This window comes from Phycodurus eques, chromosome 11 (genome assembly GCF_024500275.1).
Source record: "Phycodurus eques isolate BA_2022a chromosome 11, UOR_Pequ_1.1, whole genome shotgun sequence".
Lineage (NCBI taxonomy): Eukaryota > Metazoa > Chordata > Actinopteri > Syngnathiformes > Syngnathidae > Phycodurus > Phycodurus eques.
Genome location: NC_084535.1, coordinates 7519941 through 7571865, shown reverse-complemented (window position 1 = coordinate 7571865; position 51925 = coordinate 7519941). Strand labels below are relative to the sequence as shown.

At 40.8% G+C, this 51925-nt stretch overlaps 2 protein-coding genes across 6 annotated transcripts; one reads left to right on the top strand and one right to left on the bottom strand.

Moving 5' to 3' along the window:
• Window positions 1-14696: 14696 nt before the first annotated feature.
• Window positions 14697-19765, top strand: LOC133409929 (G-protein coupled receptor 26-like). The gene is made up of 3 exons (XM_061690531.1): window positions 14697-15388; window positions 16843-16956; window positions 19474-19765. Exons 1-3 carry the CDS (start codon window positions 14697-14699, stop codon window positions 19763-19765), a joined length of 1098 nt encoding a protein of 365 aa, XP_061546515.1.
• Window positions 19766-28832: 9067 nt separating this feature from the next.
• LOC133409679 (carbohydrate sulfotransferase 15-like) lies at window positions 28833-46079 on the bottom strand. 5 transcript variants are annotated; one of them, XM_061690031.1, is made up of 10 exons: window positions 45848-46079; window positions 37159-37250; window positions 36987-37077; window positions 35526-36044; window positions 34059-34401; window positions 32424-32570; window positions 31184-31340; window positions 30946-31102; window positions 29987-30134; window positions 28833-29746 (listed from the first exon to the last, which is right to left on the bottom strand). In XM_061690031.1, the coding sequence occupies exons 4-10, from the start codon at window positions 35982-35984 to the stop codon at window positions 29556-29558; spliced, it is 1602 nt and encodes a 533-aa protein (XP_061546015.1). In that variant the 5' UTR covers window positions 35985-36044; window positions 36987-37077; window positions 37159-37250; window positions 45848-46079; the 3' UTR covers window positions 28833-29555. The 5 variants fall into 5 exon arrangements, with proteins under 5 accessions (XP_061546015.1, XP_061546016.1, XP_061546014.1 ...); XM_061690032.1 differs by lacking the exon at window positions 37159-37250; XM_061690030.1 differs by lacking the exons at window positions 36987-37077; window positions 37159-37250.
• Between the last annotated feature and the right edge of the window lie 5846 nt (window positions 46080-51925).

Below are 51925 nucleotides of genomic sequence, written 5' to 3'. Positions count from 1 at the left end.
AAGGACACAAAACCCACAAGAGATGGGATGAGAGAGGTTGGAGGGATGGGAAGGTGGTGGGCAGCAGTGGGGGGAGGCGGAATGTAACTTTGCGCCCATGTGCACCTGTGCTGCCCACTCGCTTACACAGCAGCAGTCGGTGCGGGATCTCCGGGAGAACGAGTGGAGCGGAAAACAAAAAGTCATTGTCATCTGACACATGATGCAGGCCGAACTTACAAGTTATTGGTATTCGGCTCCATTGAAAACTCATTGCCGTTCTATCGAAACAGAGGACTTGAAATACACACGTTTATTTCATTGCATGACTAAGTTTTTAATATCAACTCAATGATCCCCACTGAAATAAATTGAAATTTCATTCATCAGTTTCTGCATTCCAAAAAAACACAAAAAAAAAATTGTTACGTTAAAGATGGCACTGTATTGTATGAAAACTTAATTGATTTTCTAAAGTGTAATTAGCACTAGAGGGATTTTCATTTGATTGAGTATTTATGGCCTAGAAATCTTTTTTCAGACAAATATTGATGACTTTACTACCATGTTAGCTTAGTGATAAGACTACGCATTCCAAATTGCGTTAAAATTTGGGTTACGTTGTCAAAATCGTAACGGAAGTCCGTCATAAATGGAGAACCCCTCGTATTTGTAGTCGTGTCATCAGTCAGGGATTCAGTCAGAGCTCAGTTTGAAAGCGGTCAAGCGGAGATGCACAATAGTCTGAACATGTCTCGACCTCCGCAAAGTCCAGGGTAGGGGGTCAAGTACAAGAGTCAAAGGTTATGTCTGGCCCACAGGGATGGATTCCAGGTAAAGAGGAAGCACCCCCACCCCCACCTCCCCACTCCCAAAAAGATTGTGTATCAACGGGAAGTGACCCTTCGAGTAAACGCAAAAAACATTCACCCCAGTTATTTGCTTTCCTTTCATGTTCAACCACATCACATTAGTGATAATATCAGGTGGCGGGATGGCAAGGGATTCTATTGTTTGTGACACTTTAAAAAGAGAAACCGTACGGGTGTCTCTACGCGACTAAAGGTAAAAATTCGGTAATCCACATCTTAATCTTGTGCCGTGCTCGGTGCGGCTTAAAGAAAGCGATACTCCTGTGACTACTTTAGGCAGATGATTGTGTTACCTTTACAATTCGGCTTCTCCTCCTTCCTGTTTTGTACTCGTGGAATGCCTGATAAAAGTATCCCCACAGCGGCCTTCCACCTGCTGAGGCGAGGACAGGGCCGCGGTCCCCGGGTCAGAAGGGAAATGCAGTCCACTGGGAATCGGAATTAAAAGGTAACTTGTAAGTGTAAAGAAAAATACAAATTACAATGTTCAAGTACTAGCCGTAAATGACTTCAATGCAAACCCTGTAACATCGAGTTGTACGCTGTTATGTACAGGACATGTTTCACGCTAGCTTCAAACAATAGTCTGCATTCATTTGCAAAGGCTTGAGCTGTGTATGTCAGCGCACTGCTACATATTTCTTTTCTACCTTTAAATTGTGTTTCGGTCTGTCCAGGAGGGGAGGCAATTTATCTGTCATGGCCTCCAAAAGAGGCACCCCCCCTGCCTTTTAGAGTATTATACTGACAGCAGCGTTATTAGCCACAAGGGAAAGCAGCCGCCGCATGAATTTGGCCACTGTTCACCTCCGAGGCTTAGCCAAACCTCTTTTTACAATAGCGCCGATGGTCCTGAGATTTTCCTTTCAGTTATTAATTTGATAAATATATTAATTATGACCCAGGGATGACAGTCCAATCAGATTGTCAGGCGCCATGTCACGGGGCCTCCAACCCCCACTTTGGTGATAAGTTCTCAAGTTTCCAGAGCTGTCATCCACAGGGCTTTGACTTTCTTATCAACGCTGGGCCCAGTCCCAGGATAATTTCCTGTGTGTCATAATTAAATGGTGGCTCTCTGATCGTGAGTGTCTCCCAGTTAAAATCTGGAATCTCTTGACATCTGTCTTTGTGGAGATACGTTAGGCTAGGGCTCTTTTAATGACTGTTTTAAATGAGAAGGTTATGATTGCGTTATTGGTCTCTGGATGTGTGCATATATTTTCGTCAATTCATTATATATATATTTTTTTTTACTGCTTATCCTTTTCAGGGTCACGGATGAATTGGAGTCATCCCAGCTGTCTTTGAACTGGTCGACAGTCAGTCGCAAGTTTGCTTATTTGAGAAAAATTAATGGAACCAATATGTTGGGTCATAGTTCGTATTTTTAGCTACTCTTATACAGCAAGCACCCCATTTTAAAACTATAAATCAAACATACATATTCCCATACTCCAGATACTTGACTTATCTAAGAACAAACTTGTTTTCTTTAAAATTCTAAATTTCAAATAGTATTGCCACAAATGACTGATTATCGAGAATGTTTTCAAATGATGATGCTATTCAACAGGCATCTTAATGCAATAAAGTAGTTGTAATAAATTGAATCACGTGAGTGAGGATTTTGAAAATGCTCCACTGGCCTGTACCAAGACAGACAGATTTACAATCAATTTTGTGTATTAGATATGGCGGAAAACCTTTCACAGGACTAAAGGCAAAAAAATACATGAATAAATCACTTTTCCAGGGACTCAATTTTCTGCATTTTCGACAGGTCCGCGGCTATTGCAAATTCTTTAAGTTTAAAAAAAAAAAAGTTAATACACATTTGGGTCTTCGTGTGCCAGAATTATTTTTTTCCCCAGACACACCAGGGGACCCCACCCAGACCCAGAAACAATACAAAGTTGCATTTCTCCTGGGGAGAGCCCAAATATTCATTACAAATGTTTGTTGTCCTTATTTGTTCTATGTTGAAATGTGTTATGTTATTAAAAAAAAGACATTGGGGCTAATGTGAAAGGGCTACTATTTAACTCTGCCAGCCAATTAAATCAGTCGCGCCCTACTGGCTGGAATCACAAATATTATTTTTTTTTTTTTTAAAAAGGCCACTTTTTGCCATTTCTGAGTCCAGCTGTATTTAAAACAGAAGTGATAACTTTCTACTCATGTCAACAGTAGCGGAAAGCCTGGGAAAAGACTGTAGACCCATTGTGTCTCTGTCATATCATTCTCCGTTTTCTGGCCTCAAGAATGAAATATATTCAAGTGTCTTTGATATGCCAGATCTTGTTGAAGGTCTTGGACTAATTCAATATATTTCTGGTTTATTGGACATTCACAGTCAACCTGAGAAATGGTCGTTTTTGTTTGTACGGTATATGCTGCATGGTCAGGGTGCTGGCAAACAACTGCAGCACGACCAAACCCAAGAATTTTGCTGAGCTGGATGGAGAGCGTTGACAGCAGCTTCTATCTGCCAATCTCCCTATGGATATTGTTGCGGTACTGGTGAACAGACAGCCAGGGTTTGTGCGCTGACAGACTTAGTCTGTCAGCAGCTTATCATTTCCAATTAAACCCTTTCATCTAAACGTACAGTCAAATCCTTGGCAAGCCCCCCCAAAAAATGACCTGAACAACCTGTTATTAGTCGTTTTCAACAGGTCCCCATCTTTTCAACCTCTGCCCTGTAACAGGAGGGTGCGGACAATCGTTTCAGGTCTTAAGGTTCTTCAACTATCAGTCGTCGACGGTGGTCACGTTGTGTTTAGAGATAAACTTTAAAAATTGCTTGGCTGTCCACTAAAACACATGTTCCTGCACAAGGGCCTTTCTGTCCACGCTGTGTTCTGGCCGGGCATGTGCTGAATGGTGCTGCTCCTATGCGCTCATTGATGCCCTCTACGCATGAGACACGAAGGAATGCGTTCAGACCAGAGCGGCCTCACGTCGTCTCATTTCCTCTAATAAGGTGGCCCCTGAGGCATCCGGATGGACCAACAGATTAACCTCAGCATCATCGAGTCAACGCTGTGGACTGATGTGTGCAAGAGCGAGCATACCTACATTTTGACCATGCAGCACTAGCAAATGACTGATAGGTTGTGTAATTTACTTACATACGATGCAATATTTTTCCCCAAAACAGACATAACAAAGCGGATCTTTGAATAAGTATGAGGTGTGCCAGAAAGGTTCCAGGACTGGTATCACCCTGAAGCCACAAGTTGTTCTGCCACAACTCTCGCCTGTTCTGCAGACATACTGTCTGATCATCTGGACTACATTGAAGGGGGAAACTCCTAGTTTGGGTTTGAAATAGGGCTATGGGGGAAAAAATAAAAATAATCAACTAAGTTGACCACAAAAATTGGTTGACGCAAAACTGTTTGCCTCCAGGCAATAAAAATAATAAAAGCATATTTGTGCCACCCAGAATCAATTTGCATCATTTTACCACTGTCCAGGTTGCAGATGGACGCACTGCAGGGCCCATGAAAAATATTGCCAAAAACGACAGAAGCGTCTATAAGTGATTTTTAGGACATGTTTCAATGTGCAATTTACATACAACATGATATATGAGTGAGCTGAATAGTCGTTAGCAGTTTTTCTTACCTACAATGGTAATCGCTACCACCATACAGTCAGTGCCAACATAATCAGTTTAAGGATAGAAGTCCACCCCTCATAAATGAGAATAAAATAAATAGGATAATTGATTCTAAAAATAGTTTTAAATCTACTGCATCTATTGTGACTCCATTTGTGGAATTTTCTCTGACACACCTTGTATATGCAAAGAGAAAATAAATCTTACGTAGGTATTCGCGTCTTGGTAGATTGCAATCAAGTGGATTTGACCCCAACAACACAGTTTACAGTTGTTGGAAAACAGTTACAAGCATTGTGGCGCCCTCTTCAGGTGAAAGCGTGGGCTACACGCACACCTGCAGATGGTATTCCACTGTTTTGGCCTTGCCACAGTCTTCATCTAGCTTTACAAAGGTTTTAATTGCAATTCAATTCACAATTTCCGCCTTTAGATCTACGGAAATGTAGCCACTCTAAACTTCCTACTCAAAGACACCAAAACCCATTTTCAGATTGACTGCCTTTCCATCGGTTTAATCTGATTTTAATCGGGACATAATACATTATTCTGGGCGGTGGGAGTGCAGCGGACCGTTTTTATAAGATAGCGAGCTTGCACTTTGAAAATGAACAGTGTTACTGGACCACCTGTATGAGCGGTAAAGGAACACCTTTAGAAACACGAGGATAATCCTGTGGGTTTGAATGGTTGTGAAACGCTATGACAGATTAGGTGAAGAGCGCATTTGATTAACGGGAAAAAGAAGTCAATTGGCCATGGAGCGTGAAGTGGCACACAAGGCTTCTTTTATATCACTGAGCTGCTCGCTCAGTCTGGGAGAACTCAGCAAGTATTTCGTGGCCATACACACGTGAAAGATTTGAAAAACAGATGTTCTAACAGAGCAAGTAGTACAAGATTTCATGCTTTTACTTAAATGCGTCACTTAGCCCAACCTCTGAAAATGTTGAAACCTTTCTCGCCACATCCCTCTTTGTTGCACGTCTGCAGGTAAAGGTCATCTCGGCCAGGTGCTTGCCCTCCACTTGACTCCCATCCAACACACAGCGGCTAAAGCAGATTTTGCGTTGACCCGGTGTCGTCGATGCGTGAACAAATCCCCCAAAACAGCTTAAAGGCGGCAAAACAAAAGATGGGCACTATTAAACACTCATGTAGACTTTGAGGTATCCTTGTTTATCAACGACTCTTTAGATTAAACCAAGCCAAGGTTTGGGTTTGATCAAGTGCTTTACCAGACTTCTGACTAAAAGGAACATTTCGAAATTACTTGATTCTTATTTTTGGAAAATAATATATATTTTTCCAATTCATTTTAGATGGCACAGAACAGTAGCCAGACTTCCCAAAGCAAATTAATAGAGGACCACTTTATTTGTGGCGGAGAAGATTGACGGATGGATAGAAGCTTCTAGACGCAGGTAAATCCACACGATCGCCATAATTCTGAATTTTAAAAAATCATTCATTTGTCCTTATGCCCGCCATTAATACAGAAGGCAACTTTACTCATGCTGAAGAGCACACAATTATCAAAACATTCCAACGTCAAAATGTTCAGCTCATTCCGCAAATTTCCCACAAGAGAAAAACAAATAAAATAACTTTCAAATGAATGCAGGAATTGAAACAAATTAAGCATTTATCAACTGATTCAAATCAGTCTCACTTCGAAATGTTCATTACAATTCCCCCCCCCCCCCCCCCAAAGAAAATTTACAAATGAAGAGACATTTTACAACTTTACTTCAACCCAATAATTCAGCTCTTATTCTTTTATAAAAGGTTTCACCTTCTACATTTCCTATTTATCCTACAACATTTCCGTTCACTCCACAATAGTTCTACTTCATGTTGCTATTGCAACTATTTTAACAGCTTTTCCATTTCTACATCAAAGGTTGCCTTGCCAATTTCGGAAGGTACTTAGGGAGTAAGAAGATTAACTGCTGAACAAACTAAACACTGACTTTTGTTTGTTTGTTTGGGACTCTTGACCTCGACCCTCTGGACTGAAATATGTTAACCATGCGGAGATCATAGCTGCATTAACCACTTTTTGACCTTGACAACTTCACTTCTCATGCAATCACATGCACTTGATTACTGCTTAGCTCAATATTAAACAAAATAAGAGTTGTGCCGAGGTTTGGAAGGAAGGTACAGTATATTGATACACCTTTTATGTATTTTAATGACTCAAGATAGCAGAGAATCCACAATGGCCGCTAATCCCCAGTGCATAGCCAGAGGCCGCACAAAGCAGCATAAGCTCCCCTGACGTTCCTGCTATCACCTGCCTATTTTATGCCATGCCGTCCCTTTGGCGCGTTCTTTCCATCCGCTAATCCTCTTTAAGGCCATTACCTGCTAATATGTCCATTCAGGAGGCTATCTTTTGCCTGCCATCGGCAGTACGCTAAACATCCCATTAAAAGGAGGAAGACAAATGGGGTCGGTATTGTGGTTTTGACCCCAAATACCATGCAGATGAAGGGCCGAGTGAGCGGTGGAGGCCTTTGGAGCTCATAGATGGTTGGCCTTGAATTAAATCATAAACCTCAAGGTTCATGTCATCTATGAGAGCAGAAAGTAAATAAAGTTTAAATTAAAAAAAAAAAAAAAAAAAACTTTTTTTAAATTTTAAAAAAGAAAAAAACATTTAAAAATTCAATATTGGGTCAGAAAGAGTATTACTGGAGTATTAGGGGGGGGGAAGAAATAAAAGTGCACTTAGGAAAATAAAAGTGGAAACTATAATAAAGTTGTGATACTAACAAAATAAAGTCATAATATTACAAGAAAAATATTTTCCAAGAATAAAACCTGGGAAAAGAAAATGTAATATTACAAGGAAAACATTTCTAAATTTGAAAAGAAAGACTAAATTACAAGAATACAGTCAAGGAATTATTTATATATATATTTTTTACAAGATTCATAATTTGAATTAAAACAAATAATAAATTAAAACAAACAAAACAAATATTAAAACAAATAATTTGAATTGAAACAAATAAACAAAAAAAGAATCTGAATATTGCATTTGCTCATACAGTTATATGTTATAATTGTACTAGAATAAAGGCATATGACTAAAGGTCATTTTAGGAAAAAGTGAAAATATTGCAAGGTCGAAATATTACAAGAAAAAGTCCCGATTTTATAAAAATAAAGTCAAGATTATTACAGGGAGGCTTAATTTTATGAGAATAAAGTTGTAAAATTACAAGGAAAAAAAAGTCTTGATTTTAAAGGAAAAAGACATTCATAGTTTTGCGTAGAAAAAGGTCAAAATAGTCATGATATGGAAAAACAAGTAATTTCTGACAGAACAGTCTGACTATTGTGGAATTTTATCAGTCATGATTCATAAGAACAAAGTAATAAAATTACAAGAATCTTTTTACATCATATTACACCAAAAAAGTACACAAATTTTAAAAGAACAAAGTTGAATTACGAGAGACGATTTCTCGAGGCAATTACGCGTATTACAAACTTGATGTGGGCTGTGCAAAGTAGAACTAGCAAAATGACTCACAACCTTCACGAATATGGTATAGAAAATAATTTGAAATAAATCTAAGGTGAAGGGGTTGCCCCCTGATCAACAAAGTTGACTTGTTGTGTGACCTGGAGGCAGAGCAGTTGCTCATTTCACTGCTCATGGCTGACCCTGACATCACTTGAATGTGTGCTGAAAGCTTCCACAGCACAACACCAGTGACTGCTTTCGGACCAAAAGAAGAGAGAGCGACCTCTTTCTTGTCTTGTGGTTCAAATACCAAAGCCTTACTGTACTGGTTCTTTCAATCCTGTCCACTAGAGGGCGTCACCGGATCAAAAGTATTCAGCTGCTGACTTGAAGCATCATCTCCATTTCTGTTATTTCTGTGGAAATTGGGGCAAGTTAATGCTGGGGGGTGAAACGTCGTTTTAAACAATGTCATTGGCTTTAAGCAAAAGGGACAAAATGGATTACAATCGAAAATGACGAGTGAATTATGTACATTTCAAAATATCCCCCCCCCCAAAAATTTTAAAGTGCAAGTTCAACATCCTGACATTTGGACACGAGTGTTTATATCCGCTTCATTTAGTTTCACAGTTAAAACTAGGGATGCACCAAAATGAAAATTCTTAGCTGAAACTGAAAACAGAAAATGTGGAAACCAAAGCAGAAAACCAAAGAAATTACATCAATTATTGGTACAATTGCGTTTATGGCTATGAGTGCAGAGCTGCCAACCTACAGAAATTCACTAGCAGAACAATTTGTCTGAATTTCCATATTCTTAAAATTATGTCAAGAACATTACCGTGGGAGAGTTGTTGCAGTATATTATGTAAAGGATAAAAATAATTCTGCATGTTTCAATTCTGCAACATAATCGTGACTCTATAATCGTAATCAATTATGGCTTCAATATTTCTTATTTTAATGTACTTACTGGATCAATTTTGCTGCAGAAGCAGTTTCAGCATAAATCAAAGTACATGAGATTTCAATGTGCCATCGTCAAAAATATTTAAATCTATGGGTTAAATGGCCTTTTAGCGATTCTGTTTTCAACTGTAGCAAAGAAAGAAAGTCTATTAAATCAGGTTAATCAGCTCTCAAAAGTCCAAATCTGCATTATATTTTGCAAACAAACATAACATTGCTGATCAACTGGATTGGATAGGTTATGCACGGACATTTGTTTAGGTTTCCATTTTTGGGCAATACTTGGAAGAAAATGTCTTCGCTTGCATGCCACTTCCTGTATGATCCACTATTGCTGTTGAAACGATGCAAATTTCCCCATTGTGGAACTGATCAAGGTTATCTTACATTAATAATCAGTATTATACACGTAACATTATAGGCCCCTGTTCTCAGGTGACGTACGCGGTGATTAGGGACTTGTGCTGCTTTGACACCGGACGGGGAACGAACCTGTGCCTGCGCGGTTCCGCATCGTGTTTAGCTAGCTAGCTGTATCTCATAGGTAGCTGGGGCGGGGCAAACTAGCGTGCGCCTAGCATTGCCATGATAGCACCAGTTTGTTTGTTTGTCTACATTATAGTGTACACAACTGCACTAGCCACAGTTTTTGCTCGAGTCATCACAACATTCTGTTTTGGCCGAGTTGCTTCAGTGAGTATTTCGCTCGAAAAACGAGAATGCACTTTTGAGTCATTTCAGGCCCCAATTTTTCTGTGTAGTAGGCATAATATATAAAAGATATAGTTTTCCAAATGTTTTGCTTCCACGACTTTTGGGGTGTTTGACATTGGAGATTCTACTGTAATACGAGCAAACAAGACCTGCCATTACATTTTCTTATTCCTTACCAAAAACAAATGTAATTGAGTGACATAAATGCACTTTGGACTGGCGTTGGACCTTCACTGGCTGCGCATTTACAACATCCCCTCCAGAAAATAATATGCAGAAACACGCTGGCATGTTTACAAGCGTAGTTGTGCATGTCACTATGCCGGCCAACATTTGAACTTATGAATCACGACATGGACAAGCACACGGACTGCGTACGTATGCATGTATATACGCGCACGTAAAGTTCAGCCCACAGACGTGAGAAAGCCGCACAAGCAATCACTAAGGCACAAATAATAATAAGAGACGACAGCCAGTTGGGTCTGCAACCAGGCATGTTTTCATTGAGCCACGGGCGTGAGTCATCCATGGCCGCTCGCTCTCTGCTAATGCGTTTGTTTTGGTCCAACACACAAGGACATGTCGCTGACTAACTTGTTCCTCTTTCCTAGACGGTAATTTACATTTCTGTCTTTTTAGAAACAGCCATCGTAATACAGATTATGAAGCACACACTAATATACTTGCGAAGCTACAACTGAAAATCCCTCTTGCAGATAAACCACAATGAATCATGCACATTTAGTACTACAACTACTGCAGTATTTATACACCTTTTCCAAAGCCAAATTCAAACACTTTTAGGATTTTCCAGCACATTAAATACATCTTCACGTAATTATTCAAACAGAAACTGTTACCACAGTAGTTTAAAATAAAATCCATGTTCAAATAACTACTGGAAGTTTGCTACAAATTGTATTTTAATAGTAATAATATGAACAACAATAATACCTGAACCATTTAGCCATGTGCACATGACATTATAGGACACTATGGAACCAAATGGGACATGACGAGACAATATGGGGCATTATGGGATGGAAGGGGACAGAATAGGGACATAACAGAATAGGACATAATATGAGACAGTATAGGACAAAATGGAAATAAGGGACTTTAGGGGACAACACAGGACATGGGCCAAAAATGGTGCATCATGGGACATAACAGGGGAAATTAAAGAGCACTGTGGAACAAATGAGACATGATTAGAGGTGTCGATTGATTGACAACGAATCAATCATATTAATCGACAACTATTTTGATCATCGAGTTTAAGAGTAAATATTCTCTGATTTCTGTAGTCCTCCATGAAAGCAGACTGACTGTGTTGAAGCAAACCTAAGGCATTTGGAAACATCCACTTTGACTTCGGAAAACAACATTCAACATTTGTTCTCATATGTTACAGACCAAACCACTAACTGAATCATAATAAATTTATGGGGAAAAAATATATATATATATTTAGTCAGTTGACTCTGTTACGAAAATAATCGTTATTTGCAGGCGTAGTATGAATAACTGCCATGTAGTTGAACTTGAAGCAGCCTCAAAAGTGTATATCATTTTCGGGGATTTCATAAACCTTCAATCAAAAACATCACAGCCGATTCAATATTTTTTTTTTTTAAAACTGTGTGCCTCAGCTTTCACATGGCTTAACTGACTCAAAGAAGACAGAAGTGAAATATTTCTCACCATTGTGACACCAGTTTAAGGTACACGGACAGAAAAATGTATTTTTTCTCGAAGGTTGGGGTACACAATTCAACAACACAATGCTAACGCTATGGCGACAGGCCACCTGTGGGCCGGCGAGTTAAACGACAGACGACCATGGCTATAAATTACGTCATCTTTACAAGAATTTGATTGGTCAAATAGTTTCCAACAGGAACAAATGAAGACTAGAGGAGGAGCATTGTAGCAGCTTGACTAACCGGCGTAGCTACATGGCGGCCATGTTGGGGAGGTCGACATTCACATCAAAGGCAATGCGTGGACAAAAAGTTAATAATTTGTCTCCCACTAACCCTAACTCACCCTAATCCTAACTCATTCTAAACCGCCTTTACCCCAACCCTAGCCCTTAAACCTAACCATTACAAAGGCCGGGCAGCTAGGAAGTCCCCCAAATGCTCAGGGCCCCAGAACAGTTATACCCCACCCTGTCTATTCCTTAAAATTCTAAAGGGCATAGAAATGGATTTAAAAAAATATATAATTAAAAAAAAGGAATTCATTAAGCATTTTCTATTGCCAATTTGTGATGAATGATAATGCACTGGTGTCTAGACAGCTGAACTATATGACTATGCAGTTATAATGAATAGACTGATTACTTTTATCTTTGCAAGTGGACAGTGTGAAATTTACCTCAGTTTAAAAAAAAAAAAAAAAAGATCACATGCATGCTTTTAATTTAAATCCTGGAACTAATCAGAGCCAAATGATTTTTTTTTTTTTAAGAATATGAGTAATTTCAACTTGCTCTCTTTGAACACCCTAATGGGACATTCGTTTCCCAATCATTTGTGACAGTGTTAAATGAGACTAATCGGTTCTCAATGAAGGATTCTAATTAAACAAGAAGATTCCATTCGGCTAATATAATGACCATGTTCAGCAGGCCACACAGTCGTCTGTAAAAACAGACCACTTGCATGTTCAGTGGTCATTCTTTGCTTAAAAAAAATAAAAACTGAAAATAGCTAGTGTTTTTTTTGGGGGGGGGGGGGGGCTCGCATGGTCTCGCTTTGACCATTTGTTCACATGATAACAGCAGGGTGACTGTGCGGAACTCTAAATTTGGACTTGCCTGTACACTAAAAATCCACAAAAACGTTTGCTTACAAATTCCCGATATAGCGGAGGCGCGGAAGATGAACCGCAACACAGCGGGTGAACACATCAAAGTGATAATTTTATTGCTTTGGCCTGAATATGAAAAACAGCAAACAGACAAGACTTTCAGCGAATAATGAAGGATTTGTTTCCCCAACAAGATCCGCAAATACGCGACTCTGCTAATGCCGAACCACAAATATGCGAGGTTCACTGTATATATTGTGATGCCTTAACCATGCATTGTTCTCCATTAATGCCTTTCATACATCTCTCATCTACAGAAATAACACATTTCTCCTTTGAACTGCTGTCACGCAAGGGGCGAGGAGAAGACCATGTGAGCATCTCACGGTGGCTGCAATGTGATTCCTTATGAAACAAACCGTACAGTATGCAGAGATCTTAAGCGAAGTTGGTCGCCATGGCCACATGTGCTCGGGTGTTGCTGGCAAACACCCACACAAGCTATCACAATGTTTTTACGTCACGAGCCTGTGAAAACACACCATGTCCCCCACCACCATGCCACACACACACACACGCGCACACACACCTCAACTACTATACACGCACTATACTGCCAATGCCAAAGGCTGCGCCACCAACGCAGTAGCTGGAGAAGTCTAGGATAAATTTAAAGTGACACATGAGACAACATTAATGGGGTCTGTCCCACTGAGATGGAGCTGCGGTTTGAGCTCAAGTGTTGAGGCATTTTAACCCTTTATGGCACTAGGAACCATATTTGGGAAGCCTCTGAGAGAAAGACTACATTTATTAAGAAATATGATGCAACAATGAGTTTTTGTACTTTTTTTTATAACATTTCCTCTGAGGTTTCTGATTTTAGATGTGCCGAGCCTGACCAAAAATCACCCAATGTGGCCCACATAAAGCATAAACATAGCATAGAGTATAAACTGTAGCTCAAGTAGCAACACGCGATTTCTCCTTAGGAACGGATATTTAAACACAGACGAGGCCGCAACGAATGTAGACAGACAAAATAACAATACTCAGGAATATACAAGTCTTAATTATCCTCGGGGGGGGGGGGGGGGCGGGGGGAAGGCTAACTGCAGGTTAGTGAATCACTTAGTTGTGAAACTCTTCTTCAGAGCACAATGTCAATGGGCATTGAAGCATGAAATCATGATGCACATACTGTTTCATTCTTTTTATTTATTGATCCTACCATATGCGTTTATAAAATATAATACTGTAATAATGCTATTTTTGGTTACAGGTTTTTTTCTTGTGGGGTTGGCATGGATTAATGGAATTTTCATTCATTTCAGTGAGGAAAGATGAGACTTTAGAATTATGAATGTGCTCATAAAAAACTTGAAAGAGCAGTGCTTTTTACTGTAATAAATGTAATATTGGCAATGATACACTGCCACAGTAATGATTAAAATGTTATTTTAAGGTTACAAAATACATATTAAAATCAGTTTTTAAACAGTCAAGAATATTTGCATTTATTGTTTTTCTTTCACCATTTACTCAATTTTATAGCTTCATTTTGAATTGTTCAATTTCTCAACATTTTGTTTTTCACTCAATATTAAAATATTTGCATTAGGCATTGTTTTTTTTCCATATTGCACTGTATTATTTCATTGCTTGCAGAACATTTTAGCATAGGACCATTTCATCTGTGTACAGTGCAATCATCATTCGTTGTGAAACAGCAAAAAAAAAAAAAAGCGTTATTTAAATCATTATTTTGGTGGGGGGGAGATAAAATAAAAATAGTCAGAAAAGTACAGCTCGATCGATCACTACTGTGTTAGTGATTGGGTGACATCAGCCTGCAGCCACGCAATCGTGCGTCTGCTACCCCATCCCCCCCCCCCCCCCCCCCCCCCCCCATGAGCCAAATGGGTCTATTTTTAAACACAGAGGGATGCGCGATGACACACTCGCAGAAAGAGAAGCTTGGAGTATTTAGTTTTTTTCCCCCGGAGGATGCTTTTTGTGTCGATGCGTATTTGCGCATGAGCCACCGGGATCCAGTTCAAGCTCGGGTGGGGGTTAAAATTATTATTTTTTTAAATACAAAAAGCTCATTCCTGGGAGTTCAGTAACCATGATGTGAGTATTGAGTCCATGGGAACCCAGAGCGAGGTTTGGACGACAATGGGTTCGTTTAAGGAAAGAGTGGTCGTGTGAGGCGGCAGCAGCAGCAAGCATGCAGGCGGTGGACGTCGCGTGCGCCGCGTTGCTGCTGGCGATCATCGCGGTGTCGCTGCTGTCCAACCTCCTGGTGCTGATCTGCTTCGCGCACAACCCGGAGATCCGCAAACAAGCCCCCGCGCTCTTCATCCTCAACCTGACCTTCTGCAACCTGTTGCAGAGCGTCTCCAACATGCCCCTCACCCTGGCGGGGCTCCTCACATCGGGCCAACAGCACCGCCGAGGAGGTGCAGGTGGCGGAGGGGGTCTCTGCCAGACGGTGGGCTTCCTGGACACGTTCCTCACCACCAACTCCATGCTGACCATGGCGGCGCTCAGCATCGACCGGTGGGTGGCGGTGGTCTTCCCGCTGAGCTACCACTCCAGGGTACGGCACAGGGACGCGGTGGCGGCGCTGGGCTACACCTGGGCGCACTCTCTGTGCTTCTCCGCCGCCGCCTCCTGCCGCTCCTGGGTGGGCTACCACCACCTGTACGCGTCGTGCACCCTGATCTGCGCCAAGGCCAAGGGGGCCGGGCTGCACTTCGTGGTCTTCACGTTGGCTCTGCACGGTCTCAGCTTCCTGCTGGCCCTGGTGGCCATGTGCGTGACCTACTTGAAAGTGCTCCGAGTGGCCAGGTTCCACTGTAAGCGCATCGACGTGATCACCATGCAGACGCTGCTGTTGCTGGTGGACATTCACCCCAGGTAAAGAGCACTCCGAACGGGCGACCCCACAGAATCTTTGCACCAGAAGAAGAATGAGCTAGCGGTGCAACAATCGATTCATCGACAACTCGTCGATTATCAGATTCATCGTCTAATTGTTTCGAGATATTGTTCAAGTTAAAATTGTCTAAATCCCTTGGAATTCCAGCCTCTCAACAGTAAATATTATCAAATGTCTGTAATCCTTCATGAAAGCAGATTTTTTTTACTCATCTCAAATTAAGACGTTTGCTTTTTTAAAACTTTTTTAAAAGATTAAAATAATCCTTAGTTGCAGCCCTCTCACGAGTTCTTGTATCTTCCGTAATAAAGAGAGCATGCATAAAAGTCAGCATTAAGTCTGTAACTTGCTAAATTTCTTATTATACAGCAGTTTACCAACCTTGACTGAGCCAAGAAAAATATTTTACATTTGAAAAACCTCACAGAGCACCACCAACCCAAAAAATGTAAAAAATAGAGTTGCACCAGAGTTTACGAGTTTAATTCGTTTCATGACCAAGCTTGTAACATTATTTACTTGTACAGTGGTGCCTTGAAATGCGAGCTCATAACTCAAAACACTCAAATCATCTTTCTCCATTGAAATGAATGAGAAGGCCATTAATCTGTTCCAGCCATCCACCCCCTGAAAAAAAAGTAATGTTTTTAATAAGGAAAATAGCACTCCATTAGGTTATATTTTATTAAAAATAAAAAATAAAAAAGTAATAACATAATTAATTAGAATGTAAAGAATTAAACAGGTTGCGCATGACGAGTTAATGATTTAATTCTATTCATTGTGCTGCTGCTTTTGGCGTGGCCACCTTGGCCACCAGAGCCACGAAGGAAGAAATCTAACCTACACTCGGCGAAAATACTGAATATAAAACTAATAAAACTGAACCTAACCTGCACAAGGAAGAAAAACAGAAGACAGATAATAAACACAGCAGTACTTACTGGGAATACCAGACGGAAAGAAAGTTTCCACAACCAAGTAGCAACATTGGTGACAAGCAATCAGTCAAGCACCTTCCTTCTGCAAAAACTGATCTTAAATACAGGCTTGCATAATTGCCAACTGGTGCGGCAAGGAATCTCCGCCCACCAGCGCTTCACAAAGTGACTGTGGGAAAAAAAAACAAAAAAAACATGAACAACAGACGGGAAAAAAGGAACATAATACTAACTGTGTAATGTTACAGTGGCTTACAATAATATTAAATATACCTTTAGGAATTAATTTTCTGTCAATTTTTGGTGAACACTTGGGTCTACAACACCACTGTATTTTGATTTTGGTCACGATGTTAATACTTGAAAACACTTTTAAATTTTTTTTTTTTAAAAGTGTATTAATTTGTAGCCTCTTGTAACCAGATGTTGTCAGGCAATTAAATTTCCCATCATGCTTTGCTTGTTCCCATGATTTCCGCTTCCCTCTGCAGTGTTCGCCAGAAGTGCCTGGACGAGCAGAAGCAAAGGAGGCAACGGTCCACCAACAAGATCAGCACCTTCATCGGCACGTTTGTGGTGTGCTTCACCCCGTACGTCATCACCAGGTGAGCAGAATTGTTGTGGACAAGATTGTCGAAATTGCTTTAGTAATAAGTGAATTAATCTAAGAGATGGATGGATTGGAGTGTTGACTCAAGGCACTTTTGCATGACCTTTGACTCAAGACTCAAAAGGTTTGGACTTTAAATATTGATTATCTGTTCTCCTTCTAAGGTGGCTGAAGTTTATTTATTAGCGTAATAAGTGAGCAAGATTGGATATCTGCTCCCTTCGAGCCTTGTTTTGAGATAGCATGAAATTTGATCAACCAGAATAATAATAATATAACATCAACAAAAGATATTGACTTGAATTTGTATTTTCATGTGAACTCATTAATTGCAATTAAATATTTTAATGTAATAATAAATAAAAAAATTAAATTAAAAACAAGTTTACCTTTTAAGTGTGTATTTTTTACTTATTATTATTCGGTGCATTATAAAATAATATAATGACTAAACTCCAAATGAAAGGAAATCACAAAAATGATGTACACCGATGAAGTCTTTTTGAATATATTGTAGTTTTACCCGTCCTACAAGCTTTAAACACATTTAAATGTCTTAAAAATATGTTTAAATGTGTTAAAACACCCTTTCTTTTAAGTATGCCTGAACACTTGTTCTCACTCTCTGGCTGTCAACAAATGGGAGCCAATCGTATCACATCACTTTGAGGAAATGAAAAGAAGACTCACAGTTTTCCAAATAAGAGGCAAAGTTTTTTTTTTTTTATTTGTCATTCCCAGTTGAAATGAACTGTAAAGCCGACTCATACAACAAAAGAGAATTAAACATCATATAAACAGCATAACAAAATGTTCAATGAACATCTGCTCACTTAAAGGTTCCCATGCAATCGATTTTTTTCCCCATAATATTTTATGTCCTTTTATCAATTTTACAAGATCATTTGGGTTGAAAATGCCCAGGATGCAGTGTTTTTAAGCTGATTGAATATTAATTGACAAAACTATGTCACAACAATGATGATTTCAAATGCACCTGTTTTGCAAGCCTTCTGCCGTTTGTTGCCTTTTGCAGTCAATCGACAAACTGCAAGGATGTCAAACATATCAAACCATGTCACAGACTCATTTTGACCAATGTTATGCATAAAACGGTAGAAAAAAAATGGATTTCGATGTCATTGGAACTAAAATAGCAATTTATTGATGCAAGATGCCATAGATGGGCTACTGGGAATTCGCATAGATCTTACGGTAATTGTAAACCTTCAACAACTCCTACCTTAATGCACATGGAGCAGCAACACATACAGTACAAACAGAGCATACAATAATACTCATGGGACCTGTGCGAACGACTATTATTGCAGTTTAGTAAGGGACCTTCTCTGCCTCTTCCTCTTAATTACGCCGCAAAGGCATCCAGTTGATCTCAGTGCTGCCCAGCATGTTGTGGCACAGCATGGTACTACAACTCGTAAGTTTAAACTTGCCTGTATACTGTAAAAAAAAACTAAAATAATAAAATCTGTGATCTAGCAGGGGCGATTAATCAATGATTATACCAATCCCTACTTAGAATTAGAAAGGAGCTTTACTTGGACTAAAATAGAATTTTCGAGGCTCTCCTTCTTATTGTGCTGATACTTGATCCCCGTCATGGTGACAATAAGATTTCACTTTCGCCGCCCATCGATCCCGTCGGTGCGCTTAATCCTCGTCGGCGAGATGAGATTCGGCCGGGAGGATGGAGGAAGCAAATGAGTCAGCTCCGCTATCGGTATCTCTCATTAGTATTTGGCCACACGCATTAGTGCCGACGACCTGTCACAAGCTGTTAGATTGGGTGGGATGGAAATAGCCGCTTGGCAGAATGGAGGAGATCGGTGTAATTAAGAGGACAGATTAGCCACAAAACAATGCGCTTGCTTGTTCCTCTAACTCGAACACAATCGGACGCATTAGGACACCGGCGGGTTGACATTTGCAGACATTTTCATGACATTTCAAGGGAATGCTTGCCATGGGGAAACTCATTTGAGTCTTCCTCTCTAATTGCACCCATTCACTAGTGAGAAAACATCAAAGTGCAAATGATTCTTCACTGTACTTTTCAGGTAACTGTACTTTACTTGAGTATGTATCGTTTATCGTCTGTACTCACTACTCATCGTTTAGTCAAAATAGACTCATTACTTATCTAGATTTTTTTTCCTGCTGTTATCATGAGCTAATTTAGTATTTTTGTTTTCAGTTCAGTCCTAATTGTCCAGTCAGAATGTACCTACATCGAGTGATGTTTCTTTCTTCTTAGTATAAGCACTATGGAAGTTCATTAGAAAAAGGGGGGGAAGCTATTTTAGGTGCATAATCCCCCCCCCCCCCGTGCCAAGTACTCAAAACAGGTATTGTATATACAGTGGTGCCTTGAAATACAAGTTTTTTGGCGATACGAGCCGTTTTTTGGCCGATTTTTTGCTCAAGCAAGTTAGCTTGATTTTTACCTTTTTCCTCATCAAATTTGAATTTGCTCTTACTCTATTCGAGGTAGAATTGTGGAGCTGTTCTCCCCGGAACACATCAACGCTCACTGGGGGGTGCTGTCCAAATGTTTGGTGTACGGCAAAGCGGCCAGCGACCCCTTCGTGTACTCGCTGCTCCGCCACCAGTACAGGAAAACCTTTGGCCTCCTGGCTCGCAAGATCCTCGGTAGGAGCCGGCGGGATTCCTTCTCCCTCGCTTTGAAGGCCAACGCCAGGAGGGACCAAGACGCCCAGCACACTGCCAACGCTACTTGCGATCACATCCAAGCGCCAGGCAGCAAGCCGTCTCTTGGCCAGTGAAGCGGAGACCACGATTGTATTTTCTCCCTTCTGGAAATGTCTTGGTGTTTTGTTTCGAGGAAGCTGTGGCGGCATTTCCACCCATGTGAGCATAAAGAGGCAAACAACCATTAACACTCACACCTTTTTAGTATATTTTCAAGTCTTCAGTGCACCTAACTTGCAGCATTTTATTTCTATAAACCTCTTTAAATGTTTACATTTTCATACGATCACTTGTACAACATTTCTCGAAAAAAACCCCACTGTCCTCTCACTGATGAGCTATCTCTAAAAGGGTTGTGGTCTACTCATCATATGGTCTTTGCGGACTATCTGTAACCCACAGGCGCAATGTTGGTGACCCCAATTCTAAGACATGCGCAGACAGCCACAGTTTCACCTACTGGAGAAATTTAAATGCATCTCCCAACAAAGAACTAACTACCCAATGGTGGTCTTGAACCTGAGACCCTAAGACGAAGAGTGTGATGCTCTAGCAAATGAGTTCACAGGTCTTCTTTTGTGCAGAAGAGTCCTTTCTTGTTACTTCATAGAGTAAATCTGATGGGTAAAACACTTTCACCTGAAACACATCTGACAACAAAGAAACAACCACCCAATGTGGGACTTGAACCCACGACCCTGAGATTAAGAGTCTCATGCTCTACCGACTGAGCCTCTATCATGTAAAAACATATCTCTGACTCAGAGTAAATTTGGTCCGGAACAATTTTTATTTTTTATTTTTTTTAATTGAAGAATTGTTTACTCGCTGGCCGGCACGGTGATCGACTGGTTAAAACGTCTGCCTCACAGTTCTGGATACCAGGGTTCGAATCCCAGGCCCGCCTGTGTGGAGTTTGCCTGTTCTCCCCGTGCCTGGGTGGGTTTTCTCCAGGCACTCCGGTTTCCTCCCACATCCCCAAAACATGCGTGGTAGGTTGATTGAAGACACTAAGTTGCCCGGAGGTGTGAACGTGAGTGCGGATGGTTGTTTGTTTATAGGTGTCCTGCGATTGGCTGGCGACCGGTTCATGGTGTACCCCACCTCGCGCCCGAAGATAGTCGGGATAGGCTCCGGCAACCCGCGACCCTAGAGGGGATGTGTGGTAAAGAAAATGGATGGATGGATGGATGTTTACTAGCTGCCAGACTGCTGCTTGTTGTTCGCTGTAGCTATCTTGCACACATTTCTGCGTGCAAGTCAAGACAAAAAAAAATAAAAAATCGTATCTTGAAAAAGTCAGAAGTCAAGTCACTCATAAGTCGATGTACCACTGTATTCTTGCAACATTACTAATGCTTTCTTGTAATTTTGCTTTTTTCCAATGTAGCTCTAATACTGCATCTTTACATAAATATAACAGATTTCTATATGAAACAGTATAAACAAAAAAATAGAAAAAAAAAGTCAAGCTTTCTCATGTTCATTTATTTTTTTTTAATTCAAAACAAAAATAATTTGTGGTAGTTTTTCAGATTGAAAGCAAGAATTGAAGATACATGTTTTTTTTTTTTCACTGAATAGCAACAAAACTCTTCATGAATCAACAGTTTGCTTTGTTGCCATTAACTGCTACAATTATGTTCCATATGTGAACAAGACAATGGCACAATCAAATGGTCAACTTCAACTGAAATGCATTGAGACCTGAAGCATTACTGTCACTATACTGTTATTCATAGCATCTCAACTGGGCGCTTTGATTAAAATTGAACAACCACCTCAATGGAAATCCCCTGCGACGGATTAGACGCACTACTGTATGTGTTCAGGGGATAATGTAAAACGTGATGTCCATTGGGACAATATAGCGCCTTGTACACGCGGCAGCGAATGACGCAGGTTGATTTATTACGATGGAGCTGTCAGGCAGGAGTTGTAAAGTGCCTTTTAGACGATGAACTCTCATTTTATCGAAAACCTTCGGGAACCCTTTGGTATGGTGTGACAATGTCATGCGGGTCGTGTTCGTGTCGTGAGGATTTTATTGAGCTTTAGCAGCACTAATGTGAGGTTAAAAACAGGGTAAGTAAGGCGTGTAGCAAGGATTCATCAATGTACAATGGACATTCTACCTCGTGACCAGTGAAGGATTTAAGACACTATGACGAATTGGGATGTTGACTACAAGGTGTTTAAGTGGTATCCATTTATTTATTTTCATCAAACTGTGTATGTTGTTTGCAAACTGTCAGTTTGTGTCAATAAATGCTGTGCAATGCACACTAAATGTGCGGTAAAATGTGTACTATATGGCGGCACGTGCACACATAGACCCCAAGTGGTGCTCAACCACCTGTGCTGGATGAAAAAAGTACCCTTTTTGCAACAGCCTTTTTCCCCCCCTTTCATTCATCAATATTAAAAAAAATACAAATAAATTACCTCAGATTCCAAATTACATCAGTTCCACACTAAGTGTTTTGATATTTGAGGGGGATTTATTTAAACCCTTGGGAAAATCTACCTTAATAACCTTAATTTATATTGACTTTAAATGGTGGCAGGTGTGTGCGGACTCCCATTTAACTTGAGTTTCAATGTGATTGCTTAATTCTGAAAACAACCGCATCCCCATTTAGAAGAGTGTGTGCACCCAAGTTATCTCTGTTGTTTATTTTTACTTCCTGTCATATTTTGTTTTCCAGTTGAGTGCCACAAGTTATACAGTAACTAGTAGTCACTGTGTTGATTGTGTTAACAGAAATAAATACTTAAGTTAAATATACAATACTGTTTTTTCTTAATTTTATCAATAATTTTGGTGATGGGTGTCCTTTTTTTGGCTTGAGCACCTGCCCCCCCCCCCCCCCCCCCCCCCCCCAAAATGTCTGTGTACGTGCCTGACTACATAGCTACAAGTATTGACAAAGACACGCCTCTTAATCCATTACAGTAGCATTGAGGTTGAGGAAAAAAAAAAAAAAAAAATTCACAACATGCTAGACTTCAGTTCAGTGAAAGGATTAACCCTCCACTTACTTTCGGTCTTGGTTCAATTTAGCCTGACGCCCATGTAATTGACAAAAAAAAAAAAATTAACATTGTTTATATTTCATTACTAACTGCATTACTTGACATTTGAGTCAACATTTAGCACTTTACATCTCACCACATTGTATATCTAAATACCACAATATTCAACAAACCATATCGTTTCATCCAATGTTAAGCCCAGGAGCTTAATGCTAACATATAATACCTAGCACCATAGTCAGGCTAACTGAAATTCGCTTAATATTACGGTCTTCAAACAACTGCTACTTTAACACAAATGGAGCTGCAACACATACAAACAGAACACACAAAAATACTCAGGCATATATTCTCTATGCTCTGTAGGAACAACGATTTTTACTGGGGCTCAGTTGGGGACCTTGTATTCTATTCGCTAAGTGGATGGGGAAAGTTTCCATGTTGACTTTTATCCTCATCGCAAATGTTCACTTTACCAAACTCGGCGAATAACACCTTAAGTCTCCCACGCTGATTATGAAAAGAAAGGGAATAATTCACAGTGGTTTACACCCACTGCCTCTGCTACTGCCGCTGATGTGGCAGTGGGACAAAGACTTTTAATGAAACAGCAGTGCTGAGTTCAAGCGTTCTTGATTGCAGAGTGTGAAAGGAAGGACAATAGAGAGACTCTACACCTTCCCACTCATCATCTTCCTCTGTGAACTTCTACCTGTCTTGGTGATGTTTGAACACGAGGCATATTTTTGGCAGCACGGTGAATTCATGGTTAGCACATTTGCCTCACATTTCTGATGTTTGGGCTTGAATCTCTTTCTCTCAGTACTCCGGCTGCCTCCCACATTTAAAAAGCATTAGGTTCTTTTCAGAATTTAAATTGCCGTAAGTGTGAACGTGAGTAGGTTGTTTGTCTAAATGTGCTCAGGGTGTGCCCCACTTCGCTCACCGACCGTTAGCTGGGATAGGCTCAGGCTCACACTCACTGACTGTAATTTGGATGAGCGGTACAGAAAAGGGATATGTTATGTCCCACATAACTGTGCTTTATCATTTCCTACCAAACAGCCTGGTAATGGAATGCCGGCATGTCTTACAAATCGTGGGAATGTCGGAGTCAAATGTCACAGTATTCACAACACCCCCCCACCCCCACCCCTGGCATACAGGCATTACAGCTCATAATAACGAGAATCAGAACAGATCGTCTATTTCTGTATAGGATTGTTCCGCTCGTTTTCCCCTCTGGCGGTTGAAATTTTTATTTTTTTTTAAGCTCCCCTTGCAGGCATTCATTCGTATGCAATGAAATGGAAAAACGGGTCTCCAAAAAGTTTTGTTATTTTTAAGGTGTCAGATTACAGTAATTTAATTATCTTGAGCTTCACGCTTCATTAGACCAATTTGTCTTGGAGCCAGCAATAGAGGAAGTGCAGCTTTAAATGTAGTTGTAATAAAGCATAAAAAATTATAAAGTTGGGCCTTGACTTTCGGGTTTAATTCGCTCTGTGACCAAGCTCAATTTACTTGTATGTCAAATCAAATTTCCCCTCTGAAATGAATGGAATTGCCCTTACTTCATTCCACCCCCCAATAAAACACCACAAACTAAGTAGTTAAATAGCACTCTATAATATTTTACTTCATAAAAACATACAGTATGGAATTAAACAGTTGTTGTCACACTTTGCATCCATTGACTGGCCATTATGCTGCTGACCACGTTGGCCACCTGGGGGCAGTATAAGACAGACAGACAGATATACTGTACATGGACACGGAGCCTACAGGGTAGATGTCAAACTTCTCTCAGCTCCTTGCAGAGGATAAAGAATATATGACTGAGTACTGCCACCGACATATTCGTCTAGTGTGTTTTTCAAAGGGGAGGCATGGAAGAGCGTCTCGCCCAGCTTGTCTGTTAATTCACGTGTGCGAACCCCTGTAACAACTAACAGATGCCTGTAGATGGCAGTGTCGCATCGCTTTGGATTGCAGAGCAGCACAGCTTTTGAGTGGAAAATAAAGATTGGGGTCGTCGCGTTGATTATGAGGGAGCGAAATGCCAACACATTGGAAGTCAGACAAGTTTAGGCACCTCACACTCAAACAAGAGTATGGATATTTTTGATTTAAACAGAATATGTGTCGCAGTCATTAGAAAGGATGATGCAGTTCATGGGCTGAATGGTGACGGGCATGTAAAAAAGCCACCGATGTTCAAATCGAGCTATGCAGTGTTGTTTATGGTGCGTTTCGTAGTTGTGTCTCGAAATAAATTATTTTGCCATCAAAAGTGTTTTGTCAGTCTTGATTTTTGTAGCTTTATAATTTGAGGTGCCATAAAAGCAAACGATATTGGCATTGAAGTCACTGTTCTTTTAGTGAAACCAACCCATGTTCTACTGCTGATTACTGAAGAACGAAAAACGCTTGAAACAAACCTTTTTCCAATGAAACAAGAGAACGAGTAATTTTTTTCGTTAGATTCCGTGTTTATATTGTCAGAAGAAATTCCGAACAAATTTTATGATCAATTTATGCAAAAAAATCCCGGTCACTCCAAAGGGTTCAAATAGTTTTTCTGGCAACTGTATAATTTAACCTCAACCCTACAGTGCTTAGAAATGCTGCTACTGTCATGCAATTAGCATGCTGCCCATGCTTGCTCACCAGCCCTGACAGAACAGTTCACACAAAGAGCAGATTCACAAAGATCCCCCCCGCCCTCATTAACAGAGCAGCGCATGCAGACCTCCCACTCACTGTGACATCAAATCAAAGGACGTGTTCCCCCCCCCCCCCATTTGGCCTGGCGTCAATAGTCTTCAACGCAGCCTCTCGTCCCGCTACAAATCAAAACTAGGCCGTGTGACATGCAATGCGACGTTATAGCCACCTTTTCCATTCCGTTTCTGTCAAAAGCTACGCGAGATAAAAAGGTGTCAAAAATGCGAGGGGGGGGGGAAAGACCCTGACATGAGACAGCTATCAGACAAATAATTGAGACGAGAGAGGGTCACATCCTAACTGACAGAGAATAGATCCTCTTTCGAAATCAAAGGGTGGGGAAGCATCTTCTTTTGTAGGCCCATTGCTTTTTTATTAATTTGTCAGATAGTGCACAATTCTTCAAGAAAACGGTTTCCTGCCCCTCCCTGTTGAAGTGTACTGTCAAACTAAACATCAAACAAAGAGAATTACACATGTATTTAAAACAACCAAACAACTGCCTTAAAAATGTCTCCACTAGCTTAATGCTGACACATAAGGGAAAATGCCATTGACAGGCTCACAATTCGCATCAAAAGTCGCAGTGCACAAACTCTGGAACAACACATATGGTAAGACTATATCACAATACTCACAGGCATATATTCTTTATCTTCTGTGAAGAATGACTAATATTATTGCAGTTTATTAAGTTATTGAGTAGTGGTGACACTCATTCATTTGGGTCTGTTTGACTGTGTTATACTGCTCCCTGGTGGCCAAAGTGGGCACACCAGAAGGAACAGCACAATTAATTTAATTGAAGCATTAATTCATGATCCACAATCTATTTAATTCTTTACATTCTATTATATTATTATTCAGGTTTTTATAAATTACAGAGTGCTATTTCCCTAATGAAAACACAAACTATTTCGCTGTTGGGAGGTTGGAACGGATTAATGACATTTCCATTCATTTCAATGAGGAAAGATGATTTGAGTGTTTTGTGTTACGAGTGTAGTCACGGAACAAATTAAACTCGTATCTCAAGGCACTACTGCACCACCAATACGGAGCAGCAGGGCACCTCAACATGTCTACATACTCCAACCTTGAAAATCCTGGTGAAAATGTGTATGTTTTACAGTCCCCCAATAGAAAAACCCCTCAAAATTCGATCAGAAGCTAATATCCTAGATAAGTGGGAGACACTAAATTGCTGTAAGAAAGCAGAATCATCTTTTTGGGGCACAATCATGGCTGAAGACTCAGTTTTTTTGAGGATCTATTCTGATCGACACAAATAGTTAGAACATATCTATCATAAAGGAAGCACTGAAATATCTCAAGGTGCCATGCTCTAACTTGGACAGCCAACTTCCTGTTCAAACCATTTGATTTGGTTTGATATAGACATTTTAGGCAGATTCCAGGTTGCACGTTAATAAAAAAAAAAATAATAACAATAAATTCTAAAATGTTGGTTAAAATTATTAGCCCCTGACATCAGGTTCACGCAACAAAAAACGAAATTGGATCGTTACGAGACATACTTGTAATTGAACAGGAAGTCATCCAATTTGGTGTGAGGCAACCATTTAGGGGCAAATTCCAAGGTTTTGAGCTCCAATCAGCAGCAGATGTCCTTTGACAGATAAGCGACAATAAATTGCCAAGTCTCATTAAGGTTTAAGGTTCAAGCTACATAGGTAATATACTGTAGGCTACCATAGAATGGCACAGCAGGAAGTGACAGTATCACTGTTTCATTCCGTCAATAACACCAAACACACACACAAAAAAATGCAACAACAATACAACATGAGCCGATTATCAGGGAACAATCGGGGAGGGATTGGGAATCTATGGCAACAAAACGGAGCCGCTCGAATATTGTTTCAGTCGGGCAAGAGATCGCAGCTGAGCGAAAATCTATCAGGATGTTTGAATAGAAGACACCTGGGCGGTGAATGAGGAGGTTAACCCAACAATTGAGCTAGCGAGCATCCAGCAAAAGGAAGAATTTCTAATCACGAGGAGGGCTTTCAACGTCTCAAGCCTGTTGAATGTCCGGCACATAAAAGGCATCAATCAATAAGTACTTAAAATCACAGGAAATCAGGTGAGGAATTAGCAGGGAATCATATAGACTGGGTTGGGGTTTGACAGCCAAAAAGTTCAACCTTGTTTTTTTCAGACCATAACACATTTTCCTACACGCGATTGGGAGAATTCCAACCATTTTTATTATTTCAAAGATAAGTCTTGCCGACCTACGCCATAACCCGGACATAGGAAGAAGATGGGAGGTTGTTGGCACATGTACTAAATAGCCAGTACTTGCCAGAAATTTCTGCAGCTACTTCGGGTTTTGCTAGTTTTCTTCTAGACTTTTCATCAAATTTGGAAGGAAGTCCAGTCGGCCGACTTGGTAATGTCACTGTTTTGTCATTTTTCTAATGATGAGTCTTCACTGTGTTGCATGGTTAATTAACTCCCTTGGAAATTCTTTTGTACCCTTTTTCCTGACTGACACTGCACCTTTGGAAGCTCTCTGCGGACCATGGTTCTGTAAGATGTGACAATAAAAATGTCAGGAAAAGCCTATTAAAATTTTATTTAGGGCTTAATCACACTTTAAATGGTGGCAGATGTGTGCTGACTCCCATTTAACGTGGCTTTGAATGTGATTGGTTAATTCTAAACAGGCATATACCCAGTATAAGTGGGTGTGCACAACCCCATGTGAGTGATGCTTTTGTTTGAGGCCAGACCTGGAAATAGAAACACAGAATAATGACGCCGGTTCATGCAGGCAGAAGAAAAACATCACCACCACCACCTGCTGTGAAGCAGCCAGCCTCCTTCATTGGTCCACTGCTCACATTTCACACTCATTAGATGATAAAAGTGTGTGTTTACGTGTGTGTGTGTGTGTGTGTGTGTGAGAGAGAGATCAGTTCAGTCCTTGCAGTGCCATCCCTTTTCATCTGTCAGCCAATCAGGTGCCTACAAGCATCTTCAAAAAACAACCACTGACAATTTAACGCCCATTTTATGATTAAAACCAAATAACAATTAAATTGTAAAATTTAACGTGAACGTGTACTTAAACATCGTCTTGCCGGAGCTCCGTGTCCTTTTGCTGTTGTGTGGTCCACAAATGTTTACTGCATGTGTGAGCATTTTACTTGTGTGTGAAAGCCTTTCAGTTGCATGTGAGCTTCTTTGCAATGCGTGATCGTTTCAGTAATGTGCATGAAAGTGTTTCAGTAGTGTGTGACACTGTTTCACTTGTGTGACAGCGTTTCAGTAGTGTGTGTGTGTTTCACTCATAGGCCATTACAAAACACATAACACACAAATGGAAAGTAGATCAGGAAAATCTTCGTATTTAATTACCATAATTAGGTTTTACCAGATTCCCTTATAAGAAATATCAAGAGTCTAAGAAATTTCACCTGCACTGTCCAGTATGCAGGTATTTATTTCACAGTCACACTGGATGAATTCTTGACTAAAAAGTTACTGAATCGATTTCCAGCCACTGAAACGTTTCAGATTGTATCGTTCTAAATGAATCAATATAGTCTTTGAATCGAATCGGCAACCATGAATCGTGATACGAATCAAATCGTTGCTAAAACGAATCGTTAAGCCCCTTGTAAATAGCGATAAATCGATTCCTAGAAAATGTTTGTTTGCCTGCCTGACAATTCCGCATATCGATTCCTATGAGGAAAAAAAATCCTTGATATTCATCTCAAGTTCGTACTCATAGGCCAAAAGTGGCACTAGTCGAGGAAAAAATAATTACGAGTAAGAGTTATTCTACTAGTGCGCTGAATTGTCTCACTAGTGCGGACAAAAGGGGGAAATGCACATGGACCCAGAGCTAGAAATCAAGGATATCGAATAAATGCTCAAAAAGGATTTTCACATTCAACTTTGGAACTTCCACAGTTTAACGTCAGCGCCTCACCATAGTCAAATTGTATTGTTCGTCAAATTAATATTTGTAAAATTGTTTCAAGCATGGTAATACACAAAATAAATAAATAACATAATGAAAACACACACATTCACCCAAAGTGTCTTTTTCAAAAGAGTAGGAAGTCATGTGTTACTCCACAGGAAGTCCGGGTTGTCCAGCACGCTGGCCAGTTTACGGTTGAACGGTTGGTGGAATTCCCACAGGAGGGCCCAAGTGGACGGCAGCATGGGGCCCAGGCTCCTGTCGGCCGCACGCCGGGTATTGGACAACGGCCGCTCGGTCAGCGCCACCTCCACCTGCTTGGGAAAAGGACCTGACCAGAACATAGAAAGGTTTAAGCCAGGACATCACAATATAGGAAGGAGATAAATTGCATTTATATAGCACTTTTCACAGAGAGGCCTCACAAAGTGCTTCACATACTCAGAATACAATCTTGCATACATAAAATACAGAATCACAGCATTTACACTAAAAATAAGTAACCAATAAATCAAACAAAAATGCAAAAACGGTCTCTCGTTGATTTTCAATGATATTTCGGGTTACCTACCCAAATTCAGAAAATCGAACACCTTCTTTAAGGTCCCTTGAAGGTTTGCCGCATAGTCCTCTAGCCGTAGAATCAGAATCTGCTCCCTGTGGAACACCGTGAGCCAGTCCAGCAGGAATACTATATACATGCCCAGATTCAGCCTGACCTGCGTGGAAGCAAAACAAACAGACCTTTATTAATGGGGTTAAGGAGAGGGACTTTGTTCGAGATATTAGTTTAGACATTTTTAAAATGTCAGGACAACTTTGACCTCAAGGTGCACTGACAAGAAAAATACGCCAGGGGGAACCATAGTTCAGAATTAGCCCCTGACAGGAAGTTTAAACTAAACCCACCAGAATCAGGTATTTTCAACTGTCTCTACCATTATTATTATTATTAATTATTATTATTATTATCATCATCATCATCACTCATCCTTTCCAGAGGTCTGGACTCAAATTGTAATTAATGAATCCATCCATCCATCCATTTTCTGAGCCGCTTCTCCTCACTAGGGTCGCGGGCGTGCTGGAGCCTATCCCAGCTGTCATCGGGCAGGAGGCGGGGTACACCCTGAACTGGTTGCCAGCCAATCGCAGGGCACATAGAAACAAACAACCATTCGCACTCACAGTCATGCCTACGGGCAATTTAGTGTCTCCAATTAATGCATGTTTTTGGGATGTGGGAGGAAACCGGAGTGCCCGGAGAAAACCCACGCAGGCACGGGGAGAACATGCAAACTCCACATAGGCGGGGCCGGGGATTGAACCCGGGTCCTCAGAACTGTGTGGCTGACGCTCTAACCAGTCGGCCACCGTGCCGCTAATTAATGAATCATTTAACTATAATTTATAATAATAGGAAGACATCTCAGTATGACGCACTGCAACTGTACACCACAACCACAACAGCAAACATAGCGTATACAACCGAGCGTAGTGAAATGATGATATAAACGCAAAGATGCTGACCGGCATGGAGTTGGAGAGGCTGGTGCTGTACACGCAGGAACGAAGCGACCTCTCCGACAGGCAGGATTGGAAGAGATGCACAGACTCCAACACCTTCTGATGGAAGTCTTCTGACGACTTGTTTGCCACCTTGAAGTACAAGTAGTCCGAGTACAACCTGGACAGGGAATTATTTTTTTTACAGTATATAAACTAAGGCGTCGAAAGCATAACACACAAGAGATGCTGTTGCTGTTACCTTTCCGCAGGGTCTCGTAACACGATGATGATTTTGGCGTCGGGCTGCACGGTGTGGATGAAGTCCTGGGCCAGGAACGGTGGCTCAGTCTCCTCCCTGTCGCCATGGAGATAGCTCCACGCTTGGTTGTCCCACATCGTGGATGCGCTGGCTTCACCTTTAAAAGTCATTGAGAGTCACTTTTGACATTAAAAATGTAGTGGTGCTTTGAGACACGAATTTAATTTGTTCGGTCAGTACCCTCTTATCTCCAATTATCTTTCACCATTGAAATGAATGGAAAGGCAATTAATCTATTCCAGCTCATGTCCAAAAAAACTCCAAAATTATGATTTGTGTTTTATTGTACTGGACAAAAACTCAGAGTAATAACATTTTCCCTCCACATAATCTTCGAAAACGAAAAAAGTGAATTGATGGTGGCCGGATGTTGTGAAGTTTGCTGCCGCCATCGAGCGGAGGAGAAGTACATGCGCATCTCAAATATTTGCTTGTATCTCAAGAAAAAAATTCCACCAAGCGACAGGTCGTCTCTCAAAAAAAAACTCGTCAACGCAAGCCACGCATATCAAGGCACAACTGTACTTGAAGGGTACGGATAACCACATACAGTATGAAGGAAGGGGACCAAGTTTGGTACCTAAATAACCCTTGCACACTTGACTGAGACATTTCGTCCATCCATCATTCATTGTCAGTACCACTTATCCTTACTAGGGTTGCGGGTGTTCTGGTGCTTATCCCAGCACACCCTGAATTGGTATCTTGCCTAACTGGTGGCTTGAGCCAAAATGAACGCCACACACTTCACTATAACGTGACTTCTCCCAGCCAATCAGAAAAAAACAACCTAATACTAACAATGAAAAATTGCAAAAGTATATATGTTGGAAAATGATTACGAATTTTGACATGTTGTCTGGAACTTTAATGAGTACTCTTTGAAGAGTCAACTAGAGAATAAAGTCATTTTTATTCACTCAAAGGTTGGACAGTTTTGAGTCAACCCGGCACATCCCACATGCACGGAACATTAAACCAACAGGGAGTTGTTCCACTGTAACCACAAAATATTCACAATTTAATATGATTGCGTTTCCATCTGCTTGCATCTGAGCCTCTTGAGGGGACAGTAGTAAAAAAATGAACCATGAACTCTCAGTGTTATCTGAGACCTGAGACCGATCACAGCACCCACACACACACACACCGACATCCACACACACTTTCACATGTTCACCTGTTATGAGCTGCGCGAGGCGGCGACGGTCTCCTGGGGAATTTTCACCGCTTGATCCTTGGATGTTGTACGCCGCCAAGTCAAACAGGTCCAGGTAATCTTCCATGGGGAAACTTTCCTGGAAGCCGTCTTTGAAGCGGATGTAACCTGGATAGACAACGCATAAATGCCCAAAAAACAAACACCGATATATAGAAAGCCTGACCAATGGCGTTATTAATGTAGAAATAATACAGTAAAGAATGCGCATGAGGTGGTAGAATTAGTCGAAAATCTTCCATAAAAAGAAAACGTACAATACGATGAATCCCCATTCCTCTGCCTTGAATAGTGAAAACCTGCAAATAATTGACGCCCGCTTGCTTGTAATTGGATATAGACGACAAAAGATGGCGGCAAAGGACTTAAAACGAAGAGGACCATACGGTATCAACTCTCAGCATCTAGCATGTACACAATCATGAACCCACATCACATAAACGACTGTATTCAGTAGTTAAATTATTCAACACAAACTTTAAAAAAGGATTGTCAATAGTATTAGATGGCCTACTGGCATAAATAATGTTAGCACAAACTTACATGACATCACAAAAAGCAAAATTTAGTCATTAAACTCATCTAGCATTTACGCACACTAATAAATGTTAGGGAATACAGACAAATTGTATAGGCTATTACTAGCGGCATCAGGAGCGAAGCAGAAACACCCTTTCAGTTTCACTTTTGACGGTGACAAGGTGTATTCAAGGACCGCCAAGGCGAAAAGGTCATGACGAAAAACACTGTCAATGAATTAAACCTGACAACAACAATTTCACCAGGTGGTGTCAAAGTAATAATTTAATTGCTTTGGTCTGAGGACAAAAACAGCAAATAGCCAAGATTTTCAGTGAATAACAAGAGGATTTATCTGTTACTAGTTATATTGAGTTTGATTTATATAATTTCCTTTCAAAATACACCTCTAAAGTCACACAAAACAAGTACATATTGCTTTTTTGTTTTTGTCAGATTCCACCACAGAAGGGTAAAATAAAATATGTTAAGATTATTGGAAAATTTGATCTGCAGTGGAAAAAAAACCTGCATATAAAACTTGACATAATGAAAACTTTTATGATCTCGTTTTGTGTCATTTTTAACTGAAAAGTCTACTCAAAAGTTGACAAACTGCTGTATCGGAAACAGCTGGAATTCGCTAGGTAAGGTAAATCATGTTGCTTTTGTAACCAAATATGTCTGTTTTCTCAGTAAAAATGTATCTTAAATGTTCATTACACCGTACGTTTTTGGCTTTTCAGAGCTCTCTCATAAAACGAGTATTTTTCAACGCGAAAAGTTAGAATTCATGTTACTAATGAGATATGGTCATCTGTCAAGGATGAAAGTAGTAAGCCTCGTAAAATGGCGAGGCAAAGGTTCAGGACAGGACAGGGAGGTGAAGCGAAGGTCTTCAGTTGAGAAGGAGTAATAACGTGACGTAATATTCTACAAGGTAACTTTAACCTCTATCAAAGTTAATTTTGGTTAAGATACTTTTACTCAAGTATCGCTTTCATCTTCTGTTGTACACCAGTATCTGTACTTCTTAAGTACAGTGTGCAAGTACTTTTGCCTCCTCTGGTGCCTCACCAAAGCGTTTCCTGGTCCACCAGTGCGGCTCCTTCATGATGTTGAACTTGACGTCGGGATGCAGCAGCAGCCTGTGGAACAAGTCGGTGGTGCCGCACTTGGGCTGCCCGATGATGTAGAAGTAAGGCAGGCAGCGCAGGCGCGAGAGCCCGCCGTCGTCGCGCCGGCGCGGTTGCAACTGGAAGGTGGACGCCAAGCGGTCACACACTCTCTTGAAGGTCTTGGAACGCAGAGCGTATAGGTTCCCCCTGTACGGATCTCGGGTTTTTTCAACAGACAAGTCCTCGTACCAGCACGGGCTTTTCACTCCTGGCAGGAAGTGGCGAGGGATCGCAGAGAATAACTGTGCACATAAGGAGGACAGTATATAAGGAGGAGAGTATTTTTTTTCCAAACAGAAGGATTTAAAATTAGTATAGAATTAATGAGATAAATCATAAATAATTGAAAATATTTATCACCATACATTGAAATTCAATATTATATACATTATTAATATTAAGTAAAATAATGTCATCCCAAGCATGAACAAAATATTTGTTTTCAGATAGAAACAAAAACAAAACAAAAATTAAAAAATTTTAAGATGGATGCTCTTTGTTTGACAGCAACAATAGGTTTCTTGCTTTAAAAGAAAAAAAGGATGACAAGAAAAATGTAAAAAAAAAAATTCAAAAAAGATGACCCCGCTGGTGCTAAACTGCGAATATAGGGGTGTGTGCTGAGTGGCGGTGGGGGGTGGGTTTGTGGGGGTGAGGTTATATATAGGAAATAAAACAATCGTTAAAAATTGAAAATTTTCACCAACAATTTTCCCCCGTTGCTAAATACTCGAGGTGTAGTGGGAGGCCAAAATGTCCGTCTTTTCTTTTTAAGAAGTTGCAACATCAACATATTGTCTTCTTTTTAGTAAATTGATGATGTGGATATTTAATAGGGCTCAGTGGAAAAAAATGTTTGCGCCGCCGGAACCAATGTTTCACATCGACATTTATTGCAGAAGGACGCAGTGTTGGGCCCCTGAAAAATGACAGAGGAGCGCCTGTTAGATGTGTAATATACATATAACATTATTTTATGAGTGAGCTGAATGGTAGTATCGTATATTGTTTCTTTTAATGAAAGTGCATCAGTTTTGTTTTCTTCATTTCCAGAAATGAATGATGGAGACAAGTACAGTAACAGTATCACTGTCAATGGTTTGACTTCTTACGCTACAAAAACATTAATGGCAATTGTTATTGCTTTGAGTCAACAAGTTTAACGCACTGCTGAAAGGATATCGTTAGTCATGACTTTCTGCCATCCAGAGGCTGAGCTGCATCGTATTTGCTTCCGGAGAAGATGTGAGGCTATAGTCCGGGGCAGTTACACTTCTTGTCCCCTACCGGTTTTGTGTGGTAACACGGTACACCTCTGTTACACCCCTACAAAGTGCAACATAAAAATTCCTGACAGAATACTCACATGGGAGTCCGTCCCAATGATGTCCTTCTCGTCAGGAACCCTCCTCGGTGGGTATTCCAGTTTGGAGCGGATCACCCTCGCCAGCTGCTTCATGTCTACGGCTGTCCTTTTCAAGGAGATGCTCGATGCCAAAGCTGCTGCTGATGTGGCATTGGTCGGGACATCGGCAGCTTTGAGGTGATGGGGCGGGGGCGTCAGCAGGAGTCCTTTCTTGTCCCACGTCAGGACGTAGGAAGTCATGATGAGGAAGGTCAGAGTCAGACCAAGCAGGAAGACCACCACTTGGACTTTGGATAAGCTCCATAGGTTTATTCTGGACCACTTTGTACACACATTTACATGAATGCGTGTGTGCCTGTTGTCCAAAAACGTCCTGATGGGTGTTTTTCCGCAATGTTCAACCATGGATGCGATGTGGGCGTCCGACTGGGTGGTTCTGCCATGCTTGTACCCAAACATGGTGACATGAAGCCGGCATGTGGAGGGAGAAGCTCATTGATACTTCAAGTCTTTGGATTTCTGCAAAATTAGAAACACTTCTTAAAGCAGAGGAAAAGCTCATTTTAATATTTACTCTCCCACGGAGGCGTTGCGTGTCAATGTGAAGCTTCCTAATTTTAGCTACGTAGTGTGTGCACACGTGTGTGGTCGTTTTAACCTAAAAGACAAGCTCTCGAGGTCAGAATAACAGTTACGCTGTAATTCAACACTGAAAACACAACATTAATTCTCTGTGGACTCAAAGGGGCCGCGCCACAGCTTATTTTGTTAACCTTATGATGATAATTGTGGAGATTATGAATGAACACGCTTTGAGTATTGATACAGGTGGAGAATCAGCGCTAGCGATAAAAAGTAAGAAAGCAGTAATTTTACTTAAGCGACACTTCATTGGAAAATTTACTATTTCTTTGCCCGTCATCGCGCAGCAGAGTAGTGTTGGATCTCGGCCAGGAAAACATGACATCAGTTAGCACGTTAGCAGTTATATTATTACGTATTGTCCAATCAGTTAAGCAAACAAGAGCATCTCACAAACAGGCTCTTACCGTAAAGCGCAGAAGTGACTGGAAAGTTACCATTAAAACTGATTAGATAGCCCACTACCGCATTTAACACACATTAAATTCTCAGTTGAACAACCACCAGTGATGTTCTTAAACCATGGTGCTTAGACAACTGTACAGTCAACTCTCGTTAATCGTGGGGGTTATTTTCCAGACCCACCCACAATAGATGAAAACCTGTGATATAATAGAGACCATATAAAAAACATTTACCCCTCCCACATACTTTCAGGGCTGTGAAATGTGAAATGGAAAAAGTAAAATCCGAGGAACAATTGGGGGGTGGGGGGGTCTCTCACAAACACACATATAACACAAATGAACAATATAACAAGTTAAACAACTGTTAACTACGTTAGTAAGTATGTAGCAAATTCATAGAAATGTGAAACACCTGGTAGTCTATAATTTGACTGCTGCGCGTGCTTCTTTCCGTTGACGTGATCGACCAAGCGCGTTCTCCCTCCAGATCCATACTTCACATCCTGATGACACAAGATGCAGTATGCCTTTCCTTTCATCTTTGTAATATTTTCGTGAAGATACTCCTTTCCGACTTTTAATACCAGCCAGCGAAAATTCCACGGATTCTTGATCCCGTTATCCTTATCAAGCTTCTTTAGTGTAGGTCTCCCTGTCGTCCCTCCGTACTATGTCCCTCCGTTGAAACACACATACCACAAACTTATTAATGTTAAAACATGACAGCATACGATGAATTTGTACCGCACCAATAAAATATAAATGGCGGAAGAGTTGCACCTTGCCTGCCGTAATATGGTCCTCAGTGCAGTAAAATTGACGGTCACGATTACAGACCATCAATGTCGACAGAGTACTATGTTAACTCCCCCAAATGCAAATTTACACGATTTACATAAATGATTTTTCTTCAAGAAAAATCCGCGGAATTCTGCGGATCCGTGGACTTTTCACAGTCCTGCACTTTAAACACCTTCAAACTTATCAAAACAAAATTATTAAAACACAATGTAAATTCATTTGAATGTGAACAAATAAAATTGTAAGCATAAAATGGATAGAAAATACTGTACATACTGTAGTGTCTGTGTACATACATGTGCCTTTAAGAGGCGGGGCCTGGTGGGGTGGCGTGTACAGTCAGCGAGTGCGTCTGAGTGTCTGAGCGTTTGGGGTGTGGCCAACAGCAGCTCCTTTGTGTGTGCTTTACTGTTCTCCCACCATTCAATAAACAGTTGCATGCACACCTGTTGCTCTTTCTATCCCACGTGCTTACTGTAATGTAAAATACTTACATTACAGTAAGTATTTTTCAAAACCCCCTAAAAAAAATATTGCTTAAAAACACTCAGTAGAGCAAGAGTGCGTGCGATGAACCGCCATATATCAGTGGAACACTCTTGTACAGTTTCTCTGGTCCGAAACAACATCCATGTCCCTCTTAGTTTTTTATTTCGGGTTCACACAAAAGCGACCACAAACGTTGCTCTCTTCTCTTATGGTTTACAAGAATCTATACAGGAAGAAGACTTGATGAACAGAAAAGTAAATAAAGCAGCAGGATTTTGCTGTGTTCACAGTTTCACACCTGTCCAACTGAGCCGCATCAAGGCGGAAAACCGACTAGAGTTTAAGTAAAACAAACTAAAAGGTGCTAGTGTGAACGCAGCCTCAAACAAGCGTACCACTACAGTACTGACTAAGTAACATACTAGAAAACATCACATCTAAAATGTAAATAAATTGAATTAGTCAGTCTTGTTCCTTTTTGTTCCATCACTTGTTGCTAGGCAGAATTCATAGGGTTTAAGCATAACTGCCCCAACAGACCGTGAAACAAAATTTGAATATAGCAGACAAGAAAGTCACTCCAAAAACAGCACTGTAAGCAGTTGATGCGTCCACATTAACCTCACTATTTCATCACCGCTCTGTATTACATATAAAACTACACTGTTCTGAAATACTGCATCTATCAACTCTCATGACTATGACACGCTCATGTACCTCATTACAATGAAACTCACAGGTAGGATACTAATATACTTCTAATAATATTTGTGCATTATTTGGCATGTGATAACTTTATGTAAATGTGCAATATTTAGAAGATACTGGCGCTATAATTTTGGTGCGATTTTGGATTTGGACAACAGTCTTCTGCTGCATATTGACAACGCTCATATTCGCCAAGATTGTATTATGCATTTTTTAAACCTACCCTCAGTTATTTGCTGATAAACTCACCTATTCTCTGTTTTTGAGCTTAGGACAGAGCCCTATCTAATTTAAAAGTATTGCTCTGGCACCAGCTTGTGGCAACCTAGTGTCAAGGTACTATGTTGAAGTAGGGGGGAGGAGCTTCATTTACACATGACAGATCCCTGTCTAAAAGAAAAGTAGTACTTTGCTGCTATCTTGTGACATCTATAGGCAATTATAAACCTTTTAGGGAGGCTTTAATTAGTCGTGGGTCAAATGTTGATAGCTTATCACGTCAGGAAATACTGTGAACGCTCAGCAAACCCAAAGAGATTTTAGTAGGTGACAGCTTGTAACGAGTGATGTCATCTTTGGTTTTAACTTGTTTTAATAAAGTCTACGCGAGTCCTAACAGGCTGGATTGCGTGGAGAAAAAAAAAGTGCACGTGTTCTAATAAAACAGCTCAGAGTCCTCTCAGGCTTATTGGGGATGTTTGAGTGGTGCAAAGTAAAACACCTTACTGGGCTTATCCCACTGGGGAAGCATTATGGTTCTTGTTGAAAGAAATATCAGCATACTGTATATTGATGTTTTTAACTGACTCAGCATCTAAAAGCTAGTGTCAACCAATAGGCATGCTTTTAGGAGGTACTTTGAGTTCTAGCAGTATCCTTTACATTTACCCTGTACTGCCACATTCTTGTCAGAGTGCCCGCCGCTCATTGCGGAAACTACCTCTACCCTGCTTCTTGAGATCATCATGCTCTGTTTAGCGTCAGTATTGTAACATGCACGCTGCATGAATCTCCTACAAGCGGCAGGGTCCTCTGTGACAATACGCAGGTGCTTGACTCTCACGGAATGTAGTACGACTCGATGTTTATAGCCGCGTAAATACAGCGTGACCGACTGCGAGTGAGACATGGCTGCGTCCCACTGTTGGAAAGAGAAAGCACAGCCACATAAGGAAGTTAAGCCTGGTACACACATACAGCAATTTTTTTTACTTCTAAAGCAGGGCACACACATACCGTACTGACAATCGGGCCAAAAATATTATCTTGAGCGATTATCATGTGGCGTGTTAAAAGTGATGTTTACTCCCCGATTTGTGGTTGGGCCTGAAAATCGCACATGTGAAACGTGTTCAATATTAACGATTGCAAAGCCTTACGTATGTATCAACCTTGGTTTGAACGACTACAGATTTGTCTTTTGTTTCAGGTGAAAATAGTCAAGTTGACGTTGATTAATCAAAGTTTTTCTCAACTAGCAGTTTACGCGACTGTTTTTATTTCCCTCCAAACACAAGCCTACTCTCTCTCTATTCAATGACTCTCTCTCTATTCAATTACATTCAAACACTTTCATGGCCTCGCAGACAGTCGTAACTTATAGAACACTAACACCAACTCCCGTAACACAACTCTAGAGTCGCTAGTTGTAACAGTACAATAGATTGCTCTAAATAAAAAAAATAAAAAAAAATCACAGGACGTTTTTTGGTCTTGGTTGCAGCCGTGAATAACCATTTGTTTTCACAATAAAGAGTGTGGATAACCACCACATCAAATAGCCTGAAATAGGCCCAATTATCGGTATGTGTGTAGCCCGCTTTTGGAAGCATCTGTGTGGATGTGGACATGAAGCAATCAAAAACTACTGTAGCTGGTTGAAACAGTTGTAGCGGGCTGAAAGGCTGAGTGTCAAATCTAAAATTTCCATTTGGGGGGAATTAAGTCATACCACAATGGCTCTAATGACTGACTTTGTCATTGATGAATGACGATTGCATCCCAGGAATCTGACCTCTCATAATCTGTTCAACAAACATACTCAAACATAAACAAGAAACTTCTAAAAAAGCCAAAGTAATGTTAAACCTCTTGCATAAATATGACTTCTGTCTAGGGAAGCCCACCTTGACATATGGATCACAGATGTCCTCCACTGTGTATTTGCACATGCGCCTAGGTGTGTATGTATGTGCACGTGTATGTTTTTCTTTAGCGGCGCTTTAAAGCCAATGTGGCATTAATAACAAGCAGACAGCAGCTGAAGATGTGTCCTACTGTGCGAAAGAGGCGGCGTAATTGCAGGTAAAAGAGGGTCTGTAGGGTTTATTACCACTATTTTGGGAGACAAATGGAGCGTTATTCTAAACCACTTTATTTGGAGAAAGTGGGCGGAATGTGAATTGTTAGTATTAATGTCTCGTAGGGAAGCAAAACTGCTGCCAAGTGGTTTCTCCTTCCAAATAATGTAAATAAAACAATACAGTGTATCCAGATTCTCAGTATGTCTGCATATGGGTTTGTGAACTGAAACAATGATTTGATGTACTCATGAAACTAAAGGCTCAATTACTAATTAATCACACTAACATCATCTCACAGGCCTCTAACACTGCTTCTGGCAACTGGTCAGTGATATTTTTCTATGTAAAAAAAAAATGGTAAGGGATCAACCACTCAAATAGGCAGCATACCAGGAAAATTACAGTAGCCCTCCTCACGGTCTGATGTACTTTTTGAATTTCCATATCAAGTAGTCTGCATGATTTTACCTAACTAACGTATGTGACGATCAACAGAATGTTTTATTTTTTTCTGGTAACATGTTGCTAGGCAGATTTTGCGGGGCACATGATCATACTGCCCAAGCCCAATAAAGTAAAGTAATGCTCACAATGCTGCATCCTTGACAATTTGTGTTAGGGGGCTCTTCTGGTGGACAATACCATGGACTTACTGCCAGTTTGGTATGTGAACCACTGCACTACCAATGACCCAAGGCTTCATATCACTTCTTCATTTTATGTTTTTAAAGTGAAAGCGGTGGCGGTGCTTGAACCTTGCACATGCCTGTTCTTGGTTTCACCTCAGACTGCACTGAGCTCTCGATTATGTTGACAAAAAAAAAACCTGTCAACACTCTCAGACATGCAAGTTGAAATCCAGGGTGCGCACATGACATGTAGTAGCTTGATCACGCTCTTTTCCTCAGATTCAATCGTGAGACAACCGCCACTCGTGCACTTGAAGAGACATCCCAACGTCTGCGAATGCACTAAGAGCCATGCAAAGCCATAAAGTTGATATCATCGTGAAATATTTATTTTCTAAAACAGGAGGAGAAGCCAGTCTCTAACGTAATGGAGCCCGTGCAGTCGGTATGTACGGCTCGAACTGATGGCGTGCGGTTTAAAGACTGTGGAAAGTTCTCATTTGTCATGGTGTAATTTATCCAACGTCAATCAAAAGAAGCAGCCAGATTGAGCTTGAGTTAAAAAACATACAGGATGGTGCCTTCCTTAAAACACGACTTAGCAATAACACATTTGAAATAGCATCACATGGAATAGAAAAAAATTCCAGGGAAAGCCATTAGCCATCAGGAAAATGACTTAATGGGAGCAGCATGGAATGACGAATGCAGATAAGAATGAAACTGCCCAATAGTTTGTTTTCAATGTAAACCCAACAAGTAAACAATACACTCTTAAAAAAAGACAGTCAGAGGAGTTGCCAGAACACTTGAGCGCGATGCCATCCTCCCACATTCCTGATGCTACAACAAAAATTCTTCTCTGCAGTTTGTGGTGGACCCCCAGTCTAAACAGTCAGATAGCAGTCTCTCATCCTCCTTCCCATACTTGGAGCACTACCTCACGATTTGTGGTTGCCAAAAGAAGCATGGTTTTCACATCTCAGGAGGTTCTTCCACTATTTCAAGGTGACAGGTGGGGGCTTGGTGGGACAACCTGAAGTCTTCCTCCACATGCAGCAGACCAAAGAAACCACAAGGCAGCACACACCCAAGACTAACCTGAAGGAGGTTAGTCTTGGGTGTGTGCAGTTGCGGTGCATCGACATAACACTTGTATCTGCTTCCGTTGATGAATAAAGACCTATTTCCACTAAGCAGTATAGTTTGTTGGTCCAGTTTGGTAGTCAACCTTGTAAAGGATACGAAAATAGCCAGACTGTAGTACGTTGTACTTCTATTGCCAACTTGAGGTGGGACAAAATATTGATACCAGGATATATCGCATTGTTATCGCAACATACAGTATTGACATACCAGCCCTGACATCTAAGTTACATTTGACTATTAAATGTAAATTCAGTATCTAAACAAAACAACCAATGAAATAAGGCTGAAACAATTAATCGAATAACTATAAAAAAAAGGTTTTAAAGTTGAACCAAAATTTCTGCCTTGAATTTCACAGTGACCATTTGTCCACATTGACAAGGTTACACTATACGACATCTGGGATTTGTTTCACAATTAAAAAAGAAGGTGAAGTGAAATTTGTCAACCGACCATGTCTATGCTCTACGATCGCCAACACAATGTATCAATGTTAGCTAATTTAATATAACCTATCACCGCTAGTTAGAATGTATTGTTGTGCCCCCACAAGTGATCGAGCATATACACAACTTCCGGTGCACTTTCAATTGCTGTATTGAACAAACGGTAACAAAATAAACACGTGATAAGCACATTCATACACAAGCTGCTATGGCAACAACTGAGGCTCAGGTACTCTACGTGCAGACAGGGTTACGGTTAGCCAGTTAACAAGCAGCTGCTAACCTGAGCTCACAACTGTCAACTATACACTCTCATTCGCTGACGAACCTATCCTCCATTATGAGACAAGAAAAATTCATTTATTCGTTGTTTTGTGCTTTGTAAAACACCATAAAATGCCACAAGATGGTGTCAAATCCCTGTCTAATCACCCCAAGATGGCACCAAAAGCTCCGTCTTGGTGCCAAAGAACTATGTTGAAGTGACATATTTTGACTGAGAGACTATAAAATTTTTATAGGGGCGTCAATTATTCGCAGTTTTCCCCTGTTTCCGCCCAGACTTGGCCCCTATTACTGTATTAATTATAAAAAATTTACAATTTGGCTATGCACGGTCATCGTCATTACTTAGTTTTAACACAACAAGTGTTTTTACAAGTTTTCCACTTTTTCAGCTACATTGCAGTAATTGATGCATTTTATTTTGCTATTTGTGGCAGGGCTTGGCCCCTATTTATTGTACACCCTAAACTGGTCGCCAGTCAATCAGAGGGTAAGAGTGAGAATCGTTCCACCGCCAGCTGCACTAAATCAGCCATGTGAACAACTACACTACAAATGTAGTAGTACACTTACCATATAACAATTACGGGAATACAGTACACTAGACAACGGTTTACATTTAATGCATCTTGCAGTAGTACTGCCGCTGAGATTTTAATTGGTAACTAAATCTTTTAATGTTTCCATCATTCTACTTCACCAGTTAGACCTATTTGACATTCATATCGACATATTTCTAACATCACTGAACTAGCCAGGGTTGAGAGCATTAAGGAGGGTAGAGGGGTGCTGGGATCATGCAGCAGTAGAAGGAATCCGCCACTGTCGCCCAACACTCAAATCTAAACGTGTCGCGCTAGAATAAACAGAAAAACAATCAGAAGCGCAAACTGTCGCCCGTGCAAACATGAATACTTACAACAGTTATCTGTTCACTCTAAATCACAAGGCGCAATGTTTGCAACTCACTCTCCGCTAGGCCAACACGTAATAACTCTGACACTGTGCAGCTGTTTAATGAGCTGAGGTTTATCTCTCAGGATTACAACTAAACACATACACACACTCATTTAAAGAGCTTCTGCCAACATTCAAGGATTTCTAATCTCGCAACTGGAAAGAAGTGTTACATTTTTATTTCGTACAGTGGACTCCCCGCTATTTATGGGGGACAGGGACCAAGCTGGACAGCTAATGGGGGAAAAAAAATCCCTTAATAGCAGGGGTCACCCAGAATTAATCAAATTGACTACATTAATATTTTAAATCTGGGGGTCCATTGTATTCCTGTAAAGTTCTCATACAATTCAGCTTTGCATGTCTATACAGACAAACTGTATGGAGACACACTGTCCACTGTATTGTATAGAGAATTTGTCATCAGATGACGCTGCTAAAACAGTTCAGTAATGTTTACAGGCAGGGCTGTTTCAGAGAAATGCATTTTGTATTTCATACAGAGTAGTTTAGTTAATGTGTATCAATAACATGTCCCATAATCTTCCATATTGTTGTTTAGAGGAACATTTTCATTTCCAAATGTTTCATTGGCTCGTGGGGCTGTTATGATTAAGCCATAGAACTCTTCCGAGCAACAAGTGACGGTACTGACCTGAAAAAATTTCTTTAAGAAATGTACTTTTTTTTTCATGTAAATTTTATTTAGCCATTAAAACCTCATTGTTAATAAAAAAAAAAAGTATTTGAAAAGAGTTTCCTGGTCAGGACAGGCAACAAATAGGTTCGACTGAACAGAGATTAATTAACATTGTACAGCACCATACTATGTGAAAAATGTTGCCCACTCAACAACCATTGCAGCCTCGTCATCCTGGAAGTTTCTTATTTTGTCCTCAAATGAGGTTTTGAGTTTTTCCTTGCTCGATTGGGGGTTTAGATCAGGAGAGTTATTTTTTGTTAAATGTGGGCCTGTGACAGTCTTTTGGGATTAAGGGCTATACAAATAAACTTGATTAAAAGTCTTTGTCGTCTTTATTTCTAATACGTAACTAATTTAAAAAAAAAAATAACAATACAACAAAAGCAAAAAAAAGAAAAAAAAACTCAGAAAAGGTAGATTCAAGCAAAAAATAGATTAAAGTAAACTTGACTTGACAGGCCAAGCTAAAAACATTTAGACAAACAATCTCAAAAATACACCAACTTTATACAAGTTGCTGACTACTTTAAAGCTAGAATGTAAATTTAGTTATCAAATTGTTATAATGAATGAGCCTGCCATTAAAGGGAACAAAAACGCAAGACTGTAGAAGTACTATTGTAGTCATTTTGCCATGTTGTACCTGTTAAAAACCCCCTACTAAAACGCCACTGGGAACCTTAGGCAACTAAAACCATTTCAGTCATATCAAACTTAAAAAAAATATCGAATTTGATCAAATCCACAACATACAATAACATAATACTTTAATCTAACAGTTAACAACCAAACTTAATACTCACAGTTGAGTGGCTCGCCAGGCATGATCAATCAATCAATAAGACGAGCCATGCTAATTCAAAGGAGAGAAAAGAGGACGGGACAGGTGCCTGGCTGCCTGCCTGCGTGGGATAGGAAAGCGTGTCGAGCGCGCACTGTGCTCATGGTCGGCTTTAGCAGCACAAATGAGAGAGTTTCCGCTGCCCTCAGGCTCCATCTGACTGTTGGAGTGAGGGGCGGCGCGCCGACGTGCAAATCTTCCGACACTCATCCCATGACTGCTCCTCCGCTACCAAGATGCAGGATCGATTAGGTGTGGCCAGTCCTTACCCAGAATCCACCGCGCGGCTAGCGGAATTGGCGGCAAGGTGAGTCGTGTGCGGCGGTTTTGTTTGTTTTGTGTTCACAAGCTACGCGAACTTTAACGCAGCACAACATGGACACCGTTTACTTTTTTTTTTTAATTACATTTTGCCTTCATTCGTGGACAAACGATTGGCCGTTTTTTGGCAGACCTGGATAAATAATCAACAATTTAATGTTCAGGTTTTAATGTAAAATTGTATTTTGCTGTGATACCTCTATTATTTCCCTTCACATAAGGTGGCCGAGTCAGGTCACAACAAAACGCCACAGCACGACATTAACACACAACGGAGAGGCAAATATCACAACACAGTTACATTAACATACAGCGGAAGTGACCGTGCGACTGCCTCTGGCTGTTTAATTTGTCCGGGTACCGGGGACTCATTGCAGACGGACCAACGGGTTTGACATTATCTTTAATAAGGAAACATTTATTAAATGATTATGCTAATGAAATCCGGTATATGTGCTACCTACTTAAGCATTGAACAAACCGGGCAACGGTAAAGACACTTCCTCCTCGCTCAGGTGAATGGGGAAGGGGACTGTTTCACAACACCCGATAGGAACTTTAAACGTCTACAGTGTCTTTTTTGTAACACAAGATGTCACCACAGAGCCACCAAAGATGACAATAGGCGTCGTTTGTGTTTACCTATATTTGTGTAAATAAATGATATACATGTATTTAACTTTTGTTCAAAGACACTAGCTGTAAAGAAAACATACAATCAATCAAACAATCACATCATCAATCCTAGTTATGCTCATTAGCATAGCATACACAGGATGTCTGTCCTGTGTTCCACGTTTGTCATGTGATGTTATGTTTATAGCGGATTAAAATTGGGATTAGAACTAAATACCTCACTCGACCCATATCACCAAAAGCTAAAGAAACACAAAACATTACACAATATCTATCCTTCTAATGACTTTGTTTAATAAAGTTGAGCAGGGAAAAGGGGGGACTGAGGCAGGAAGTTTTGATGACCAAAGCTGGAAAGTAAGTGAAAGTAAGGTAAGTAAGCACATTCGGATCGTCATAAATGATTAATATTTCAACTTCCCGATTTAGTCACTTGGAGTGTAGGCAATGAGTCTCTGGTAACCCGGACGGATTACACATTCGGAGGGAGTCCCGGTGCTCACTTCCGGTTGGCCTTAATGTTGCTGTGTTGTGGTTTTAATGTGTTGTGGCGTTTGCATTTCCTTTATGTGTTAATGTCGTCGTGTTATGGTGTTTACATTTGTTGAGACGTTTGCAATTGTTGTGACCTGTCTCATCTACTGTATAACTATACTTACAGAACGCATTTCAATATTATGAACCAATGCAAAGTACAAGCACAATGCAACAAATATGCTGTCAAAGGGAAATTTTATGAAGCAGCCCTTGTATGGACCTTTTCACAATGTTTATAAACAATAGGCGCCGGGTACTTCAAGATGGCAGAAAGATTGATGACGACCCCTGACTTGAACTGAAAACAATGACAAAAACATGTTTTGCATTGGGCCACCAGATTTGATCCAAAAGGTTTAGTAGTTTTTTCACTTTAAAAAAAATATATAATAATAATCAATCCAGTGTAAATGTCTGTCTTCATTGCTTCCACTTTTCTAACTGTTCCTCCACCAGCTCCCGGCTTTCACTGCAAATCTCAATGTCATCTGCGAACATCATGGTTCACTGGGATTCCAGGCTAACCTCATCTGTCAGCCTATCCATCACCAATGCAAAGAGGAACGGGCTCAGGGTTGATCCCTGATGCAGTCCCACCTCCACATTACATTCCTCTGTCACACCTTCAGCACAGCTCACCACTGTTCTGTTGCCCTCATACGTGTTCTGTACTAGTCTAACATACTTCTCTGCCACTCCAGACTTTCGCATGCAGTACCACAGTTCCTCTTTGGGTACTCTGCCATAGGCTTCCACTAGATCTACAAAGACAATGTCGCTCCTTCTCACCTCTATACTTCTCCATCAACACTCTCAAAGCCAATAATGCATCTGTGGTACTCTTTGTAGGCATGAAACCATACTGTTTCTAGCAAATACTCATTTCTGTCCTGAGTCTAGCCTCCAACACTGTTTCGCATAACTTCATTGTGTCGGTCATGAACTTTATTCCTCTATTTTTCCCACAGTTCTGCACAACACCCTTATTCTTAAAAAGTCTTCCTCCATTCCTCAGGCATCTTTTCACCTGGTAGAATTCTGTTGAACAACCTGGTCAAAAACTCCACAGCCACCTCTTCTAGATGCTGCCATTGGTATGTCATCAGGACCAACTGCCTTTCCATTTTTGATCATCTTTAGTGGCTTTGTAACTTCCCTCTTATTAATCATTGCCACTTCCTGGTCCACCACACTTTCCTCTTCTACTCTTCCTTCTCACTCATTTTCCTCATTCATCAACTGCTCAAAGTATTCCTTCTATCTTTCCAGCACACTGCTGGCACCAGTCAACATATTTCCATCTCTATCATTAATCACCCTAACCTACTGCACATCCTTCCCATCTCTATCCCTTTGTCTGGCTAACCTGGATAGATATTTTTCTCCTTCTTTAGCGTCCACCCTGGCATACATGTCATCATATGCCTCGTTTGGCCTTTGCCACCTCTACCTTCGCCCTACGTCGCATCTCCATGTATTAATTTCTCCTCTCCTCAGTCCTCTCAGTCTTCCACTTCTTTTTAGCTAACCTCTTTCCTGATATGATTTCTGGTACTTTGAGGTTCCACCACCAAGTCTCCTTCTCCCCTTTACTACCAGAAGATACACCAAGTACCCTCCTGCCTCTCTCTCTGATCACCTTTGCTGTAGTGGTCCAGTCTTCTGGAAGCTCCTCCTGTCCACGAAGAGCCTGTCTCACCTCTTCTCGAAAAGCCGCTTAACTCTCTTCCTTTCTCAGCTTCCACCACATGGTTCTCTGCTCTGCCTTTGTCTTCTTAATCTTCCTCCCCACCACCAGAGTCACCTTGCACACTACCATCCTATGCTGTCTAGCCTACCTTACAGTCAGTGACCTCCTTCAGATTACATCGTTTGCACAAGATATAATCCACCTGCGTGCTTTTAACGCCGCTCTTGTAGGTCAACCTATGTTCCTGCCTCTTCTGGAAAAAAGTGTTCACTACAGCCATTTCCATCGTTTTTGCAAAGTCTACCACCATCTGTCCAAGTTCCTTTCCTGGATGCTGAACTTACCCATCACTTTTTCCTTACTCCTGTTTCCTTTCTGCCCCTGTTTTCTGCACCTATCAAGACTCTCTCTGTCTGAGATGCTCAGAAGTAATTAATCTAGCTCCTTCCAGAATTTCTCTTTCACCTGTAGGTCACATCCTACCTGTGGGGCATAGCCACTAATTACTTTATACATGACACCCTCAATTTCAAGTTTCAGCCACATTACTCAATCTGATAATCTTTTCATCTCCAAGACATTTTTAGCTAACTCTTCCTTTAAGAAAAAAATAAAATAAATCATAACCCTACTCCATTTCTCTTCCCATCGACACCGTGGTAAAATACTTTGAACCCTGCCCCTAAATGTCTAGCCTTACTCCCGTTCCATCGGCTCTCCTGGGGCCTCATGTACAGAGACTTGCGTGGATTTCCTCCTAAAACATGGCGTACGCTCAAATCCGGAAAACGTCGTACGCTCAAAAATATTCAGATGTATGAAACTCTGCGTACTCATGAATCCAAGCACATTTCCTTCTTACATTCCAATCAACGTGGAAATGAGCGCACCTGTTGGAGTAGCCGACTCCTCCCTGTCCACGCCCATATTTGAATATGCAAATCATATTTAAATGAACCCTGCACCTAAGATGCCGATCTCTGCATGATCAGAATAAAAGGAAAATGAGCAAGGTAATGAAGAAAAATATTTTTTCTGAATGTGGAGTTGCTCAATGAAGTGGAGGCATGCAAGAAAATCTTCTTTGGCACGCTGTCCTCCGGCGTTAACAACACGCGAAAGAGGAGCGAATGGGACAGCGCGTGTGCGGCTTTCAATGCTGTGGAGAAAGAATAGCGCGCACACACTGAAATAAAAAAAGAAGTGGTCCGACATTAAGGTTAATGTGAAGCGGAGGACAGCTGCGCACCGCCCAAGTGTGGCCAAACAAGGCGGAAGAACCGGCGCGGAAGGCCTCACCCCGTTCGAGGAGAGAATCGCTGCGATCATGGGTGACGCTGCTCTCTCAAGGGTGATGGGGAGGACACATGGCTCACTACGATCACCCCACAAGGTTAATACCATGTATATTTATAACTCATAACAAATGTGTTCATACAGTAAACTACATTCAGCCCTGTGAGATAAAGGTTCATGCGTAAATGTTGTATGTGTGGTATTTGTAATAAATCTTTTGAATTCAAATAGAAGCACATCAGCATATCAAAAAGGATATCAAAAACTCATGAGTAACCAAAACTGTTTGGTTACTCATATTATTTTAATACACAGGAGAGGACACACACACTGACAAAAAAAACATGTTTTTTTTTAGGAGAAGAGGGATAAATTATGTCAATTTAAACATATTTTAAGCATGTGCAACCAATGTACATGTTCAAATGAAGTAAATTCAAAGGACTCTTTTTCAGTGCATGTGCTGGAGTCACGAAGCGATTGTGAGGGCAATAGGCGGCATAAATGATCGCCTTGATCAATTAATAGGTGTCCTCGCAAATATCAGTGTTTCATTAAAGACACTGGTTAACAAATGAATTCTCAGTCCTTGCCTCAATGGGCATTGTTGAAATCAAATGTTGCCGGGCATGAATTGTTCATCAGTGCTATGTGTCTCTGGTGTGCAGACAGTTTCCCAGCATCACCTCCAAGTGTCGCCAAAGCACCAAAAGCCGCAGAAACGTGCGTACGCCAGCCATGCAGTTGGCGTGAGGCACCGCACATTTCCACGGTCATGTCACTCTTGATACATCTGAACTTTGCCGTGAAAACGAACAGACGCTACGTTTTTGTGCGTACGCACCTTTTGTACATGAGGCCCCTGGACACACAAGATATCAACCTTTCTCCTAATCATCATATCAACCAACTCGAGCTTTTCCTGTCTTAGTCCCAACATTCAAAGTCTCCACATTCAGTTCTAGGCTCTGTGCTTTCCTCTTCTTTTTCTCCCTAAGAACCTGCTTTCCACCTCTCCTTCTTCTTCGACCCGTAGTAGCTGAATTTCCTCCGGCGCCCTGTAGGTTAACGGCACCGGACGTTGTTAACCCATGCCACGATTGATCTGGTATGGAGTTATTTGGATGAACGCTCATATTTGTTTGTCGAAGTTTTAAGCCAGATCCCCTTCCTGACGCAACCCTCTGCATTTATCCGGGCTTGGAACCGGCCTACGGTTTGCACTGGCTTGTGCTCAACCTCGGTTTTCGTATGACCGATAAGTCTGTTTTCAACGAATTTTTTCGTCAAAATTTTGTCCTGCGTTTCGTACATCCACTCAGTTTTCGTACCAAAAACGTGACTTGGCGATTCATTTCCTGGAGTCGATAGGCCATGCCGTGTGCCTGTGAGTCGGTCTGCCTTTGTTTCTCTTTGAGTGACCTCACTCTTTGAGTAAAGCATTTCGTAAGTTAATCAGAAGCATTTTGTAAGTTTCTTGTTCTTGTTTATTGAGTGTGACTGCTAAATAAGCCACCATGGGGCCAAATAAAGATCCAAGCCCTTGGAGCCCTTTGATTT

Coding starts and splice junctions, on each gene's coding strand:
- LOC133409929 (XM_061690531.1), top strand. CDS start 14,697: ATGCAGGCGGTGGACGTCGCGTGCGCCGCGTTGCTGCTGGCGATCATC. Junction 15,389..16,842: donor CTGGTGGACATTCACCCCAG/GTAAAGAGCACT, acceptor TTCCCTCTGCAG/TGTTCGCCAGAAGTGCCTGG. Junction 16,957..19,473: donor ACCCCGTACGTCATCACCAG/GTGAGCAGAATT, acceptor TATTCGAGGTAG/AATTGTGGAGCTGTTCTCCC.
- LOC133409679 (XM_061690031.1), bottom strand. CDS start 35,984: ATGTTTGGGTACAAGCATGGCAGAACCACCCAGTCGGACGCCCACATC. Junction 34,402..35,525: donor TCATTGGGACGGACTCCCAT/GTGAGTATTCTG, acceptor TTATGTGCACAG/TTATTCTCTGCGATCCCTCG. Junction 31,103..31,183: donor TTACGAGACCCTGCGGAAAG/GTAACAGCAACA, acceptor TTCCCTGTCCAG/GTTGTACTCGGACTACTTGT.